The sequence below is a fragment of the Cryptomeria japonica genome, chromosome 3, assembly GCF_030272615.1.
Source record: "Cryptomeria japonica chromosome 3, Sugi_1.0, whole genome shotgun sequence".
In the NCBI taxonomy this organism is placed as follows: domain Eukaryota; kingdom Viridiplantae; phylum Streptophyta; class Pinopsida; order Cupressales; family Cupressaceae; genus Cryptomeria; species Cryptomeria japonica.
In genome coordinates this window covers 194,034,063-194,106,151 of record NC_081407.1, presented here as the reverse complement: position 1 = coordinate 194,106,151, position 72,089 = coordinate 194,034,063, and the positions used below count along the sequence as shown (strand labels likewise).

General features: G+C 36.1%; 1 protein-coding gene across 1 annotated transcript; it reads right to left on the bottom strand.

The window, feature by feature from the left end:
- Positions 1 to 27,359: 27,359 nt before the first annotated feature.
- On the bottom strand, positions 27,360 to 56,125 carry LOC131035059 (F-box protein At2g26850). The gene is made up of 5 exons (XM_057966681.2): positions 54,532 to 56,125; positions 40,436 to 40,515; positions 38,594 to 38,772; positions 38,257 to 38,331; positions 27,360 to 27,938 (listed from the first exon to the last, which is right to left on the bottom strand). Exons 1-5 carry the CDS (start codon positions 54,595 to 54,597, stop codon positions 27,751 to 27,753), a joined length of 588 nt encoding a protein of 195 aa, XP_057822664.2. The 5' UTR covers positions 54,598 to 56,125; the 3' UTR covers positions 27,360 to 27,750.
- Positions 56,126 to 72,089: the final 15,964 nt, after the last annotated feature.

The following is a 72,089-nucleotide window of genomic DNA, read 5'->3' as shown; positions in this document are numbered from 1 at the left end:
ATCTAAATTTGCTAGAAAAATAGATCTAAAATTAGGACCTTTTATGAAAATTAATTTTAAGATGTGAATTTGATGTATTTTGAATTTGTGCTTGACCTTAGAGAGTGATGAAATTGATAAAGTACACTGATTTTGTAGATCTGAGCAGAAAAATACAGTCAATTCTGTCTTCCGAAATTTCAGGAAAAAAGTCGAGGACCGTGGTGGGAACGCACACGGTTCGACCAATTTTTTTTGAAATTTTCAGGGATGATAGAGATTATGATTTTAATGCGGAATCCAAAAAACAACCGATTTGGAGATGTCTAGATCGGTCAAAATTGCAGTCAAAGGTCCAAAATAGAAGAATCTTAAAAATCAGGGTTTTATGATTTAATTGCTAAATTTTCAGAATAAAGAAATAGATTTGAATTGGTATTTTGAAATAGAAATCAAATCTGAAATAAGCAATTAAAATTTTACACGTCACAAGCTTAATTTGCTCAAAATGAAAAATTAGGGTTTTTATGCAATTAACCTCTAAAATTTACAAATAGATCAAACTTGAAAATGAAAATTTGAAATTCAAATTGCAATTAATCAGATCTAAGAATGAGAAATCATAATTAATGTGTAAGACATCGGTTCACCAAAATGTAAAGTGGAAAATTGGATCCTAGTGACTCCCCACCTAGGAGAGAGAAAGGAAGCCACTAGGATGATTTTCACTTGGGAGGAACTTTACATTCAAAAGAGGGGTTGAATCCACTAGATCCAAATCCAAGAGAGACAAGGATCTGAACACTAAGTGGATTGCAATTGGTTGATGTGTGATTTTGTAAATGAGAAAGTTGACTTGTTGACTATGTGGAAAAGAGAGAGAAAATGAGTGAAATGAGGTGCTACTAGTTCGGGATCGTGTTGTAACTTCGGATCTAAGCTAATTAAACTGATGTGGATCTGCCCTGCAAATTTGGAGAAAAGTCGTCGGGACAGTGGCGGGAATGTACATGGTCCGCCACAAAATCCACGAAACTTAAAGGGCTCTTTCGTCTCTGCAAATGAAGCCCAAACCTGCAATTACAGTTGTGCACCTGCAACCTACACAAGAAAGAGAAGAAAAGGGGGTTGTGGATAGGGGTTTACCTTAGTCAAACCCCGGTTGAGGAATCAACCTAGAAATAAAGTAATTGCAAATGCTTGAATGTAAACAATGGAGATGTATACCTTGTAGATCTGCAACTTGTTGATGATGATTGCTTTGCTTCTTGAATGTAACCACAAATGTTGTATGAAATGGCATGCAACATGAAAAAACCCTAACACACACATGCTTTCAAATGAATGTTATAATGTTGCTTCAATGGATGAATGAAGAAGACTTGAATGCTTGATGATGACCTTGAAATCTTGTATCTTCTCCTTATGCTCTCTATCTCTTATCCTCTGTTATCCGTCTATGTGCTATCCGTCTGTCATCCATCCTTGAATGGGGGTATTTAATTCCCTTTTATACATGCCTCGAGGATTAATCAACCGTCGAAGGCCGACAAAGAGGAATAACAAACCCCAAAGACAAGAAGTGCATAGGAGATCGGGCAACCCACACATAGGACCACCCTAGGAAGTGGGGACATGGGCGTCACACCACTATCCTAGGTGGACAAGGGTGATACGCTCCTGTCTAAGGGGGGATAGGGGTGCCACACCCCTGTCCTACCCTATTTCGGGGCCCAGACAGGGTCTAGAACAAATACAAGACATGAAGGAGGAAGGGAGAAAGTTTGGAAATACAGAAATAGGTCCTGGTTAAGGAAGGGGATGTCATCGCCAAGATGAGGACCCCAAATAGGTCCTGGACTTAGGGGTCGCAATTTTATGACACTACAGGAGCAGGATCAAATTTGGCTTTCTTGCTTCACTGGGCTCCACCGGACTGCGGCTTGCTCACCACTCTTGCAAATTCACCTTTCTTCTTTACCTTGCCTGCTTCCTCCTCAGACTCTGTCTCAAAGGCCACTAGAGACACAACAACATAAATCCTCTTGGGCTTCTCCATTTGTTTTAATACACCTTTTCTGGATGGGCTAGGTCCTGAAGAAGTACCACCGGAGGAGGGGCAGGCTTGGTCTTCTTTGGTTTGACCTTGGAGGGAACCAAATCAACCTTAGGCTTCTAGGTTTCCTGTTTGGACTCCTTTAGTGCATGTTTTTCTCTTGCCTGCTTCACCTCCTCTTGAGTAAATCCCATCTGTACTGCTACTTCCTCAGCTATCTTTGTAACCTTCCTTTTCGTAGCAGGTGCAGTGAATTGTCTATGCAATTCAAAGTCTTTCTCCTTGAATGTTCCAAATCTCCCTTATTTAGGATGAACCATTTGACTCAATAAGTGTTGAGCATATGCCTCAAGAGTGATAGAGTCAACTTCATACCCCATGGGAATGATCCACACTATCCTAGGCTCTACCGCTTCCATTTGACATTAATCTTTATCTACCATGAAGCATATGGTTTGTTGATACTTCTCAACAATCTCTTTAGGGATTCTCTCTTTGTTTTTCATTCCAGCTTGGAAAGATTTGAAGTATCCCCATAGAGAAGATATTCTCATTGTGGCATCACCTATTCCCCATAATCCCTCTTTGATTTGCATAGCCATCAGTCTATCATAGGCCCATTGGACCTTTCCTTCTACACCGGGTATCTCATTCAGGAAATATAAGGCCAAGCAAATAAGAAGAGTTCCATATTTGAAAGTGTGCTTCTTATCTTGCTTAATCTTCTTCAAATTGTTTATCAAACTCATTCAGGAGGACTGTACATAGATCATACCTCATATCATTCTTCAACATCTGATGTGCAGAGTAAATGGCAGTTCTGGAGATGGAGTTGTGTTTGTTGGACTGGCAAAATTTGTAACTGACCACCATTGATGCAAACTTCACATCATGCTCCATAATGTCATTTATGGTCATTGCTCTGCTATCAAACTTGGAACCAGTAGTGGTTATCATTGTGTTATTCAACACCTTCCTCAGGTCAAGTACTTCACCAGTTTCATTGAGGCATATCACGACTCGAATCGCCTATTTGGTTATCTTGTGAGGCCTGTCAAGCCATATAAACTCATCATGAACTCGACTGAGAATGTACCAGATCCACTCTGCTTCATTGAACATAGAAAATGGATGAACTACGAAAAACCCTTGTCCTAAAGTACCTTGTACTCTAGTTTGAGGTTTCCCAAACTGTTCGCCAATTGTTTTTTATACAGGTTCAACATGTTTGCATTACCAAGCTCCTCAAGATCACAGTGTATGTATGCCCTAATATCTTCATTGTGAATCTCGTCGTAGGGTATCAAATAAAATGCACCTTCCAGATCATCTTCAACAGACTTGAAAGGGTTTTTCTTGAATATAGGTCTAGCCCTATCCTTAATCTCCACAACCAATGGGCTAGCAATTCTAGAAGCTGAAGCCATTATGAACTTAGGGTTTGCAGAAATAGATAGTTTGAACAAATAAACACCTTGATTCACAATCAGGCACTGAAATTCACTTTAGAGTCGCTGAAATCACCAAATAGCTTTTCTCTCCTTCTCTGCACTATTTGCTTGATCGCATTGTGACAAATGAAGTTTTGATATGCATTTTTATCTTTCGAAAACCTAATTCTTCATTGCAATAAATGTTACAACCAGTTACCATGATTTACATAGAGTCGCCTACCGGAGCACCAAATATTCTATAAAACTTCTGGATAACATATTCACATCTAATCTAAGCCTTCTGCAACCTTCCAGAATTGATTGCAGATCACCGAAGAGGGGGTTCTTATAATATGCATGAAAAGTTCCCCCTAAGGCATAAAGCCCTAGTTACCAGATGAAGATCTTGCACCAGATTCAAGTGCAGATCCATTTTCTGCTTTGGATTCATCTTTGCTAACCCACATCTTCTCATGTTTGTCTCTGATCTCTTCTACCCTCACCTTTCCCTTCTCATCTGATTTGTTCTTTTCTACCAGAACACTGTTCTTGCTTCTCCAGTACTTTGCAATGTGACCGGTTTTGTTACAGGCACAACAAACAACATTCCTTTGCACAGGTTTGAAGTTCATTTGATTTGGTCTCATCCTGCACTGGTTAGAGATATGTCCAAACATCCCACAAGCATAACACCTCTTGTTTTTGAAGTTATTCATTACTTCTCTACACATTTGACTTGTGACCAAAATTATTGCATATGAAGCACTGACCGATAAAGGTAGAAACATTACTCATGTTGTTCATTCCATTATTCATCCTACTTCTGCATTGATTCGTCATATGACCGAATTTGTTGCAAGTAAAGCATGTACCATTGAATTTATGAGCATTAGGTTGTCTTACTAGAGGATTATTTCTCTTCTTCTGATCAGGTTTGCATTGCTTTGTCCAGATCTGGAGGATTCACCTTTCTCAAATCCAAGTCCTCGCATGTCCTTTCCATGTCTCTAAATTTCCAGCATCTCATCAAGCCTTGTTGAGCTAGCTTTGAATTTGTCTTTGTAGTCATTAGCAGTAGAAAGTTCATCCCTTAAGGCAACAATCTATCTTTCAAGTTCTTGACCATTATTCCTTGACTATGTCAACTCAAGCTTCAACTGAACATTCTCATAGGTAAGCCTGAAGCATTCGTCTTCTATTTCCTTCAATGATTGTGCCAGATTCTCTTTATTTTCTTCCGGTCCTCAATCTTCTTAGTCAGCCTCATCACAACGGGTTGCATCTCATTCTTCAAGGCATCATTCTCTCTCTCAAGCTTGTCACATTCATCAGCTTTACCCTAATTTTCTATGATTTGATTTTCTTTCTCCTTCAGATTGTCCATCAATTATTTCCTTTTGTCTCTTGATGTGCTCACTTGATCCTTCAATTCATTAATGAAATCATCAACAACATTCAGGTTTCTCTTCAAGGAAATGATTTCATTTCTTGTTGCATCAAGATCCTCAAGTGCCACATTGAGTTGTCTTTGAAAACCGAAATCCATTGAGTCAATCTCTTAGACCTTCCTCAAGCGGTTAAGTTTCCTCAGAGGAACTAGGCTCTGATACCAATTGTTGGAATCAAGGATCACTGAGAGGGGGGGTGAATCAATGATCTACCGCTTAGCATATTTTCAAACGTAAACTTTAAACCACATGAAGCATATCAATGAAATTGAAATGCAGAAACAAAGAACAAACAAGCACAAAAGCATAACACCGAATTTTTAAGTGGAAAATGGGAAAAAACCACAGTGGGATTTGAACCCACATTATTATTCTACTATGAGCAGTAGCAAAATAATACTACAATATGGGGAATGCACATGCATTTAAGCACACTACCTAGAGCTCACTACTCAAATACAATAAGGGCTACAACCTCAGAAGGCTCACTGCCTTATTGATTGGTTAGAATAATGGATTACAGAAAAATAAACTCTGAAATAGCATCTACAATGCTTGGATGAGTTTCGGTTAAGTGCCAAATATACTGACTGGGTTACATCTACTGATCTACTTTGTTCTGCCATGTTCACTGTCTCAGTCAACTACCGGATCAAGAATGCGGACGTGAAACTGCGCCAAAATGAATTCTCAATCACCACTCACTCACATACAATCATACCATTCACCAAAAAGATCGTCTACACCAAACTTATATACCGACAATCACAAAATAGGTCATTTACCATGTCGGCCTGCTAGAGTAACATGGGTCTCATGTTGGCTTGACCAAATCACCAAAGATAAATGTAGATCACCAAAACAATAATAAAGTGATGTTTCTATGTCGGCCCAATCATCCCAAACATGATTCAATATGCACCGCAATCACCGAAAATCTTTTGGACCCAAAATTGCTTTGTTCATCCTGGAATACTAGTTAACTGGCTACCGGTTAACATCCACTTCTGGTTAAGAAAAATTATGGCTACCAAATCAAATCTCCATGAAGAGTTTCCATCAATGACAACCCTAAACCAATAATAAACCATCATAAGCCACCAGATGAGTTTCAATTGCCAACAGAAGCCCCCTCTCGATAAAAAAGAGTATGCCCCCCAACCCCCCCCCCCAAAGAATATAGAGAGAAATAAAGAATGAACTAAGAAGTCCCTCCAAAAGAGGACACCTGTTGCACCCCAAGAAAAGATCTCAAATGAATGAACTTGATCTCATGAAGGGGTTTGTGAAGATGTCTATAGTCTGATATGATGTCTGATAGTATTGAAGATCAAGAACCTTCTCATGAATCAACTCCCGAATGTAGTGCATGTGAATCTCAATGTGCTTGGTCTGTTTATGATGGACCAGTTTGTGAGAAATCTGAATGGCACTCTGGTTTTCACAAAAGATGACTGTAGGATTTCAAAAGGGAATGCCAAACTCAGTGATAATATGCTAAATCCATATGGCCTCAGTGGTAGCATTAACTACTTTGTGATACTCAGCCTCAGTAGATGAAAGAGCAATAGAAGATTGCTTCTTGCTCGACCAAGAAATTGGATCAGAACCAAGAGAAGCAATACCCTAAAGTAGACATGCGATCGTGAGAATCACTAGCCCAATCCGAATATGTATATCCCACCAAGTCAATATCCACACCCGCTACATAGTGAATCCCATAACTATGAGTGCCCTATACATAGTGAAGAATACGTTTAGTTGTCTTCCAATGTAGCTCATGTGGCTTCTGCATGAACTTGGAGAACAAGCCCATAACATATGAAATATCATGCCTCGTGTGAGTCAAATATATGAGGCTTCCAACCAATTGGCAATACAAGGTAGCATCCACCAAGGGTGAAGAACAAGAAGCCTCAAGTTTGACTCCTAACAAAAATGGAGTCGGTGCAGGTTTACAGTTAGCCATGCAAAGTCGGCAGAGCATATCAAGAGTGTACTTAAGATTTCCAATGAAGATACCAGAAAGTGATCGAGTGATCTCAATCCCTAGGAAGTAGTGGAGTGGGCTTAAGTCAGACATCAAGAAACGATCATGAAGGGTAGTTTTGACTACCTTGATACTCTCACTTTCCTTGTTCTCTACCTTGTTCTTCTTGCATATGAAGGATCACTGACCCAATCACTAGCTAACTCCAATGTTTGATGAGCCCAAAGAGGCCCAATATTTGGAGAATGAGGAGAATCAACAACCTTTGAATGATGACTAAGAGAGGAGGAAGATGAATCCTCATCATCATCATCCGAAGTGGAGGAAGAAGACTCCTCAAAAGGATCAAGAGAATTAAAACCCTTAGAAGAGCTATCATCATGAAGTCACAATGTCTCCATAAGAATTAAATATGGAGAAGTGGCAGAAGAAGAATTGGAGGTATCCTCCTCAAAACAAACACTCCTCTCAATGAAAAGCTCATGTGTGGTAGGATGGAGAAGACTGTAGCCTTTCACACCATCTAGATACCCAACAAATATCCAAGGCTTTCTCTATAGATCCATATCCTTGCATTTCTCTGCTAGAATGTGGGCCCATGCGGGAGACCCAAACACTCGAAAGTGTTTGAGTGTGGGTTTCCGACCAGTCCAAGATTGAAAAGGAGTTATCCCATTCACAGCTCGATGAGGAACTCAATTCCGTATATAACATGCATAGTTGATGGCCTCTGTCCAATACTTAGGTGCGAATGATCTGGAGTGAATCATACAATTAGTCATTTCCTTCAAGGACCAATTCTTATGTTCTGCAACTCCATTTTGTTGTGGAGTGTAGGGAACTGTGTGTTGAAGATCAATGCCTTCTGAGACATAAAATTGCTCAAAAATCTGCTTGATATATTCCCCCCATTATCGGTGCACAAAACCTTGATTATTTTCCCTAATTGTTTCTCTGCAAAGGCTTTGAATTCCTGAAAAGACTCAAAGACTTCAGACATTTATTTGAGAAAATATACAAAGGTGTACTGAGAAAAACCATCAATGAATGCCAAGATTTATTTGGCTCTATTAAAAGAAGAATGTGGAAATTGTCTTGCCAAATCACTGTGTACTAGATCCAAAAGTTTTGTGGATCTCCATGCTTTGCCTTTATCAAATTTTTCTTCAGAATGCTTTCCAAGAATGGATCCTTGACAAACTCCATCACAAATAGTAGGGTGCTAGTAGGTTTATTAATTAAGTAGGCATGTGTAGTATAGAATCGTGGGTGCCCAGGGATAGGAGGTACTAAAATTGAATAGAAGGCAACCCTATAACCATGTCATGCTGATTAAGCTGCTGCAAGTAACAATAATTCAAGTGGCCAAACCACTGATGCCACAAATTACTCACCTCATCTGAGTGAGTGAGAAATGCAAGTGAAGGAGAATTAGGATTAAAGTGAGAAAAGTGATATAGTCTGTATTGATGACCTACTTTTCCCACTGCAATTATAGACCCATTGTGCATCTCACTTATTACCACTATGTTTGGAGTGAACTCAACCTGCTTGCCAGAGCCAGTGTGAGTGATCTGATAGACGGATAGGAGATTAGTTGACAAAGATGGAACACAAAGGACATCCTGAAATGTTCCTTCGCCCACATCAATAGACCATCTCCCATGCACTTCAACAGGAGTGTCATCACTCAATAGAATAGATGGTAGAGAACACCTCTCTAAGGAGGATGCCCCCTTTTAGTCTCAAGAGGAGTAACAATTTTGTCAAAGTTTATGTTTGACTAAGAGATGGGGAAAGGGGGCATTTGCTCAGATTCCTTTTCTTCTAACATAACTTGATCAACAAGCTCCTCTATTAGAGAGTCTTGAGATTTTGTATAACACTTAGTAACGAAATTTAGCAAATCTGTCTCTGAAGTTTTATTCAATTTGAGAAAAACCATCAATGAATGCCAAGACTTATTTGGCCCTATTAAAGAAGAATGTGGAAATTGTCCTGCCAAATCACTGTGTACTAGATCCAAAAGTTTTGTGGATCTCCATGCTTTGCCTTTATCAAATTTTTCTACGGGATGCTTTCCAAGAATGCATCCTTGACAAACTCCATCACAAAATTGAATAGAAGGCAACCCTATAACCATGTCATGTTGATTAAGCTGCTGCAAGTAATGATAAATCAAGTGGCCAAACCACTGATGCCACAAATTACTCACCTCATCTGAGTGAGTGAGAAATGCAAGTGAAGGATAATTAGGAATAAAGTGAGAAAAGTGATATAGTCTGTATTGATGCCATACTTTTCCCACTGCAATTATAGACCCATTGTGCATCTCACTTATTACCATTATGTTTGGAGTGAACTCAACCCGCTTGTCAGAGCCAATGTGAGTGATCTGATAGACGGATAAGAGATTAGTTGACAAAGATGGAACACAAAGGACATCCTGAAATTTTCCTTTGCCCACATCAATAGACCATCTCCCATGCACTTCAACAGGAGTGTCATCACTCAATAGAATAGATGGCAGAGAACACTTCTCTAAGGAGGATGCCCCCTTTTAGTCTCAAGAGGAGTAACAATTTTGTCAAAGTTTATGTTTGACTGAGAGATGGGGAAAGGGGGCATTTGCTCAGATTCCTTTTCTTCTAACATAACTTGATCAACAAGCTCCTCTATTAGAGAGTCTTGAGATTTTGTATAACACTTAGTAACGAAATTTAGCAAATCTGCCTCTGAAGTTTTATTCAATTTGAGAAAAACCATCAATGAATGCCAAGACTTATTTGGCCCTATTAAAGAAGAATGTGGAAATTGTCCTGCCAAATCACTGTGTACTAGATCCAAAAGTTTTGTGGATCTCCATGCTTTGCCTTTATCAAATTTTTCTACGGGATGCTTTCCAAGAATGCATCCTTGACAAACTCCATCACAAAATTGAATAGAAGGCAACCCTATAACCATGTCATGTTGATTAAGCTGCTGCAAGTAATGATAAATCAAGTGGCCAAACCACTGATGCCACAAATTACTCACCTCATCTGAGTGAGTGAGAAATGCAAGTGAAGGATAATTAGGAATAAAGTGAGAAAAGTGATATAGTCTGTATTGATGACATACTTTTCCCACTGCAATTATAGACCCATTGTGCATCTCACTTATTACCACTATGTTTGGAGTGAACTCAACCCGCTTGTTAGAGCCAGTGTGAGTGATCTGATAGACGGATAAGAGATTAGTTGACAAAGATGGAACACAAAGGACATCCTGAAATGTTCCTTCGCCCACATCAATAGACCATCTCCCATGCACTTCAACAGGAGTGTCATCACTCAATAGAATAGATGGCAGAGAACACTTCTCTAAGGAGGATGCCCCCTTTTAGTCTCAAGAGGAGTAACAATTTTGTCAAAGTTTATGTTTGACTGAGAGATGGGGAAAGGTGGCATTTGCTCAGATTCCTTTTCTTCTAACATAACTTGATCAACAAGCTCCTCTATTAGAGAGTCTTGAGATTCTGTATAACACTTAGTAACAAAATTTAGCAAATCCGCCTCTGAAGATTTATTCAATTTGAGAGGGATAGATTTGAGATCCAATGGTGGTTTAGATGATTGACCACAAGATGCATGTCTACAAGTTGCTTTTGAAGCATGTTCAACCTGATTTTGAGAGTCATTTTCTTGGGTCTTTTCTACCGAATGCTCTGATGCAATTTTATCAAGACCAAACCCAACCAATCTCTGGTAATCAATATTTTGGTTCTCCAAGTCTATTTGAAGATGAATCATTATCACTGTGTTTATCAGTCTCAAGGTTTTCCTCCTAAGGGAACAAGAACAATCTACTAGAATGAACTTGAGCTTGAGGGTTTTGTTGCAATTGGGGCACTTTATCATTATCCAGGATCCCATCTTTCTCAATAAATGCTACTAAATTTTTAGATCTATATGGCGACACATGGGTTAGTGGAGGTAAAACTAGGAGCCCATTGTTAGTTTCCAAAGTTTTTATTTCGTCTTCCAGACAAAAGACTTTTCTTGTGTTAACTGTAGGAGAGGGATGCCTTCTTCTGATAACTTGATTGTTGTGTTTATCATTTTTAAAATTTCTCTTCTGAAGGTCCTTATCCACTTGCAGTTTTGAAGCTAAGACCGAATATCATGCTAAAGAGTATTATCTTTCACCTTGACCTGGGAAGGAATAACATCAAATTGTATCTTTTTACCATTTTTCATCACCTGCAATGTGAGGGGAAAAGGGCTGGCGAGAGAAGATAATTTGGCGGAGATTTTTGTGTCCACTTTGATTTTCCCATTGTTATACTAGTTTTTGTCCATAACCAATGACTGATGCTAGAGTTCAAAGGTTGAGTGGAGTTTAATCAACTTGGGAGAAAGATCTAGATTTTCTTCCAAGACACATATCTTAACCAATTGTAATTCATTAATATAGGCATATTTGTGATGTTGGTAGGATCCAAAAGACTCCTCAATTTTCCTTAGGATTAAGGGGTCTGTGAATTCTAGATTACAATATTGTTATTTGCATGTCAAATGATAAATTGTTATAAAACAATCTTATAGACTTAATCATACAAATTGATAAACATGATATTGAAATATAAAAATTAACGAGTTTTCCATTTACTAATCTCAAAACAACATTTCCAAAAAATATAACAACCTAGATCACCAATTGTAAGTTATTATTATAATATTGACATCCTTTTTCACAAATAATAAACTGTCATATATATTTTATGAAACAAAATTAGGAGATAAAATTTAAAAGGAGAGATTTGTATGGCATATTCAATAATTAGATTAACCCAATAAACTAATTAAAAGGTATAACCGAAACATTATTATCCCCCATTTCAAAATTAGAGAAATTTGACAAAAGAATTTAAGAGTAGAACCAAGTAAAAAATTTCATGAAAGCATACTAATCCAAGAGAGATACATTATGTTTTATTCGTCTACTTTCTTTCTTCAAATGTACAACATTGTAAATGAAAGAAGAAGTCCTTAATTTTATCTTGTAGTGGAAAATTCTCCACTCTTTGGGAGAAACTATTTTGGCAAAATGTGACTTGACTGAGGTTGTGGATCTTGGTGATGTTATTTGCTACAACCGTCTCCATCTTCCTCCTCCACAAGGATAGCTTATGAGAAATAGATGTAGATACCCTATTCAGAAGATAATTAGGGTGGGGAGGTGGAGCCCTCCTCCGCAGGGCATTCTCAAAATCGAGATAGCTTGGGGACTGTTCGGTTTATTTTTTCTGTTTACAAAGGTCATCATACTCATAATTTGATGGAGGCTCTTGCTATTTTATATGATGTGGATCGTGCTTGTTCACTTGGATGGAGCAAGCTAGTTTGTGAATCAAATTCGCAGGTGATAGTGTATTTGTTGAGCCGGCAACATTCTGCAGATGTTAGTTGGCAGTTAGTTTTGGTTGTTAACCAGATTCCTAATTTGTGTGCGTCTTTGGATTCTGTTACTTTCACACATATCCCTCAGGAGTGGAACAGGTAGTGGATTGTCTTGCCAAATGGGCTTCTGATAAAATGCTAAACTGGAATATTGTGGATAAGGGTCAGTTACCCTTGGGTTTGTCACAACAGTTAGATCACTTAGTGGAACTTGGTAGGGTTGTTTGATGCCCCTCTTTGTATTTCTTCTTGTTTGAATAAATTTTAACCCCTCTTATTTTCAACGGATAAAAAAATATTAAGTTTCATTAAAATATTTAATTAGGAAATCTAATCCTTGTTTGGGTCTTGTGTTATTAGGAACCCTCTACTTAAGTTGCTTTAAAATAACTTTAGTTTTACCCTTTCATTAAATATAAAGTGCCATTATTTAATACTTAAATCATTTTCTATTAAATAGAATTGTATGCGGGAAAAGTGGGGCGATGAAACTTAAAATGTGAAAATTAAAGCTCAAATAGGCCTGTCCACACACCCACAGGACTTCTTGGTGCAAGTTATGGAGTCATGAAGAATGACTCAACTTCCCAAGGATGGTTCCGTGGTTCTATATCTCACAAGGTCTCTCAAGCCAATGCCTTTGCTCTCAGATCACTGAGCAAAGTGGCTTAGGGATGACAAATGCAAGAACGAGGGATGCTTATGATTGATTTGGTTATGAAAATGTATCCTATCTATGCATGATTCAGAAATACAATAAACTAGATTATAAGATGACAAGATTAGTAGCAATACTATCCTAACATAATATACTAGTTCATGAGTTAAGCTAATGATAAAGGAAATAGTCTAAAATGCTTATTAGATTAATTCCTATTACAAAGAGAAGCTAGATGTGTTAATAAAATTGAGCATAAATGAGATACTAAAGCTTGCATGGATCCTTAAAATGGAGGAATGAGAGCTCTATTTATAGTGAAAATAGGGCAATGGATGGTCAGGATTGAAAGAGTTAATCAAGGGTCAAGTTTGAAAGTTGTCAATCCATGTTTTCAATTTTCACCAAAGAAATGGCGACAATTGTCAACATAAGGCTGGTTGAGAGGAGATGTAAGAAGCATTAAATGCTTGAGAAGACCTCATGGTTACCCTAGGAGGTAAGGGTTAAGGTTAGGTTAGGGTTATCCATTGGATAAAGCTTTTACCCAAGGGGTAAACTCTTGTGCAAAGGTTAAAGGAATAACCATGGTCAAAGCAATAAATGCTTGATGAGACCCTTGGGTTAGATGGAGGTTGAGTTAGGCAAAAAGTCTCTAACCATGCCACTAGGGGTTAGTTAACCATTAATGGTTTGAAGACTTTGGGGAAAAATTTGTAAGAATCCTTCCAAATTTGGGGGCATTCAACAAGTTAGCTTGTTGAATGGATAAATGCTTTAATGCCTTTTGAAGACTTTACTCCAAATTTGAGAAGTGACCTCCTCAAATTTAGGGAAAGGGGATAATGGATGGGTTTAGGTTGATGGATGGGTTTAGGAGACAAGCGGGAGATGTAGGAAAATGCAAGTGGGTGAGAGAAAATATAATTAATTAAAATAAATTGCTTTATTTCAATTTGGTTGCAAGTTGGAGATTTAAATAAATCAGATTTATTTAATTGGGGTAAACTATATAATTAAATGGGAATTTAATTAAAAGTATAGAGAAGGGTTTTAATTAAATAAAATAATTTATTCAATTAAATGATGCAAAAAGGGCTTAAGTAAATTTAACTAAATAAATTGAATAATTTACTTAATTAAATAAAGGAGGAATGAGAATAAAATGAACATAAAATATTCATTTAGGAATATGGTCATTTTTATACATCTACATTTTGCCCCTCTTTGAAGTGACATGTGTACACATGTTGATTCAAAGAAAATGATGTGTCGTCATGATTTGGTTGTGATCAGTGTGATGTCTTGCCGAGATGTTCATGTCATGCCCCAAATTTGATAAACGATGTTGATAATGATGTTGATAATGCCCCCTCGAGAGATGAATCAAAATTTTTGAAAATTTGATTTGATTTAGATAAATTTGATAAATTTTATTGCATTGTACAATTTCATCTGTGTTGAATGTGGTAATTTGATTCATCTCCCGATATTGCCATTTGGTAGGGTTGTAGGAGATATCGCGAGCAATTTTACGCGTCCCTCCATGTAACCCTAATTTTGATTTACCCTATATAAACGACAAAAGTGATTTCTCTTGTCTCATTTGTGCTTGTTGACTTTGGAGAAAGTGATTTTTGGAGAGAAGTCAACATGCCGGTTTCGTATTCTTCTCATCGATTCGAGTGCATTAGGAGGTATTAGAGGCCTACCGCATATGGAGCACCAGTAAGACAACCCTTTTGACCCCTTTTGGATTTTTTATTTTGTCATTTTTGAGCATGTTTTTTATTTTGTCATGCGGATTTCACGTTTTAGCGCATTGGGGTCAAAGCATAGCGCATACGATAAATTTCATGGCGCGTAGGTTTTAAAGAATTAGGGTAGTGTCCGAAAGGTTTTGGGTAGCGCATCGCTAGGTTAGGATAGCGAGTAGGATTAGTTTAGTGCACCGAGGTCACAGGGTAGCGCAGAGAGTAAAATAGGTAGCGCATAGGAGACACCTAGCGCATAGGGTTTCTAGGGGGTCACATGGTAGGTCTAGATAGCGCGTAGGTATGACCTAGCGCATAGGGATAAATACACAATGCAAAAGCCGGATAGAATAGCGCATAGGGTAGTTTTAGTGCTTGGGGTAGGTTAGGTGGTGCATTGGAAGAAAAGGGTAGCACATAGGTTTCGACTAGTGCATAGGGTAGATTGGGTAGCGCTTGGCAAGGACAGGGTAGCGCATGATAAGCAGTGTAGCGCATAGATAAAATAGTTTAGCGCATAAGCGGAAAAATTTGGGTAAAGTAGGATTTTGGATGAAGAAAGATAGGTAAATTTTTGCCAGTTTTGCTAGGATAGGGGCAAATTGTCAGTCTGCGTGTCTGTTGTCATTGTTTTGATAAGTTTGTCCAATATGAGTTGTGATATAACTTGATTTGATTTGCAATTTTTCAAGTTGATATAGATTTGATGTAAATTTGATATGAATGTGGAGCTTGAGTTGTTTTACAAGCTGCATTGATTGTGGAACTTGAGTTGTTTTACAAGTTGATATAGATGTGAAACTTGAGTTGTATTACAAGTTGATTTGATTGTAGAACTTGAGTTGTTTTACAAGTTGATATGGATGTGAAACTTGAGTTGTGTTTCAAGATGATATGATGAGATATGAAAATGGATTGATATGATGTGTAACTTGATTAGATTTTCAAAGTTTCAAGTTTTGATATGAATTTGATTTTGGTATCTATGTTGTGAGGAGGAAACCGATATTGGACTTGTTTCACTTTTTGATAGGAGCATCTTGGAGTTACTTCTTGGAGATGGCGAGCACTACGTCTCATGATGCTTGTGGTCCCAAATGCCTCGTGGTGGCTAGAGCCTTAGCAATCAAAAGGCTAAAAGATGATGACTAGCTTGGTAGATTGTGTGGATATGGTTTTTGGCATCTTTCTATGCTTTTTGTAATGAATTAATAGTTTTATGCTATAAAAAGATAGGGATCGTTTGTATCACCATTTTGCTAAAACGGTGATAGATATGGTAATATATATATGTATATGCCTCCAATTTTGTGGCATGGAGGATAATGTTTGGGGTGGGCATAGTGATACGTATGATGAAATGGGGTATTAGTGCAGGGGAGTAGAACTGCAAGTGAAGGAAGCTAATGAATTACATTATACTCATTTTTCTTAGTAATATAAGGGTGTTGCCCCATAGCAATAATTTATCTACCAAAAAAAATGTAAGGATATCTTTGTAAAATGAAAATTAATTATTCTGATTAAAAGGAAACTCATTTCATATAGCATAGGTATATGTTAGATCTTGTTTTATAATGAAAATGATTGATGCTTTTCTACATTAAGTTAGATGAAGGTTCTCATTGAAATTTTATTGTGTTTAAGCATTTATTTATTCTTTTTAAACCTAAAGTATTCACTAATTATAGTGGCATAATTAACTTATTATTTCACTATATTAAATTTAGTCTTTAATTTGGTGAATTAATTATTGTTTCATTATGGTCTCATCTTGTTGACCTTCACTTGTCATATAGTCAACCATTAAGATTATTGTAGAGCAATTATCCCATATAGGTGGTATGTTGCACACCTAACACTGGTAGGATGCTTATGTCGTGAGGGTGTGTATAAGAGGATTCTTACACCCAAATGTGTTTCTCCATCTTGGCTTTTAAGTGGCAAGCCAATAATGGCATTGTACATGTTTTGACTAAGCACAAATAGATTGTTCTGTAGCTTTAATTATTTTACCTTAATTTGTCAAAAAAATATTGGGTTGTGTCATTGTTCATTGGTATAAAAGGTGGGCACAACATATGAGCATGAATAAAAGAGTTGCACATTATTTTAAATTAAATTAACTCAATATGACTAGTGTAGACACCTAAAAGTTCATATCATCATTAGTTTCATATCAGCTTCATATCAACAAAATCATATCAACTTTTCATATCAAATCATTTTTTTCATATCCAGGGAATCAAACCGACAACTTTGGCAATAGCATCATATCGCAAAATTTTGACGACAAATTGAGCGTTTTCTTTGAATCAACATGTGGTCACACGTTAACTCAAAGAGGGGCAAAATGTAGACACCTAAAAGTTGCACAACAAATTAAGTGAATTTTATTCATTTAATTATCCTTAATTCTTTTAATTAATTAAATTAAGATTTAATTATATCCTATTCTTCTATTTGCCCATTAATCAAATTAAAGATTTGATTAATATTTCCATTCTTCTATCTATTCTATTTTTAATTAAATTCACATTTAATTAAAATCCCCCTTCTAGCCATTTTTAATTTACATTTAATTAAAACCACCCACTTGCAAAATCAAAAATCACATTTAAATAAATCAATATTTATTTAAATCTATCAAATGCAAGTTGCAACCAAAATTAAAATAAATTTATTTTATTTTAAATTCCTTTCTCCCACCCACTTGCAAAATCCTACATCTCCCATTTACCTCTTAAACCTCTTCTAGAGCCTTCTAGATTCTTCTAATCCCATCTTAATTAACCTAATCCATCTCTTAAACATTTGCACATTCCTTAAGAGAAGTCACTTCTCAAAAATGTCTCAAAGTCTTTGAAATGCATTAAAGGCTTTATATCCTCAACAAGTTAACCTTTAAAGTCTTCCAAACCATTAATGGTTAGCTCAACCCTTCCCACATGGTTAGAGACTTTCTTTCTAACTTAACCCTCATCTAATCCAAGGTTCTCATCAAACACTTATGGCTTTGACCCTAGTTATCCTATTAACCCTTGCACAAGAGTTTACCCCTTGGGTAAAAGCTTTATCCAATGGATAACCCTAACCTAACCTTAACCCTTGTTAGGATTCCCAAAGATACTGAGAGGGGGGGGTGAATCAGTATCTGACCAATAAAAGAATTTTCTTGAATTGTAACATGAAAAGCATTTCAAAACTGTGTACCGATAAACAAAAATTAATGCAGTAAATAAGAACAACAACCATAACATGAAAAGCACACCATAACACAATATTTTTAATGAGGAAACTTGGTGTGGGAAAAACCTTGGTGGGATTTGTGACCCACAATATTCGCTTACTGGCCAATAAAGGAATATTAATGTTTACAATAGGGGTCTGCACATGCAGGAAGGCCAAGTGCCTAGAGCTCACTACTCAATTACAAAATGAAGTCTCACTGACTTACAAAATTGGATTATACAAATCCAATGTCTTGTACTGCTTCAGATCAACATCTACTATGCCAGATTCAGTACTGGTTTAAGCTCTGCAATATACATAAACCCTTATCCCAATAATTCGCACATTAGATCTGCTATACTCTTTTCATTGTTCGCTTCCTAAATGATCTACAATGTTCTCATACTTATATGAGTCATATTACAATTCGCCATGTCGGCTTACAAATATTTTACAATTAATTACAAAGTATAATTACACAAAATTCATGTCGGCCATGGTGCCGGTAATCTTCCTTTTCGGTGTCGGTGATCTGTATGCCGGTGTGGAGTCTGTCCATGCCAGTGCCTGCCGGTATCCTATGATTGTAAAGTTGTCATCAATGACAATACCTTTAATTGCCTACAATTTCTCATTGGAGTGTGCATTTGCCAACAATCTCCCCCTTTGGCATTGATGGCAACACTCATGAGAAAAATCAAAACTGTATATCCAAAAGTGTTTTGCCAAAATTGTCTTACCAAAACTGTGTGCTCCCCCTGAGCTGATGATCTCTTTCTTCTAATCATTTTTCTCATCTCCACTACTCCCCCTTTGACATCAATGACAAAGGTTGTCATTCACTATCAGTGGAGTGTGGTTCCTACACTAGATCCTTGTAACTGGTGGGTTACAATCTGGAAAAGATTTGCTAATACAAAATTTTGACTGTCACTGAATCTTTTGTTATCATTTAATGCCGCTTCTGTTCTCTGAACTGTACCGGTGAGTATGTGCATTTTCTCTTGCAGTGTCTTAAGTCTGGGAACTAGAGCCTGAGAAATTTCTTTCCGCAAAGAAATGAGGTAATCTAGTTTAGGACCTAGTTTGCATTTTAAGTTCTTTGCCTTAGCCTTTATCTTTTCTTTATCATTTTCTAACTTCTCAGTTTTCTCTTCAAGATCTACAATGTTCTTTTCAATTTCCAAAAATGAATCTGATGTTCCTATTAAGTTGTCAGCAATATTGTTGATTTCATCTTGTGCTTTGGTGATCTCTGAATCTATGTCCTCTGTCAAAATATTAGTTTTACAGGTATCTCTGTATAGTTTCTTAAAATCCAAAATAGTTTCTCCTAGTGCCAGTAATAAGGTTTCCATTTTCTCCTTATTCTTCTTCACTGTTTCCTCAAAGAATTTTTCTTTCTCCTTATTCATTCTCTCTTTGAATGTGTCTTCATTTATCTGATCAACTGTCAAAATGTTACCGGTGATATATTTAGACAATGTGTCTAGTTGACCTAAAGAATCTTTATTGTCCAAAATGCACTTGGGTGCTATCAATTTAAGAATAGGAATTGTGTCATCAATAGCCTTGTAGGCTTGTGCATTACACTCAGTGATCTTCTTAATAGAATCTAATAATACTTATGTCACGTTCGTTGGTCTGAACTCTGTCATTGAAGTACCAGATGTCTGCCCAACTGTTTTCACAATCTCCATGCTGTCGGTTGTAGTAATAACTTTTCTTGTTTCGACCTCTGGTAGGTCAGTTTGTGTTTGTATTTCTACTAGCAAAGGTTTTAGACTTTTCAGCTATTGCCGGTGGCACTATCTCTGCATGAACCTGTACCTCAACCTGTTTCAGTTCCTGTTTCTCAGAGGTTTTCTTTGTGCTCTCATCTGCCGGTTTTTTTGATGAAGTCTCAATATGCACTTCTACACCGTCCATTGCCCATTTTCCTGATTGTTTCTCAGTTTTATCTACCGGTGCTTTTGATGGTTTCCCAGTGGTGTCCTCTGTCGGAGTAGGTTTTTATGTGCTTATATTTACAGTATCACTAACCTCAATCTCAACATTTGAAGCTGGTGACTTAGTAGCCACATCTTTCTTCTTATCCTCAGTGGTCTCTTTGTCCACCACAATGTTTACCTCTTGGGTGTCTATATTCATAGTGTACAAAATTTCTGACTCAGGATTTGTATCCTCTTGACGAGTCTCCATACTCTCTGTAGCCGGTTGATTGTCAGTAGTATGTGCTGGTGGAGTATCAGAATGAGGCAGGGGTGAGTTATCAGTTATCTTAAGGTTTGGAGGTCCACCTACCTTACCTTTCCCCTTATCCCTGTCCTTTTGATAGACTCTGACAGTCTTAGGTCTTTTAAGTTCTTCCCGTTTTTCCTTTTCAACAAAGAATATGTCTCATTGATCCGCAGTTTCTTCAGAAATTTTATTCATTCTTCTTGCCATAAGTGCAACATGTCAGTGACCAGTTGAAAATACTGTCCGGTTGGCCTCACTGATTAATTGATCTATCTCTTCAGTGGAGTTCACTGGGTGAACTGCAAGCAATTTTTCAATTTTTATTTTTTTATCTAACTCAACAATAGCTACCCTTCTAGCTTCTAGTCTCCTATATAAATCATTGGGTATTTCATCAACAATCTCCATCAAAAATTTCTTGTATATGTCCAAGTGTATAATTACACTACTCTCTACGCTCTCTTTATCATCAACAAAAAGTGTGTTATACAACTTGCTAATATTTTTCAATTTTTCATCTTCTGTTATTTCATTTAGAAGTTTATCCAGTGGAGCAATAACCTGTTTTACCTTCTTTTTCTTTGGAGTTAACTTCTTAAATGGAGGTCTAACTGCCTGTTGCTTTTGTCTAGTTCTTCTAGGTGTGGGTGAGGGTACCGGTGAGGGTTTTCATTTCCTTTCTACCCTTTTGAATACCGCTGGTATATCACTTTTAGAAGAAGTTTCAATCGGTGAAAGATGAGCTTCCGGTTGAAGTCCTTCTAGCTCACTTTCTTTGATACTAGTTTGCTTCAATACATCTTCCTTAATAGCTTTAGCTTGTCTAGTTCCCTTCCTCGCTGTTTGTTTAACTTTCTTAACTCTTTTCTTAGACTGAATGCCACTTTCAATTGTTTCTGCATTTCCAAAGACTTTCTCAGATGGTTCCTTTGGTGCTTCAAGGAGGGCTTTTGCATAAGTTTCAATGATGTTATCATCTGTTTCATATCCCATTTCAGTTACCCAGATAGTCCTAGGGACAACTGCCTCCATCCAGATTTCATCTTTCTTAATTACAAAACATATTTCCTTTTGATATTTATCTATAGTTGCCTGAGACAGCCTTATTCTTGTCTTCATTCGAGTCTTTAGTGCTTGAAAATATTCATTTATATTTTTCTCTCTGTTTTCTCTCATGTTGTTTAATGTGTCCAATAGTTGCTTTCCTACCGATATATCAAAGCCAAAGTCTTTTCTTCCAATATCGGGTACTTCCTTAGTAATGTACAACATCAAACATACAAACAAATTTTCAAATTTGAAAGTTCCTTTCTTATCTCCTTTGATCTTCTTCAAATTGTCTATCAATTCATCTTTAAGCCATTCACAGATGTCAATCTTAGCATTGTTGTTCACTAAGTCATAAGCACTTTTAATACACAAGCTAGATACTAAGTTTAATCTATTAGCATGTGTGGCTTTATAGCCAAGGATCATACTGACAAATCTAACATTTATGTCCTTTACACCATTGACTCTAAGTGATCTCTTATCAAATATTGCGTCGGTTAGGTCCATTACTATGTCATTAGAGACCTTTTTAGTTATGTCAAGCCTACTTCCGATGGAAGGTAACCCTGTTACTGCCTTAACTGCTTCTTTGGTGATCTTATGGATGGAATCCAACCAAAAGAATTCGCCATGCACTCTGCTTAGCACAATCCTTATAACATCCTTGGGAAAATCCTAGATACTAAGGATTTCAGTAAAACCTAGGGTTTCCACTATCTTATGTTCTGGTTTGATATTGCCATTTACATCACAAATCATAGTCCTATACATGTTCTTGATTTTATCATCTTCTAATTCCTCTATGTGACAATGTATGTATATCCTAGGATCTTTAGCATATACTACTCATTTAGGAATTTGAGAGAATGCACCTAGGGTATCATCTTTCTTCGCTATTTCGGGAACAAGTTTGAATACGGGTCTAGGGCGCTTGATAACCTCAATCACAGCAGGGTTTGCTATAAATTCAGGAACAAAGGAGGATGCCATGGTTATAAATACCTCAATCTACTTTAGGTATGTGTGCTTGAATGACTTGCTTTCTTCTCACTATGGATGCCCATGCTCAGAATTTTCGCGCTCTCGGAGATTTGAATGCTCGGTGAATGAAAAAGGAGCCAAAACACTTACTTTATAATGTTATTTTCTCCAACTACCACATTTAATGCTTGTCAGTTAAGTCACAACTTAACTCATCTGTCGGTAAAGAAGTAATTCAACTTCTCACCATCAACTGAGGGTATATTAGCATGTTTTTCAATTTGTTGCCAAACCCCCAAAGGATTTTCCTTCAGTTAGATGAAGAGTCTCTTGTCAATGGAGTGTTACTCTGTTCTGTCAGTGGAGGAGTATTCCCATCAACATTCTAATCTGACTTTTTGATCCATTGTTTTGAGAATTCTTGCTTTACCTCTTCAACTTTTTCTTTACCTTTCAAGCTGGGTCCTTTATTATTTGTCGGTGATGCCTTACTTCTACAAAATTTAGCAATATGTCCGATCTTGTTACAAGCATAACATGTCACATTGTTTTTCTGGATAACTTTCTCATATCCTATGTCGGTATGTGTTCTGTATTGATTAGATAAGTGTCCAAATTTTCCACAAACATAACATCTTACATTCATTCTGCAATTTTATGAATTATGACCAATTTTGTTGCATTTCGAACATTGACCGGTGGGTGTATTAGTGTTCTGATAGTTTCTAGATCTACACTGATTTGCTCTATGACCATACTTGTTACAGTTAAAGCATTTCCCATTTAATTTGTAAGCATTAGGTTGTCTTACCGGTTTGCTATGATCATGTTTGTTTGCAGTACTGGAGCTTTTACCAATTTAAAAGCCAAGGCCATTTGTATCACCATTAGGTTTTTGATTTTTCAACATGTCATCAAGTTCCTCTGAACTTTTCTTGAATTTATCCTTGTGTTGATTTGCAGTAGCCAATTCATTTTCCAAGAAATCCTTTTGTCTCATAAGTTCAGTTTTATCATGTTCTAAGTGAATTAGATATGTCTTTAGCATATCTTTCATATGACTGAGTCTTAGATTTTCATTTGCAGCATCATTGATTCTTCTAGTCAAGTCATCTTCATTCTTCTTTCTATCTTCAATTTCTTTACAAAATCTCAGTCACATCCAACATCTCATTTTTCGTTGTACCAATTTCTTGTCTCAGCTTGTTTACCAAATCATTGAGAGTTTCCTTTTCATCTTCATCATTCTGCATCTTTTCACAAAGTTCTCTTCTTTTGTTCCTTGTAATAGTGAAATTTTCTTGAAGTCCTTGAATGATATCCTGTGCAGCCTTCAGATCATCTTCAAGTTTGATATTCTTCACTTTTCTGCATCATAGTCTGAAAGAGTTGTTTCCAATTGCTTTTTCAAGTTTTCCATCTCTATTGGTGTCAAGATCTTCCTCAAGCTGTTAGGCTTTTGAAAATAGAGGACCAAGCTTTGATACCAATTGTTAGGATTCCCAAAGATACTGAGAGGGGGGGGGTGAATCAATATCTGACCGGTAAAAGAATTTTCTTGAACTGTAACATGAAAAGAATTTCAAAACTGTGTACCAGTAAACAAAAATTAATGCAGTAAATAAGAACAACAAACATAACATGAAAAACACACCATAACACAATATTTTTAACGAGGAAACCCGGTGTGGGAAAAACCTCGGTGGGATTTGTGACCTACAATATTCGCTTACTGGCCAATAAGGGAATATTATTGTTTACAATAGGAGCCTGCACATGCAGGAAGGCCAAGTGCCTAGAGCTCACTGCTCAGTTACAAAATGAAGTCTCACTGACTTACAAAATTGGATTATACAGATCCAATGTCATGTACTGCTTCAGATCAACATTTACTATGCCGGATTCAGTACCGGTTTAAGCTCTGCAATATACATAAACCCTTATCCCAATAATTCGCACATTAGGTCTGCTATACTCTTTTCATTCTTCACTTCCTAAATGATCTACAATGATCTCATACTTATATGAGTCATATTACAATTCGCCATGTCGGCTTACAAAGATTTTACAATTAATTACAAAGTATAATTACACAAAATTCATGTTGGCCATGGTGTCGGTAATCTTTCTTTTTGGTGTCGGTGATCTGTATGTCGGTGTGGAGTCTGCCGGTATCCTATGATTGCAAGGTTGCCATCAATGACAATACCTTCAATCACCTACAATTTCTCATTGGAGTGTGCATTTGCCAACAACACTTACCTCATAAGGTAACTTTCACGTCTTCTCAGGCATTTAATGCCTCTTACATCTCCTCCCAAGCAACCTCTTGCTGACAATTGTCACCATTTCATTGGTGAAAATTGTAAACATGGATTGATAACTTTCAATCCTAGCTCTTGTTGAGATTATTCAATTTCAACCCTCCATTGCCCTATTTTCCCTATAAATAGAGCTCTCATTCTTCGTTTTGAATATCCAAGTCTTTGTGCATCAAACTTATAGTCTCATTTCATCAAGCATTATTAACCTCTCTTTAATAATAGTAATTAGATCATTTAGTTCTATTTAGTAATATCATGTTAGCTTCATTTTATATGCTAGTATTAATATCATCTTAACATCATTTTCATGCTAGTTAGCTTCATATCAATATCTTGCATCCTACCATCATCTAGTTTCATATCTAAATCATCACTAAGATCTTAGTTGTATTTCCATTTTGATTTTAGAATCATCATTTGAATCTCGTTCTCTAGGTTGTCATCTTGAGGATCAAGTGCTCTTCCAAGTGAAGGCCACCTTGAATCTTAGAGATCTTTAGAGATAGAGGAGCATGGAACAATTTTAAAGAGTTTAGATTTATTCAACTTGTTTTGTTTTGATTTCTAATTCTAATGCAATGTTTCATGTGTGTGTTTGAAGTATTCTTCTTTATTGCGGGCCGATACCACATTTCAGGATACAACTAGATTTGATCGATTGGGGAGTTAACTAAGTGCATGAGTGAGTGAAGTGGATTTGAGTGGCAAATGAGACTAAGAGTGACTTTGAGTGCACTGATTAGAGTAAGTCAACTAAATGAGGTGGACATTAATATTAAATTAATTCATTAATAAAATATTGTGTGGATAATTTATTAATCAAGTGGATAAATGTGTATAATTATAAATAATTCAATGGAACAAAAAATGAATAATTGATTTATTAAATGGATAAATAATAGTAGACAAAAATTTAATTAAATAACTAAGGGGTTATTTCATTAAATTATTAGGTATTAGGTGATAATGTGTACCCTAGGTGATAAGTTGATGATGCGTGATGAATTAAATGAAATAGTGACCTAGGAGATGGATGAACAAATTAGGTGGTGATTGGACAAAATAAATGATTAGTGGATTAGCTCCTAAGAGACAAGCAGACGACAAGATTAATGGAATAAGTTAGTGATGTAAGTGAAATGGTAAATCAAGGGGTGTGGTGCAATGATTAGATGAAATTTAGTGGAAACTGGAACCTAGGAGATGGACAAACGACATGGATGAATGAGTGAATGATGTGAGTATTGGATGAACTGATGTGCAAGTGAAGTTGAGCTTTTTTAGGTGTCTATAAAATGATCCAATTTAAATTTGGAAAAGAGAAGTGATTTTTCCATTTAAAAAAATCCTTAGTTTCCACCAGTGGTAAAGACAACCGTCATGGAAAAAACATAACCAATGCAATGAATGCATAATCACCTCTCTATTAGAAGCAGACAATTCTTTAAAGTTGGAGCAAGCAAAGATATAAAATAGAAAGTCAACTTTTCAACTTTTATCTTCCTAGGGGATTCTACTAGATTACTCCAACATGGGCAGCAATTATGAGAAAAATAGTACATTTTTTACAGAGGAGAATTAAATGTTATACCTCTAAGAAAGAGATGCTAGTATTGATAGGTTTGATAGAGGTTGTGAAACTCTTTGTACCTATATAGCCTAAGCAATACATTCTAGTAGAGAGCAATTGCTCCTACTGATGACATTTTTCACCCCTAATAAGGGTTCTCCCATTAAAACCTTGTGTTGTTTTGCATTTTACATTCATTTGTTGTCAACAATCTAATTCCTCCAATTCCTACTATCATGTGGAAATCCAAGTAGCACAGTGGCGTCATTATTTTAATTCCCTAGTTTCTAACCATATTAAGGGGAAATCAAGGGTCGCTGAATGCTATTCCTTAGATGGTTGTAACACCCTATGGGTGCAAGGTCTATAGGCTAGGCCAATTAACCATTTCACGAGTGCTAGGTTGTTTGGCAACTCCCAAGCAAGATTGGAAGAAACAAAGACATAACGCAATCCAGAGAAGTCATAGTTCATTTTCCTCTTGCTAGAGTTTCAAACATTCGCTTAATGCAATCCTTTTGGTTTGAAATTTGTAAACATAAGTTCTTTAAATTGTCATAAATTATTAAATTTTCGCTATGTAATTTTAAAAAAATGCCCTCATATTTCCATTCAACAAAATTTCTTTTGAAGTACACATCAGATGAGTTTAAACTGGACTCCACTTTACTCTGAACATTTCTGCCACTTATGACAGCCCACACTTTGCAACCAATCTTCTTCGTTGTATCTGCAGCCTAAGGAATTCACCTTCTACATTTCTCTTCAATTTTGCTGCTGTTGACAAGTTAATTCATATGACTGATTTCTCTTCAATTTTATCCGATCTTCTCTTTGAGGATCCCATGCATGACGAAAATGTGGCAAAATTAGTGCCTAGGCTGTATTGATGTTTTAACTTATTATTCTATAGACTTGATTAGAACTACTGTATGAGAACTTTCTGCCATATCGACCTTAGATAGACACATTATTTGGTTGTGGAGTAGAGAGAAGGTTCTGTCTCCAACATTCTCTGTAGATGAAGAAGAATTTGTCTAGTGCCAAGATTTGCTCATACCACATATTTTTATTATAAAATGTAAGATTGGTCAATGAAATCATATTAAGTTCCTTCTTTGTAGAAATAATCTAAACAGATAATGCTACAATATGTTACATCATTATTGATCAGTTTCAGAGGATGATGAAAGATTTTCAGGATGAGCAATCTATGGTACAATGCATTGTGCTGTGCCATTAAAAAAATCAAATCTTCAATGGACAAGTGAACTGCAACAGCTGTCATCCTGACTATAATGACTACAATTATATGCATACATAATGGTTTATTTCAACAACAGTCATTCTACTGGCACAACATGCATATGCATCTGGCCATTTGTGAAGAAAATATTAACCTGAAAACAGTTGGACCAGAGTCATCAATATGAAAGGCAAAAGAAACACAAAAGTTGTCAGCAACACTTGACACTCTCTATGTCTGTCCTAAAGAAATGTGCCATCATCAAACGCACTTAATGATGATGGCTGCCTTTCCAATATACGTCCAGCATTGAATGTATAATGAGGATAAATGTTATGTGATAATAATTCATTCTAGTGATTCTTTTGGCCACAACTTCTTCCAGGTTAAAACCTCTTCCTCTGTAATTAACTTCCGAATGCCTCCATAAAATCCTTCAACCTCAGTTCCTGCTTCATGATGATATCTTCTATTGATTGGTGCACGTCTCCATCGAGAACCATGGGTATATTGATTGAACTCCAGCCACACAGTATCTGCAAAAGGAAGTTCTATCAAATTCTAAAGAATTTAAAGATAACTTGAAAAGTCAATTCACTTACAATTGAGGGCAGTGAATCCTGCTTTTATCTAAACCATCTAAATCATATACTGCCAATTCAAAAGAGGTAAATCATTTGAATCCAGAGTAATTAATCAAAGTCAGATTTATCAGGCAGGCTCACATGCACATACATATGCAAAATTTAAAAGATCTAATTTGGAATTCATTGGTCACATATATCATAACAAGTACAACAAGTGTTTGCTTTAGTAAGCTTTTATAGTCTTTGTAGCACCTTAAAATAAAATCAACCAGCAATCAGTAGTTTCATAAAACCATTATTGCAGAAGAAATAGCTCAGCAGTAAGCAAAAGTATTTGTAAAAGAGAAATCCGAGGGCCAAAATAACAAGACGGGTGAAGAGCACTTGCAAAAGAGGCATATAGATCAGCTCCAACATAGAACCTGCAAACTCCATCAGATAGTCTCTAAGTTGTCAAATTGGGTACATAGGACGGGAAATTGTCGCAGAGAATGAAGACCAAAATTACAAGGAAGACCTAAAGCTTTCTTGTTTTTTTATAAATAGCAAATCGTAGGAGTATGATTGCTAGCATGTTTGGAATTGCACCTCAACATGATATTATTGAAGGTAACGATGTTACAATAGATGAAAAGGAAACTTCAAATTTCTTGAGGTTAATGTTATTGATTTCTAACTTGAGAAAGGAATAAAAGCTAGTTTATTGACTGCTGTTAGACAGACTAAGATTGGAAAGGAAGTCGCTCTAACAGCAGTCAATAATCTAGCTTTTATTCCTTTCTCAAGATAGAGATCAGTAATACTAACCTCAGGAAATTTAAAGTTTCCCTTTTCATCTATTGTAACATCTTTATCTTCAATAATATCATGTAGAGGCACAATTCTAGACATGCTAGCATTCATGCTTTACGACTTGGCATTTATAAAATACAAGAAAGTTTTAGATCTTACTTGTAATGATCTAATACCAATTTACAATGGAGAGACTACAATATAAAAGCTTGAGCCATATGACAAACTGAGAACAGCCTATGCAAGTTGATTTCTCATATTCTCAGGTCACATGGGAGCGCAAGGATAGAGGATACTCTTAACTTGCTTTGAGACTCTTAACTATTGATCCTATCTTCATACAAGACACAAACTTCATACAACTCTTGATGCCTCAAATGAGCTCACAAGGCCTCTATTTATAACATTTGGGGGCCAAGGTGTAGATTAAAGTGGTAGATGGATTACTAGTAGATGTAAGTGATAGCTTTTGATGAATGGTAGATGTGAGTAGTAGATGGTAGTACTGGTAGATATGTGTGGTATATGGTAGTATCGGTAGATATGAGTGGTAGATGAAGAAAAGTAGATGGAATTTTCGGAAGATAGTAAAAGTGGAGTGGTAGGTGATGGTACATACTTTTAGAATATTGTCATAGTGGAGTATGTACTTTGGTATGATGTAAGCTCATTATGGCAAAATACAACCTAATTAGATATTAATATCATCTCATAATATTAATACTAGAAGACATATTTGTCGAGTATATATTAACATTTATTTAAACCTAGATGGAATTTTCGAAAGATAGTAAAAGTGGAGTGGTAGGTGATGGTACATACTTTTAGAATATTGTCATAGTGGAGTACGTACTTTGGTATGATGTAAGCTCATTATGGCAAAATACAACCTAATTAGATATTAATATCATCTCATAATATTAATACTAGAAGACGAATATTTGTCCAGTAAATATTAACATTTATTTAAACCTCATGACCCATTATTTATTTCTTATCACTTTTAATATAATTGAAAAGTGAGAAGATCCACTTAACACCCGCAAGTGGCAACAAGGATATTGCTTTTTACACAGGTGTGCATCTTGTTGTCAGGGCTTAACATGGCTAACATCATGGCTTTTTTGACAAGGTTGCATCCTGTTGTCAAATTTTAGCGTGGCTGCCATCACGACACTGACAAATCCATGTGCTAGTTAAAGACATGCCATGCAAGGCATAAAATTCTAAAGCTAAAAACATATTTATCTAGATTGCAAGTAAGAATATCGCACCAAATGGATGAAAATGTCAGTCCTTGCTTTATTTAATATTATAGCACTCATTCTATATTATTATTTTATACATTTATGTACAGATTCCCTCCATGCTATTGCACTGTCATCCTCGGTCTAATGTCCAGTTCTTCCATCATTCTAAGGAAATGGAGCAAAGGAGGGTATTCCTTTCCATGAATTTGGGAAAGTCACTCGGAGCAACATCATCTATCAAAAAAAGTCACTTTGAGCACTATGTTGATGTACCAAAGGAGGGTATTCCTTTCCATGAATTTGGGAAAGTCACTCGGAGCAACATCATCTATAAAAAAGGTCACTTTGAGCAATATGTTGATGTAGAGCATCTGGGTCAATAGGTAATCTTGCGTTGCCAAAAAAATTTTCAGGTTAGCTTTCAAGGTTAGTCCAGGTTTGGTTTAGGTTTGGGTTGTGTTTTAGTTGGTCTTTGCTAATTTTCTTCGAGAGGAATTTTCGAGTTCTATTCAACCAAGTGAGGAGTCCATCATGTAGAGGCCCAAATGGGTATCTCCAATTTCAATTTGCTGAAAACTAGAGGTTTGGCCTCTATCAAGAACAGGTTGTGGAACAACTGGTTTGGCAAACCTTGAGAGCCACTAGTAGGTTTTGGTTCCCATTAAAAGCTCTGATGAAAGGTACCATGGAGAGGTGATTGACATTTCAAAGTGTTCAAAGAACACATGGAACCCCAATAAAATAGAATAGTTCCTAGTGCCCTCAACAACATTGACTACACTTTACAATTCTTCGTGGAGTTCCTAATTCTTGGTTCCTATTCGAATGGGAATCCCTAACAAGTTGAATAGGTTTCTTTTAAGCATTTTCGAAGAAATGAAGTGGTTCTAGGAGGGGTCAAAATCCCGACATAAATAAGCAAAGAAGGATATTGAGTAGTTCTTAATGAATTAGGAACCCCTAACAATGGTTCCTACTTATCATCGAGCCCAACAACAAAGAAACCCCCAAAAAGAAAGGAATGTGGGATTCTAAGGATTCCCAAACTCTTGACGAGAAGGAATCACAGGGTTCTAAGGAATTTTGAAATCCTTGATGAAGCAGAGATTCACATAGTTCCCATCCAAGTGGGAGCCCCTAATGAGGTAAGGCCAAAGACATTTTGAAGGTTGGTTCACGGGTTCTTGAAATTGCCAAAATGGTGAAATCCTATAAGAGCCTTTGTTGGAAAGTTCTTAGGTTCATAAACTCATCAAAGTGCTGAATCACAAGTTCTACAAACTAAGAAGTTGTTAAAGGAGAAGGACTAAGGGAACCCATGGATTGTGAAGGTTAAAATGGCTGATGACTTTATATTTGTTGGTTTGTAGGGAAAATCGAATAGATGGTTTGAAGTGATGGTTGATCTATCTTCTTGGAATGGTTGAATTGCCATGCATGAAAGGTATATAAAGGGAAAATTGATTTTCTTGAGGGGTCTTTGGCCAACCAAGAAGAGGGTTTTTGGAAGTTGTAAGAGAGGAGTGGGGAATAGAGAGAGTAAATGAATGAGCAAATAACCACCATGAACATGAGAAACCACTATATACAAAAAATGGAGAAAAGAGCACCATGAATAGGAGGAGTTGCTGGTGAAGAGTGGTGACGGAGAAGAGGCAAATTTTTGTACTATAGCATAATAATGATTGAAATTTGAATTTGACATCAACAAAATAAAGATGGAAATGTGTTGTTTATTGAATATGTGCTACTATTGTGTGTTGTTGGTTGCATGACTAGGCAATGTGATAAGACCCCTTGGTCTCGTTTGTGTCAAATGTTCTTTGTGTTTCTCATAGATCTCAAAATCTAGCCCAACATGTTAGCAACCCATAGTTATTCTTAAAAAGAAAACCTTTGTTTTAGGGAACAAATGAGGTTGTTATAATATGTTTACATTGAAAGACTTTGCACTAAGTTATAGACACCATTGCTTCACTACATCCAGGATGGCTAACATCTCTTCCTCATAAGTCTACTTGACAAAATTCTTGTCTTCAAGTGTCTAAATTCAAAAGCAATGGGTCACCATTCTTACAACAAGGCAACATAGGTGCCTTGGTCTATGTAAACAAATGTCTTCTTGAAGTCTAAGGTGCCCAAACTGAATAGAAATAAATGACTTAAGGTGTTTAAAAGATTGAGTGCATCCAACTAGGCAAAAAAAATCTAAAAAACAGCCAACATGGGGTGCTACTTGTTGGAACTTTAGTGTGTTATTCAACTGCAGAGTTTCTAGTGAAGTTCTTGGTGAGATAAGATGAAGAGATTGTTCTAGTTCATGTTAAGTGTTTGATTACAGACAGGTAAATAGCTATAGAGTTAGTTGCGGTGAGTTGTGATGAATGTTACAGTTTAGCATTGAGTGGCTTGTCTAAGTCTAATGTTGTTATGGCTGCAACTGCATGAAATTTGGAGGAGAACTCACAATTTCATCTTTGTCTAAGTTATTGGATTGTGTATGACAATGTAAGTGCAACATGCGGCATTGTTGGAGTCCATTTAGTGAAGGCTAGGTGCATGGTGATGTTTTCTGGAATGGTCATAGGTATTGCAAGCAACTAGAAGCAATTAGGGGTTGGTGTTTAATTGTAGTGCAAGAAGGGAGATATACACAATTCAGGTATAGATGGTCAACAACCTTTGACCATGTGTGAGTGGTAGCAACTACTAATATGAGATGATTATCGATGTGGAGAAGTCATGTTTGATATAATGTGTGGTATGCTAATGTCATGGTATGGTAATGTTTTGGTTGCAAAGTTGTTGGGATTCTATATAACAATTAGATAGTTGAGATGGTTGGAATTGCATGAGAACATCTTAGCAACTATATTACTTGCCTGTATGGATGGAATAAGGTTCAAATGATGGTCGCTGTTGGTGTAATAAACCTAATTTGTAGTAACCCTAGGGTTTTACTTTAACAAAAATTTCAAATTCTGATCGCAAACTATAACTCAGGAAATTAACATACAAAACATGTAATTGTTGATGAATGCACAATGTAATGAACAATTGGGAATTCAATGGTAAAGTAGAAAATGATTTCTAACTTCAGATCTTACAAATCATGCATCTATATAAGGCGATCTGCTTGTTTGAACAATGTGACACTTACTTTTTATCAAACCCTTCTCTTTTTCTGAGTTAGGAAGTGACTGTAGGGTTCTCTGCTCATTGAAATGTAAGGTTGGGTTGCTATGCACTTGTGCAAGTGATTGATTTCTTCCCAGATGCCATGTTAACTCAGATTTAAGATGTGCCAATGGAATGGACAGTGGTGTAGGGGGGAGAGGGGGAGGGGAGCCTACAGCCTGTCACCACCTATTTCCCTCTCCTGTGATGGTCCAGGCACTTAAAAGACTATGGAACGACTACCTTATTGACTGTAAACTTCAATTGTGTTTGAGATCTGCTCGCGTAAAATCTGCTTAGTTACCTTGGGGTGTGGAACCCGTAGGAAGTAGACAGTCAGTAATTTTCTGATTATATACACATTGCATCAGAATATTAAATCTGTTAATAATTTTTGAAACACAGTGTAAATCAGATGATATTTATATAACAATAAGGAAATTAAATACAACTTAATTCCACATATAACTATAATAAATTCACCTACTGTATAGCAGGAACAGTAAGCATAAAAATTCGAATAACTGTATTTTGACTTAAGCCACCCGTCCTAGGCTAGAACCATTTTGTCCTTTGACCCAAGCTACGCTAAGGCATGGAAATCAACCCGTTCTAGGCTAGAACCATCTTGTCCTTTGACTTAGACAGCCTGTTCTAGGCTAGAACCATTTCGTCCTTTGACTTAAGCCACCCGTCCTAGGCTAGAACAAGGCGTCCAAGGCAATGACACAAATCAGTCCAAGGCAATGATAGGGTCCTTCCAAGGCAATGACAAGGTCTGATGCAAGCAATCATCATGAGAAGTAATGGAAAAGAAACATCAAGGCGAAGGATAGCATCAACATCAAGCATTCAAGGATGGAAATTTTCACAACCTTGAATTTCCTTCGGAAATCCAAGAATCGTTGCCAATATAGCCAGCTGGAAGCTCCAGAATGCAAGTGATCAAGACGAGATAGTTTCAGAAGAGTTAATTAAAGTTAGAAGATTGACATGAGCAAAGTCATCATCACATCAAGAGCTAGATAATGTTAAGGATCAAGAGATATGCCTCATTCATTTATGATTACAACCTGTGATGAGTTACAAAAATCAAACAAGTTGAGGTGGCGCCCAGTCATCACTTATCCAATCACATCTAATCAAGATAAGGTGTCCAAATTCAATGTACCCAGCTTAACTCATCAAAAGAAGATAATTACCACATGGGCACAAAGTCCGATGCACCTACCGCCATCATTTATTGGTTGAATTTTCAAAAAAGGATGTGTCCCATCAAATGTAAATTTATCATTGGTCAAGCATTAAATGCTTTGCAATAGGGTTTTATTGTAAAATCTTGGCCATTGATTGTGAATCAATCTTAGCCATTCAATTGTGATAAGAGCACTATATAAGGCTCCACTTCTTCATTTGTAAAAATATAATACTGAATAGAGAATAGATAATAGTTAGTAGAAAGTAGCAAGCAAATAGCTAGAATAGAGTAGGAAGAGAAGGCAAAGATTGTTGCCAAGACATTGTTGCAAGAAGCATGCAAACTTCATTGAAGATATGGTGAATTCTATGTGTTGATTCAACAATTTGCATGGTCTCTACTTCTCATTTGATTTCATGTTGTTTAGATGAATGGAAGAACTTTGAAAATGATTAATGGTGAAATTCGTACATCCATACTACTAACACCTTGCCGATGGTAAAGTGCCTTACGTTGTCAACTGGATCCATCTTAGCCAACGCTTAACTTCAATTATCGATTCTTCATTGATATGCATCAACTTGATGGTGTCTATGTTTGTAGTGGTGATTTGAAAATCATAAAGCTATCCTTAGAAGATCGCACTAGCCTTGTGGAGATGTTCGACGTATGTCAAAGCAAGACTTAGTTGAATTTCATCAAAGATTGTCCATTGCTCTTACATTCCTAGAGTTAGATTAGCTTTCTCAAACCTTTCCTTTTTTCCTTTTTTTCAAATCAAGTGAAATCCCACGTTCCAGCATCATTCCAGCATTCAAGCATTCAACGTAAGTCCACCTTGTGATTCCAGCAATATCACATCATATACAACTGAGTCTATCCAAGAGCACGTCAATACCTGACATTCGAGAACCTTGGAGTCGTCCCACTTGATCACGCAGGTTAGCATTTGGAAGTCTTTATTCAAGAGAGGATAGAATACTGTCTTTTATTTTGTGTTGCATACTGCGTAAAAACACCATCAACAGAAACCTATCCTTAAATATGATCCTATAGTCTGCTCAATTCTTTGTAGTTGGGGCCTATATTCCAAGAAGTATCTTTGTTTCTAACCATCATCACATGTGCTAAAGACATATTTTCACTTGACCAGAAAACACTTGCATCCAACTTGTCCTATACCATTTTCTTGATTTCATTCTTCTTGTCATATCAGTAACAATATGGATCAATATCAGATGATTAGATACCAAGAAATCATTTAATGGCACTCTCTTGCCCTTGTTTCTATACAAACATTAAGAACTCTTAGAAAGTCCTAAAGTATCTTCTTGTAGTGTTGGGATACAATTTGCAAATCATGAGCAAGAAGTTGGGACTCTTGATGCCTTTACGAGATTTTCCAATTAATAAAAGCTAACCACCTATTTAGAAGGTTTAGGATCGTATAAGTAGAAATTGGGGAAAAAACTGCTGTTAACCATGGCCTGGTTCCTAAACCATATTGGTTTGAACTGACAGGCTGGTTTTTTCTAGAAAACAATCTTTAGAGTTCAAAATTTGTAGTCTTTTGAAAAATGACCAAAAATACCTAGGTCATTGAATAACCTATTTTTGGCAGTTGTTTCAAAAAATCAACTCCACACATTTACAGATGCCACTTTTTCTATTTGTCATTTATTTTTACAATTTTCTACTCCAGAATTGAAAATTTCCAGAGAACAGAAGAACAAAAGAGTCTGCAGTCGGGGATTTTTAAGGACTGCCATCATCAAGCAATTAGGGCACACCTATCGTTGCCGTTTTCAGTTTTCCACATTCATTCTGACATTTAGTTGTAAGTTTTACACATTCCATGCACTATATTTTGATAAAACAACAATAACAGTTTGTTTCCATATTTTTACAAACATTTCAGAATTATTTATTTGTCAAGTGCTTCCTATGTTTTTCCTATTTGACACCCAAGTAATTAAATTCCATTTACACTTTCAGTTTGCTGAGTAAATAGAATACTACTATGTCTAAGACCCTAGATATATTTTCCTTCAATGCTTAAATGAATGAACTCTTGAAAATTCATCGCCAAACTACCTCAAGTCTCAAGCCCAGAACAATATTTGTGTCCCCAAGAGGAATACAATAAATAGGAGATGTAAGAGAATAATAAGTAACGAAAGGTTTGACACTGTGTCACCTCCAGAATTGAGGTTTCCTCCATTTGTAAACATTAATTAAAAAGTGGACATTCGGTGAGTAAGTAAAGGAATTTAGATAAGTGACCAACTTGTCAGCCAATTTGTGTTTGCTATAGTACATCAACAGGTCAAAGGGAAAGATCAATGTGCCAAGAAGTTTCCCCCAATAAGTACCCATTTGTCGTACACTTTTTTCATTCTGTTTATTTGGAACAATGAATATGCATGCTAGTTGATTTAGTGTTTTTATCTACCCACCCCACATATCAGCCACAGTTACTCATTACACATTGCCTGTTCAAATGTGTACTAAGAGAGACCATCCCTTTATTAAGCTTAGTGTCTTACCTAGAGGCTAGGAGGTTACAACGTTTTCTCAAAAGTAATGTACATTGATATATAAGAGAGACTCTCATACCAAAGGGGATACTCAAGTATGATTTCACTTAGTTTAATAGTCTTCCACCATTCAGACAAGCTGTTGGACCATCTTGACTAGTCATCAACACCTAACTGACAACTGCATCAGCAGATTCTGCAAGGTTTTCAAAACACACAGACTGTATGTTGAAATGAATATTGGATCAGCCCAGGAGTTGAGCTGAATCAATACAGAAATAACCAAGATTCATTCAACGCAAGGATGTCCCACATACCACTAGTGAATAACTGTACAAATAATTGCAGCTGCAGAAAAGAACGTATTCTGAGTAAGAGTGTAATAAGAGCATAGGAGAAAAGAAATGATTAGCAAGACCACTTTAAGGGAGCAACCTCCAATCATATTAGTTCAATAACGATTCTCAAAATGATTGTCACATGTAAAATATATTCCAAGTTATAGGCACAGATAGGCTAAGGCAACACATGAGCTTGTAATTAAGCTAACCATTCATGAGAGAGAAATCCTAAGAAATTACTAGACGAGAGCTGTAGGGTTATGTATGCCATATGTTGGACACTCCACAACCCAAACATACAGAATGAAGATCATAATATGAATAAGCGTTAGGGAATTAAGTTATAGCAGTCAAGGAGATGTCAAATTATCTAGTAAGTTAAGTTCAAATTGATCTGAAGACTCAGATCCAAGCGCTAACATTCTCCTCATACCAAGGCTTGAAGGATGTCATGGAGGGAAAGGAAATGCATAAGACTGCACTATGAGATGAGCCAGCTTCTTAAAGCCTAAGATTCTTGAATTATTCCATTATCTTTGCAACATTGATTTATGTGTTGTCTCTAGTAACTGGCTTGCCTCAAGTTTTGGCTGTTTGTTGTCTTCGGCAGAAGTAGAAGTTTTAGTGTTCTAAACAATGCTTTAACTACTATAAAGGAATGATTATTTTATCCAAGCAACATGTATACAATCTGTCAGCCAGTTGTACCGGTTAGAACAAATAGCTAGGATTTTGTTTAAGATATATGAAACTCCAAGAATGACTTTATTTATTCCTTCCATTGAAAATGAAAATAAATGAATAAAATCCAAGGAGACAGCACATGAAGACTATTTAGTTCACTGGAAATTTTTAAAACGCTGTGGCAATGGGTGAAAAAGGAAATTACAGATGTAAACAAAGAGGGTGTAAATGAAAGTAAACATAAGATAAATATGTGAGGACTTTAATTAAACTACACAAATTTCTTACCATCTAGATGACAGTGGCAGTGATGACTATGTCCATCACAGATATCTGAGTGGCCCACAACTCCATACCACCATCCTGCCATTTATTAAATTTGATATTATCATGAGTTTTGGAAATAAAAATTTTGCATAATGCAGTAATAGAAATCAAAGTTTTGGAATAGAAATGCCAAACGTAACTTTTAATGCAATATGTATAGAACTCAAGCACTGACTTTATTAATTAGCTACTGATAACTATTAGTTTCTTTTTTAAGCAGCCCTAAGAATATTATTGATCACATAAATGATTACAAAGCATAATTGAAATTCACAAATTCACGATTTAGAAGTGTTACCATATGGGAATTGCCTGTTCCTCCTCCATTGTACCTCAACATGATCACCAGGACACAAGGTATCTAAGCAATCAGACACGTGAAGCCTATGGGCAGAGGTGTCTGTGGGAGGTGCTCGGATTCTCTCCCACTGGACTCTTTCCTCATCAACACTGGTGCGAGGACCATGTGGGGGATACCTGGAAAAAGCAAGCAGCCCTTAGAATATACATGTTCTAAGAAGACATCTGTCGGAATTTCAAAGCCAGGAATTCACCTAAAGCAACTGTCAGCTTGAAGATGATCCATAACGTTTACAAAAGACACTGAATTGAGGTTTCCAAGTTTGCAGCACCACTAATGAACAAAATATTGACTACTCATCACTAAGAAAGGACAAAACCATCAGCAGCTTGATGGAATAGAAAAGGAGCTTTTAAAAGCTTGAACGGAAAGGCCAAAATTTTCTCTAAAAGAGCATACACGTTACATAATAGCAATCTCATTATGTATTTTACATACTCTATTCTCTGATCAGTTTTGCTAGTAAATATATGACAAATAGAGGATGCAGGAAAATGCACCAAAAAGACTTGAGAAACTGTAGCAGCTGCAAGCTTCCTATACAAATTTCTACAATGCAACAGCACTGAAGAACTAAGTCCAGTTAGCAAACACTTACTATGTGTTGGCCGTAAAATGCCAACATAGGAATAATATTTTGGTTATGTTAGTTAATTGGCCATGTCCCATAGGGGTTAGTTGGCAGTTTGCGACAGTTGGTATCTCCGCCAACCGCCGAGGACAAATGAAACATGTCAGGAGCTGTTTGGCTTGCTGGAACAATGTAATGTTTCACAATTTGAGGTGAGATAAAATTTTGACAAAATAATGCTTTGGGTAGTTCTAGATTCTAGCATGCAAACCTATTGCTCATGAATAAAAGAAAGATTCTAATGACGTCCACGAGACTAAACAGGTCTATGGGATTGAGACAACCATCCTCAAATTATCTTCAGATTCTTTTCGATGTCGGATCTCTTACTATGAATTTTGACTAGGAGGCTGGCTGTCTGGTTAATCCTATCTTCCTCAAATAACTGATGAATATTGTCAACCTTCAAACCATTTTCGTACTGCGTACAAATATCCTCATAAGCCGTACATTCCATGATGAAGTGCCATTCTGTCTCCACCACCACCTTATAGCAGAATATGCAAGTTCTTTCTCCCAAGTTTCCTTGGGTATCTTCCACCTACCAGTCTCACACCTAAGATGATGTGATCCAAGTTTCATTGATTTTATTATTTAGATACACACCTAAATTTGGACCCTTTTATCTCTATTTATCCAAGATCAAACTGCAAATTTGCTGGAATATTGAGTCAGTATACTGTATAGCATTTGCTCAAGGTTTCTTTATTTATTAATCTATTTCATAATATTGTAGATTCCATGAGAAACATGAGCAGGGTTAACTAAAAATGGCACTAGATTCATCCGGACAAGCATCAATTCTGTTAAATCCTTCATTGTTCCCATTATTTATAAATGAAGACCCCATTGCAATTCCAATTTGCCTTCCTTAAACATGACTGGATTTGACGAATAAGTCTGTGAAGAGTTTAAAATTCATAGCTGTACATAATCAAAGTCTGATTTTTTTTAAAATACACAGTTGTGTTTGTTGCACTGTAACAATGGTGATAATGTGCATCAATTGATCAACAAAGGGCTAACTGTTAGCAATCATTATCACATTCAATGCAATTTCCCTTTCCAAAAGTATAACCAAGAGGAACATAGTTAACAAATTTACAAACACCCAGGTGTAATTAAAATCATAAGCATTATAATTATACCTTGCATGGAAAGTGTTAGTTTGACGGTTGTAACTAACTTCTGCATCATAGCATGATAGCATAAATCCAACATGTCCATGCTGCAATGAAAATGGTTAAATATTATCAGCAACCTTCAAATAGAGTTCCCATCTCTGGATATCTTTGAAAAAATTGAATATCATTTCAAAATGAGTAATGGCTAAATGGCTAAAAACATCTTGAGGAGCAAGAACGATTGGTTTACAGAGAAATCAGGTCCAATTCAAAGCACTTGTCGCAGTGAATGCTTAAAAACCACTTGTCTATATATATATATATATATCTGTGTGTGTGTGTGTGTGTGTGTTAATAAATGCATAAATCTATGACAATACATGACAATAAATAAATAAATCAACCTGAAAATAAATGCATATTTTAACATAAAATAATGTAAGGAATAAAAATCAAAACAGCAGTCCACCACTATCTTGTTTTAGTATTTTAATGCTTGCTACTATCCATTCTTTTTTAGCTCTAAGAAAAACAGTTCTTCAACTCTTTGACACACAGGGTCGGCAAAGTCTATTCTGTACATTACCAGGACTTCAGTTTAGTAAAATTCAATTCTTTACCACACTTTTATTTTTGAAAGCCTTACTCCTGATAGTGAGACCACAACAAGGAACTCCCATGCAAATATCTTTCTCTAAATGTACCAACTTACCAAAGAATAGACGCCTATCTTTTTTAAATCCTCCTCTTACTTGTAAAATTTCTTCATCCTTATTAAAAAAATTTAACTTGTTACTGTTGATATGCAGCTTGGTAAGATCCTACCAAATAGGTATCACAGGATGAAGAATCATTGATTACACTCGCACTGGTGAAATGACTATTTCAAATGTCTTATATGCAGCATTGCAGAATTTGACAACTTCCCTATCCTATCCATGCATATTGATATACAGGTAAGATGATCCAAAAGGATTTGGAAAATATATGTACTATGGAAAATATATGCACTAGGAAAAAATGAACAGAACAAAATTCAGATGCAGGGATAAGTGTTTGACATGTTAGAATAGTATAAAACAGAGGCTGTACCATGAGTGCATCAAAGTCCGGACTGTACTGCTGGTGTGCAAGCATCCAGGACTGTACCACAGTTGCAGTAGAGTCCACCACCCATATAGACATTTAAACTTAGAAGCTGAACCATACAAGTATCATTTCTCCATCAACTGACTGTTGACCTTTGCCTAGGGCCCAGAAAACTCAACCGTGCTTTGGAAAATCTACAAGTGTGATGTCCCCTTCTAGTTGACATCTGTCAGCTGAGTAGATTAGCCTATCACTGACCCTCGTAGGCTGATGAGGTTGGGTAGAGGGTCCTCCAGATTTTGATTCACCATCTTCAGAGCGAGCACTCTAGGTCTGGTTTTCGTTTGAGGTCTCCAGGACTCCGTTTGAGATACTTTCTATTTTTAGCAGTCCTACTATTTATAGCCAGTAGGTTGGGCAAGGACAGATTATGGTTTGGCAGTCTCCAGTTCAGACGGCAGGCATTTCTGATGAATACTTAGAGAGATATTAATATTTAATTATTTTAATTAAATATTAAATGGCGAACTTTAATGTTTTAATGTTTTAAAAGTCACTTTAAGTTATAACTTAAGTGAGGGTCTATTTCTCATCAGATGGGGCTAGTTTTATATTAAATGGAAAATAATTTATTTTCTGACACTTCAATAGTCAAAAATAAATAATAAAAGTTAAAACATTATTAAAGGCCAAATCGCACCTTTCTTGTGAATCGCACCAACCCTAAATGGAGATGATTAAAGAAGATTTTAGGTCTTCTTTCATTATGCTAAGTTTTGGATAATTTGCTTTGGAGCTCTGAGAGGAGCTTTGGCCTAGGGTTTCAGCAGAAGATTCTTCTGCAGTGATCAGAGGTATCGGTACAGAAAAACATGGGATTCTTGTGCAACAGCATCAGAGGTTGTGAAATATCAGCTGATCTTGCTCTTCCAATTGGTTTCATTCAGGAGCCAAGTTTGTGCTTATTAATCAGAGAGGCACCGCCTTTTCTCCAGTATTAGGCTGCAGCAGCAAGAGGGAAACAGAGGCATCCAGGAGAGATTTTTATCAGTGGCTGTACGGCTGCTTGGAAAGTAGCGCCAAACACCAGAAGGGCTGCGATTTTCATATTGGAGGAACCAAAAAAATATAAAAGAATAGCAGAAGGGACGCCTTGCCTATGTCTCTCCATTGGGCTAACATGCAAGTGATTCGGGTCAATTGGGAATAAATTATAGCTTGCTGTCATAAAAACTGTGTATGACCAGCAATAAGGAAATAAGGGTTTTAACAGAATGTCCTGGTATTTATCAGTTCTTCTCTAACTTTGTTTGTTTATGTATTGAGCATTAATAAATGATGAACAGATGTAATAAGGGTTTGATCAGTATTGTTGAGTTATAAATTGATTTCCAGCAAATACCCATAGTTGCTTTTTTGTGCTTAAGTTTGTCAAAATTATAATTGCTGTTACAAATTTGCGAAGAACACACTTGAAACACAACAGGTTCAGTTAAACGTCAGTTGTCTCAGTTGAGGGCCTTTTAAGGTTCTTACAATAAGAGTTGTGTGTGAGCAATCAAATCCTCGGTGTTTGGAGAATTGGAAAATGTTGTATGTTTTAGTTTATTGTGGGAAAAATAGCAGATAGAAGACAAGATTGGTCACTTGTATACCTCTTTGCCCTTAATATAGGAGAGTAGTCAAGGCACATTGCTACTACCAAAAGGACTAGTTTTCCTTCCAAATCAGGGATTTTCCAAGATAATTCCATGTATTTTGAGTTTGTTTTGGTATTGTTATGTTTATAGCAAAATAATAATTTCTATACGCAACCTGCACTTTCATTTGCAAAGAAAGTAGGAAGTAGATTATGTGTGGTTGATTTCTAAATTCCATAAAGTAGGAGTTCACAGATCAATTTTGGTATCAAATTAGAATCTTTTGTGGATTTGTGAAAATATATTTTTGTATGACTTTAACAAGAGCTCAAAGTAGAGCCATGGAAGATTTAAATACAAGGTGACAACACTAGAAGGTCACATGAGAGGAATCACGGAGAATCGGCAATGGCTGGGGCAACAATAAGAGCCACATGATAAACGACAAAATAAAATGGAAGAAGAACAAACTTCCATTGATGAGTTAGTAAAGCTATGGAAACAGTATTTGGTATTATTGAATATGAAATGAAAAAAGAAGATTTTCTAAATGAACCTAATATAGAGGCAAAGAATGTGATTCCGTTTAAGGTTGAAACAAAAGTAGAAATTAAGCCTTCTAATGGATTAATTAATGTAGAAAATTGGATCCATGGATTAAGCTAATGTGCATGAAATCAATGGCCCAAAGAATTAATTTTGCACACCTAATATTGATTGAACATGCTCTTGTAGGGTGGGAAGCATATGTTGCAAATTATGACAAAGGAAAAAGCCAATAGTTAATAAATGGGAAGAATTCATTGAATTAATAAAGAGGAATTTCTATCTCATAGGACATACCGTGGATCAAAAAATTAAATGTATTTATTACAAAGTGGTCGAGTGTGTAAGATTACACACAAAGTTCCAATGATAATCTATGGCAAATGGCATGGATCTTAAAAAGGAGGACATGATGACAGAGTATCTTGGTGAGCTCCGTACTCACATATAGAGGGTGGTCACCACCAAGCAAAAGGATGTGTTCAAGTTATACCATCTAGAGGAGAAGAGGAAGAGGTATGAAGTAGAGTCTTCTAATGTACTAAATTCAAAGGAAAATTTAAGAATAGGATAACACAAAGAAAGCTAATAAAGTTGTGCAAAGGAAGATAAAGGAAAAGTAAAAGTGAAAAAAAGTAGTCATTGCAATTTAGATGGGCATATAAATTCAGAGTGTTGAAAGCTTCACGTTGAACTACATCCTAAGGGTCAGAATAAAAGCTAAAGAAATAACCCAAATAAATTTATGTGAACCATTCAAGAAGATGAAATTGACATGGAGGATAGTCACAATATAGATGACAACTTGGATGCAGGGTCAACTAAAGAAAACCAATTTCAGAAAATGAAAAAAAAATATTTCAAAGTCGCATATTAAAAAGAATAAAGTTAACACTTTGGTAGATCTAGGATCACAATGTAACCTTATTTCAGAAAATTTGGTTAAAAAGCTTAAATTAAAAATAGAACAACCAGATCCATACCTATCGGGATGGGTAAAAAGAGATGTAATGATACAGGTGAATACAAGGTACAAGGTTAAATTTGGGATAAATGCAGAGTACATAGATGAGATGGAGGCAGATGTTATTCCCCTTGATGCTTTTGACTTTGTTCTTGGTAGTCTATGTCGTTATGCCAATTATGCTATTTTCATGAGGGGCTAAAAAGAATAGGTAAGTCGAGGATGGAGTCAAGTATATAATCAAAGGGCACCAAAGTAGTTACGGTAAGTTCTAATCAAGCAACCAATTAATTCAAGTAGCTAATTTTTTGCTTTTGTGTAAAGATAAGACTGAAGATGGGATTGGCATTTCTACTATGACTAACTCAAAATTGAAATGCTTGGATGAAGTCTTGTCATATTTTTAGTAAATGTTCACATAACTGAAAGGTTGCCACCAAGAAGGGAGGTGGAAAATAAGATTCAACTCCTACCAAAATTTCCTCCCGTGAACATAAGCTTGTATTAGTAATCCTTACTTGAGAGCAATAAGGTCAAGAGGCAGCTACAACAGTTATTCAAGCAATGAGTGATTCACCCCAGCACCTAACCATGCAGGTCACCCATGGTAATAGTGAGGAAGAAAGATGGTTCTTGGAGAATGTGCATAGATTATCAATCTCTTAATAAAATTACTATTAAGAATAGAAAACCTCTCTTGAGGACAGATGCTTTATTAGATCAACTTAGACATGCTAAGTATTTTCCTAAGTTGGATCTTGAGTCTGTTTACCCATCAGGTGCGAATGAAAGAAGACGCTTGAAATATTGCTTTCAAACTAAGCAGGGACTTTATGAATGATTAGTACCTCCTTTTGGTTTGAGTAATATGCCTGCTACTTTTATGAGAATGATGAATGATTTATTAAGGGAATTCAAAAATTACTTTGTGATAGTGTATCTAGATGATATTCTAATATTTAGTGCTACATTGGAGAAACACTTAATCCACATCAAACAAATGTTGCAAAAATTAGAAAAATAACCATCCTTCCTGAGGTGGTGTACCTAGCAAGGAAGCTTGTACCTGCCCTCCTTATTCGTGCTACCTTATTCGCTCTCTTATGATTGAGATTCCTTTGAATCTATTCCAATACTCAACCATTGTAGAGGTTGGACGGGAAACTACAATATGTTTCTTGAAGCATCCTTCCCATAGGGTTCTTGGAGCATACTTCCCATCTAAATCCAAGGGCAGGAAACACCTTGCCCCCCTTGGCCTCATGTGGCAAGCCGCCAACCATCCACCATGAAGAGGTGTAGTTAGAAGAGGATCTCATATCAAATTCTCCCTCACCTTGCCACAATTGATTGCTGCAATTTGATGAATAGACTAGAAATCTAGATATTCCACATTATTGCTTATATCTAATATATATGATGCTAAGTATCAAATATATTATTTGTTGTATGCATATTATTGCCTATATTAGTATGTGAAGAATTATGCATTAAAACATCATCATGCTGCATACATCAAGCATACATATTAAACACATATTCATGCATACCACAAGGGAACAAGAATACTACTGCCTGTAATAAATAGGAATCTCTGATCTGATCTATGGCCTGATCACTGACATATGTATGAATTAATCTGCTTTTGTGAGCACCGATCCTAATTCAGTTGCTTTCCTTGACTGGTGCCATAATCAGTATTAGACCTCCTTATTCCAGATCAGAATTCTTCTGATCTGCTTATACATACATTCCCTTTCACAATTCTGCATATACTTCCCTTTTTAGATGTGCTTATAACATATTTTTTGTATCTGCTGTTATACTTCAAATTTCTCCTTCCTTTGGATCCCTCTATATCTTATTTTTCTCCTCTATATATACCATTTCATGCCTCTTTAAAAGTGGCGACTTCTCCAAGAGGTTGGCCCTCCTTAATAAATCCCTTTTAATTAAATTTCAAATCATTTTAATCCTTTCAAGGTGGTGTTAAGGCAGGCTAGCCAGTATTTAACACTTAAATATAAATCTTCTTTAAATATCACAAAAGAGGTGACAACTTTAGGAGGGTCGGCCTTCGTATTATGAGAATTATTTAACTAATTTATGAAACTCTTCCAAGGATGATGTCAATTTAGGGAGAGGTTCAGCTCATATTAATTTTCTGGCACCCAGACTCAATATTAAGGAAGTCAGTGACTGTGATCTGTTGTATTCATTCGCAGGGGCATGACAGTGCACCCTTCCCGAGATTGCTTGTCCTCAAGCAATTTTTAGGTGGAATGATCATAGAAAGAGTGTTCTCGATGATCCCCCCCCCAAAAGGCTTGGTTTATACAACTTATAACCTTGCTATATGAGGATATACTTCAGAAATCACTTCCGCTGCGCCACTCTGATATTATCTCAGTTTACAAATTTGAACTTCGGAAATTGACAAGGTCCATAAGTCTTTTAGGAAAGAAAATCGATTCACCGAATCAATCACTTATGTTTGCAAAGAACCGATTTGATCGACTTAACATTTCGAGAATGTCATGGATATCTCTTTGATTCAAGCAAGGCATGAGATTCTTATATTAAGATGAGGATTAGAAGCATGACACACATCTATGACCTTAAATGCAATGTTCTTTTCTAAATAAGTTCATATCTCTTTTGATTCACTTTCATTATTTTCATATTCTTAGATCAACCAGAAATAGAAATTTCATGATGTTTACTGAATCCTAATTGTTCAAGTGACAGCTGTACCTTAGTACAATTGTTGTGAGTTTGACTGCATAAAATCTGGGTCTGTACTTTATTTTAAAATTTGTTCCATTTTGAACATCATCTTTGTATGTTTCATTTAATGTGGATAAGTACTATTAAGAGTTAGGGAATGGAAATCAGAGCAAAGAGTATCATGTAATGTTTACACCACCATTGTGCATTGTTCATGATTGGTATACAAAGATGTCTAGGTTTCTTGCTCCATAAGTTGCAGGATGATTATGTCTAAGTCAATAGTTAAGAGACCTTATACTAAGCATTTTCATAATTGTGAAGCATAAAGTAATCATAAATAATCATGGAGTAGACATGCTGGAAATACATCAGGTATGAACCAAACACGGAGCACACACATAAATATATGTAGACACAAAGCATACACGCAAATACACATATTGTCATGTTCGACAATCTCTCATATTGTCTTGGCATTGTCATATTTTTGGACTGAGTTAATAGATCCCTTCTCATTGACTAGAATGCATCCATTGATTTATCATTACCCTATAGAATGGCAAGATCAGTGCTCTGATACCAATTGTAATGGCCCCTTTTGGGATGATCCTGATTCTTGCCCTAGAATCACAAGTCCAATAAAATAATAAAAGTTAAAATAATTAGAATCATATAATATTCAATAAAATGTCTTCATCAAGATAAAAACCTAGTTTAGGTCTTGTAATCATGTTAGGCAAGTATCGAAAGTATAACTCGTAGACAGTAGAGCAATCATTTCAACCAGGGTTAGATAGCATTTATTCATAACTATTTCAAATCTAGATAAACTACACAATATCTATAACGCATAATTGGAGTTCAAATGATAGGTTTGGATTAGGAGACATAATAGGGTGCCCAAAGCGATCCTCGCGCTAGGCCCAAGAGCGGATATACCATCCCTCTTGGCCTCATGTGGCCTTCTGCCATCCATCCTTCATGAGGTGGTGTACCTAGTGAGGAATCTTGTACCTGCCATCCCTATTTGTGCCACCTTATTCACCCTCCTATGATTGAGATTCCTTTGAATCTATTCCAATACTCAACAATTGTAGAGGTTTGAGGGGAAACTACAATAGGGTGCCCAGAGCATCCTTCCCATCTAAGCCCAAGGGGGATACACCTTGCCCCCCTTGGCCTCATGTGGCAGGCCACCAACCATCCACCATGAAGAGGTGTACTTTGAAGAGGATCTCATATCAGTTTCTCCCTTCCTGTATTTCCTCCCTCACCTTGCCATGATTGATTGCTGCAATTTTATGAATAGGCTATAAATCTAGATATTCCACATTATTGCTTATATCTAACATATAGGATGTTAAGTATCAAATATATTATTTGTTGTATGCATATTATTGCCTAAAATAGTATGTGAGGAATTGTGCATTAAAACATTATCATGCTGCATACATCAAGCATACATACTAAACATATATTCATGCATACCACAAGGGAACAAGAATACTACTGCCTGTAATAAATAGCAATCTCTAAAAAGATCTACGGCCTGATTGCTGATATATGCAAGAATTAATCTGCCCTTTGTGAGCACCGATCCTAATTCAGTTGCTTTCCTTGATTGGTGCCATAATCAGTATTAGACCTCCTTTTTCCAGATCAGAATTCTTATTATCTGCTTATACATACATTCACCTTCCCAGTTCTGCATATACTTCCCTTTTAGATCTGCTTATAACATATTTTATATATCTGCTATTATACTTCGGATTTCTGCTTTTTTTGGATGCCTCTATATCTTATTTTCTGCTCTATATATACCATTTCATGCCTCTTTAAAAGAGGTGACTTCTCCAAGAGAGGCACCTCTCCAAGAGGTCGGCCCTCCTTAATAAATCCCTTATAATTAAATTTGAAATCACTTAAATCCTTTCAAGGTGGCATTAGAGCAGGTCAGCCAGCATTTAACATTTAAATATAATTCTGTTCTAAATATCACAAAAGAGGTGACAACTTTAGGAGGGTCGGCCTTCATATTATGAGACTTGTTCAATTTATTTTTGAACCTATTCCAAGGATGGTATCAATTTAGGGAGAGTTCAGCTCATATTAATTTTCTAGCACCCAGGTTTAATATAAAAGAAGTCAATTACTGTGATCTGTTGTATTCATTCGCAGGGGCATGACAAAAAGAACAATCGGAAACAACACTACAAATATATAGAGAAAGGCATGATCAACATAGGAAGGAACATAAACTAAAGGTGGGCGACAAAGTTTGGCTTTTCTTGGGCAAGCAAAGGAAATTAAACGATTAAGATATAGACCATTCACAATTTTGGAGGCCATAGGTGAAAATGTATTAAAACTTGATCTTCATCCTTTCATAAAAATACATTCAATTGTAAATTGTGAGTACTTGCAACTTTATAGCTCTCCATGCTAGATGAAGATGAAGATTAAGTGCATCTTTAGAAGACTTAGGTGTGTAAGGAAGGACCGTACTCCATGAGGATGTAATGCTAAAAAGGAGGACAAGAGAAATAAGAAATAAAGTTTAGGAATGTTGGAAGATTGGACTCAAACATTAGAAGGTAAGCCAAACCAAGTGTTACTCTAAGAAGAGAATAGGAAAACTCTTTCCTCATTTGATGTCCCATTAAGCTTTTGTGGGACCAAAAGCCTTCCTAAAGAGGGAAGTGTTATCCAAAAGTATCTGGAAAATATATGTAACCAAAAAATACAAACAAAAAACAAAAATCAGATTAAGGAACTGGTGTCTGACAATGCTGTAAAATCATGTCAAACAGAGACTGGATCATGGGTGCATCAGAGTTTGGAACATGCCATAGTTGCACAAGCATTCTGTACTGTGGGTGCAGCAAAATCCAAGACCCATACAGACATTTTTGCTTAGAAGATTAACTGTACATGTGCCATTCCTCCATCCAGCGATTGTTGATCTTCCCCCATGGCCAAGGAAACTCAAATATGCTTTGGAAAATCAATGGATAAGGCTTGTATGTGAGTAATCAAAACATTGGCATTCCAAGAATTGAAAATTGCTGTATGTTTTTGTTCATTGTAGAAGAAATAGCCAAAGTACAAGGCAATAATCTCATTTGTAGTATATCTTATTGCCATTAATAAAGGAGGGTAATCAAGGCACATTGTCACTACCAAAGTGTCATGCCCCCTAAAATACAAATAGTAACCTAGATGTAACCAATAGAAAATTTGTCTTATTCATAAGACATCAAAAATTTTAATCCATAGAAGGCAACGAATGATTATACCTCTACACACATCACATGTGAATAAGCAGAAGACATTCCTTGGAGATCAGCGATTAAGAGAAACCATAAATTGGACAGCAATTAATAGAAGGAATAGTATAATGACAGTGATTTCCTTTTAGGAGCATTAATTAATATTAAAAAGACAAAATAATCGATGACTAACAGACATTAAAAGCACTTCACAAAAGTGATTAGTTTGAATTATGAAGAGACGTCACTAAGAAAGGGGTGTAAGTGACCCTCCCGTTGAGACAACCTCCAAGAGTGATCTCTCTTCAAAAGACATGAGGCTATAAAGATAAAGAACCACGATGGAAGAAAAAAACAAGGGGAATTCAATAATCATTTATCGATCTGACTCTGGATATATTGGATAAGGGATTAAGTATACAGCAGAGAAATTAACTAAAACAGTGTGGTATGAGTTCTCTATGCATACATATTGGGCACTATGACTGTAATTATATTCCTGCCTATTTGTTATTATTATTAATATACTGCTGTCATAATTGATTATACATACTCTGATAAATACCAGTCTGATTTAATAACATTCTGCAGTTAACTGTGTGTTACTGTATTCCTTCATATTTTCTGAATGTTTCCAGCCATGAGGGAAATGGATCTGCAAGAGGGGTATGGTGAAGGGGCATTCCTCGATGCACGCCACCTCTATGAGGGGACTAGATGGTTCCATGAGGCCAGGGGGGTACAGAGGGTACTGCCCTTGGACCTAGAGGAGAAGGTTGGCAAGATGAGGGGATAATGGAAAGGGGACACCTCATCTGGATGGCATGGGCCACATGAGGCCAAGAGGGATGGTATATCCACTCTTGGGCCTAGGGTAGAGGGTCTGAGACACCCCATTGAAGTCACATTCTCGCATGCTCTCCTATGGTTGTGCCCTCCAAGACATTTAGAATGTTTAATGATTGAATCAACAATTCTGCTACTGATTATGATAATCAGATTTACTGTTCTGAGATGAATTTACTAATCTGATTTACTGTTCTAATCTGATTTCCTGTTCTGATATAGATTCACTAATCTGACTACTGTTCTGATATGAACTCACTAATCTGCTTACTGGAATTATTGTTGTAAGAGATTTTCTAATCTGCTGGCAGGGCTTCAGTCAGGTGAAAGGTATTCTCTAAATCCACTTCTTCATTTGGAAATTAAGAATTAGGGCAAACTTAGGGCATATCCAATTAGGGGACATTACACAAAGGGATTAGTTTCTCCTCAACATTGGGAATTTTCCAGGATGAGTCTGCACGTTTAAGTCTTATTTTGTTTATGGCACAATAATCTTTTCTCTAAGCAACCAGCACTTTCATTTGCAAAGCCAGGAGGAAGTTGATTAATTGTGATTGATTTCCAAATTCGATAAGTTAGGAGTTTATAGATCATAAGGTATGGATAAGGTATAGCAAGGATATTCATGCAATGTGTGCCATGATGCAATCACAACAATTTAAAAAAAACAAGAAAGTTACTTTTCTTATAAGAAACTCTGAAAACCCTAAAAAGTAATAAATTTCCAGCATCATTGACTACTAAACCACTAAGCAGCAGCAGCAGCAAGCTATTTCAAATAACAAAGGGTTTTTGAGTGGCAATAACTAGGGGAGTAGAGTTTTCTTGCAGTAACAGGTCTGAGGGCAAGGATTATTCAAGCAGCAACAAAGATGGGGTTTTTTGAGCTCTCTGCTCCATTTCCAGCAGCAACTCCTTTTAGTTAAATGTCTTATAATCTTATTCAATGGAGGTTTACCATATCACAGTCTTTGGAAGGTGGCTCGGAATCCAGTAAGTACAAAACACTTTGGGAACCAGTTTGCTTCTCACATTTGTCTTCAAAATTTGTACTAAAGAAACAGGTTACCAAAAATTATCATCCATTCCAAATACCATTTGTATTTTGAGCATACAATTATGCTCTCTCAGGTTGAGTGTCGCAGTAGTTGAAAAAAGTTGAATATGTCTCTCCAACAAGTTTTACGAGCTTCTGAAGAGTTAGCAAATTTCAGACAAGTACTACTGAAGCACCAGGCTTGTTCTGACTCAAAAATCCAATATTCACACTAACATTAAAGAGTATAGATGGATTATCTCCAAGGTCATAGATGAACTGGGACTTTTGTTCCCACAAGGGTGGTTATCAATGCCAAAAAGAAGCAAAGACTTTTTTGAGGGCAATGCTACATGTTGTTGAAAATATTGTTATCATTGATGTCAAAGGGGTGTAGTTCACAATCACTGTCATAGAAGGAAATCGCTTGCCAGAGGCCAAAGGCTACTAATCGCTCCATTCATGCATCTATTAAGATCAAAATGGTGGCTGACTCTCGCTCAAGGCAGTACTGAAATCAATAAACAAATGGCTGACCCTCATATTGGAAATTTATTTAAAATAAAATGTGGACAGCCTCTTCTTTTGGAGAATTAAATTTAACATTTTTGGTGGCCTCTTTGGCATGGCCCAGCCCCTTTAGTGTGGCCGCCCAACTTGGGAGAAATGAAATTAGAAAAAAAAAAAAAAAAAAATAATGTGGCCGACCCTATTGGGTGAAAAGGCATGATTAGGGTATAAATAGAAGTTGGAATGGAGGGTAGAAAGCAAACAATTAAGTGCAATATCATTCAGATTTAGAGCAGAGCAGATTTATTGCAGCAAATTTTTAAAGAAGAAGATATATGTGAAGAAGTTGCAAGCAGATTTTATGAAGGTTGCCATCAAATCATCATCATCCATTGAAGAAGCCATATTCAAGAAGGCAGAATTTTTTGTTTATTTGCAGGTTGGTTCCTCATAGTAAAAGAGATTGATGTCTTTTGCTAACTCGGTGCTCAGTGATGGGGATTGATGTCTCTAGTGGGTTGGTGCCTACAAAAGATTTGTAAGAGAATATTATTTTTGTGGCTGGATCTGGACAGTAGATCCAAACAGTCCTTTTTGTAGTTTTCTCCCAAAAGGCTTTCCACATAAATCTTGTGTGGATGCTTTATTATGGTTGTTGAATTTTAATAAGTAAAATATTGTATTATACTGCTTCATCCCCTCCCTCTCAGTATAATTGTGTGCTCAAAATCTAAAAACATGACAACCTTTCATATACAGTTGTCAAATTCTTGGGCGAGAGTGAAATGCAAGTAGATATGTAGCTCATGAGCAAATACTATTCACCAGACCATAAAAGAACAAAAAACTTACTGATACAATGAAATGTAAAGAATTAAATATAGAGATAAAAAGAAAGCAGTGAAAGTTTGCATGCAAATGGCAATCCACCTACTCCTCTCTTGTAAATCTATTTATAGATTATATAGATTCTATCTAATATAGAGATTTACAAGACTCAATTCGCTCTGGAGCTTTGGTCATTAAGTTGAAACTTTAGGGATACATAGAATTTGAACAATATAAGGTAAAGGAAAAGAAGAGACTAGTTACTCTTTCTTGTGAGTCTATTTATATAGATTATTTAATCTAGTAAAAAGATTGCGAAGGTCCAGTTTGTTCCAGAGCTTTGGTCGTGACGTTGAAATCTATTAGGCTTAGAATTTGAACGGTGCGTAAGGTAAATCGAAAATGTTCTCCCGCTATCATAATGGGGAGTCTCATATTCCTTGTGACATGTTGGCTAAGATGGGACCTAAAACATAACCTTTACCGTTTTTAAGGTTTGCATTTCGAATAACTTTTGTGGATAGAAAAAAGTAACAGATATGGCAGTTGGACTTGGAACATACTGCCAATTAGACCAATCCTGAAGATGGTGGCACAAATACAAGAGATATCTTTGAATTAATCGCCACGGGGAATGCAAAAGATATACACAACCTTACCTCACGATTGTACACCTGAGCTGGAAACCAGAAGTCGCCACTGTCAAGTGCCACATACCATGCCATCAATTATCCGGATTGTGAGCTGCTTTTCAGTTTATTTTTAGTCTCTGGCTGTGAATTCTGTCTGGAAAATAACCATGGCCATATACAACACCATGACAAACTCCAACCTTTTCTTTTTCTGTGGTCTACAGTTACTGGTTCTATGTTCGATGCAATGGTCCATTGCCACTCCTTGCGTGCTGCTGGTCCTACAATTTTATCCCATTTCCTTTTAATGTGGACTTCCCAAAGATGATCACTACTGCACATCCTCCTCAGATCTCTACATACACCTGAAGTGGTGCACAGACTTGCAGGAGAAAGCCTACTAAAGATGTTTTCCAATACTAACTCAGGTAGATCTACAAAATTCAGATCCTGTATCTCGTCTACATTTTCTACTTTTTGAAAGCATCCCCTCTTCAACATGGCAGCATAAATTTGACAAAGCTTCCACTTTTAATCAACTCCACAACTGAGTTTGAGATTCCCACTAGTTTCCAAGCAGAACGAATGTTCATATCATTCTCAGCAGAGGTTAAGGCTTGAGTAACTAATATCCATAACATCCAAGTTTGCTGCTCATGAGATCAAGGAAAACAGAGGAAACTTGAATCTGGTTGCCTGTGCTACAGACTTGATCTTTATTGTAAACACCTCCAAGAGGACAGTTTCACAAGTCCAGACCACCACAACAAAAGAAAGATATCCAGAGGCAATTCATTTGTAAGACAATATTCTTCAGGAAATTGGGTGGCAAAAAGATGAAATTGATCTGCTTTGCCTGCTCCACTATTATCATAAGACAAAAGCAGAAGCAGAAGCAAACCACCAATGCTCCCTCCAGGAGAGCCCTCTTGCTTTCCACTAAAACTACATTAAATTTATGAGGGTTTCATTTTAACCCCTATATACCAACAAACAATAAAAGTGCACAAATCCCAAATGTCAAGCTAATGCCCCATGCCCAACAAGAGATGCACAGCAGTAAAAACTAGATGTTTACATCTTCCAGTCCCACGTAACATGAAATAGACCTAAATGGGCATCTAGGTGTTTACCTTCCCTCTTCTCCCACATAAGCAAGGTTGGTGTGACTGTGTCTTCCACCACCATTCTCAATGCCAGAGAATGTCAGTCCCCAGACATGTTGGTGTGAAAAAAGCAGCTGCTTCCCAACAGAATTGCAGTGCATTGGACAGGCCTTATGCGAAGAAGATGCTTTGTTCGGCACACAAAACAAGGCCAGAAAATTAAAGAGGAATCCCGCATTGGCAATGAAGATGGAACTGTTAAACCGAGGACCCCACACCAACTTACAGTCAGCTTGCTCCGCTCCACTATATACAGGCATTCAACGAGAAGAAATGTGAGGTGGACTTGAAGTTGTTGGGTATCAATTAACTGTAATCACGAGCTTTGATAGATAACTGCACCATCTTCAAGCAGTTGTGGCTGTCAATTTTTAGTCAGGTAGGTAATAACAAAACCTTGCTTCTCTTGCAAGCATTTGAATTGACTTGTGGTGATGGAACCATCAGATTAAGTAAACAAATTGCGGTATAACCAGAGACAAAATACAATGAACAAATTCTGACGTAGCCTGATAAAGAAATTAGAGAATGTTTAAGTGAAAACGTTTAGAATAAATGCTTGGACAAAACAGTATAGGCAATAATTATAACATACAAATACAACTTAAAAAAAAATTATTTAAAGGTATAAATAAAATTATAAATTATTTTATTTTTATTTTTATTTTTTATTTTTTATTTTTAATAATGTATGTTTTGAGAATGTGACACATTAAAAAATGAAAAATTATAAAGTAAAAAGAATCATAATTTTTTTTATTTTATTTTTTAAATTTTATTTTAATGTATGTTTTGAGAATGTGACACATTAAAAATGAATAAAAAAAAATTATTAGCTGGAACAAATCAAATCTTAAATTAGAGAATTCTAAATTAACTAATATATTGTAATTAATACTTGTTTTGCTTTGGATTTATATCTCTTTCTTACAGTTTTTATAACCATTTTTAATGATAATTTCAATACTATTCAATAATTACAGAATTTTAAATTAATATAAAACCACTTTTAATGATAATTTCAATATTATTCAATAATTAGAGAATTTTAAATTAATTAATATTTTAATTGAAGAAGATTATTTAAAGGTGTAAATTAAATTACAGTTTAAAATAATCATAATTTATTTCATTTTTTATTTATTAAATTTTATTTAAATGTATATTTTAATAATGTGGCACATTATAAATAAATAAAAGATCTTTTATTCGTTGGAAGAAACCAAATCTTAAATTAGAGAATTCTAAATTTAATATATTGTAATTAATACTTGTCTTGAATTAATATTTCTTTTACAACTTTTATAACTATTTTTTAAATGATAATTTCAAGACTATTCAATAACTAGAAGATTTTAAATTAATTAGCATATTGTAATTAATATGTATTTTGTCTTGAATTAATATTTCTTTCTTACAACCTTATAAAATAAATAAATTAAAAGATTTCTATTTTAATGTTTAATAAAAAATAATTCAAAGACTTGAAATATATTTATTTTATATTTAAAAACAAATAGAATACGACTTTATAATAATAGATTTTTTCAAATGAAATGACATCTTTATCAAATATATTGATACCTTCATATTTGATGCTATACTTGACTTTTAGTGGTGATAAGATTAAGAAAAGTGAAAAAATAATAATTAAAATTTATAGTGAAAATCTATTCTTAAAAAATTATTGGTGAGGTGAATATCTATTAAAATATTTAGATATTTTATAATTTTCTTAACATCATGATTATTTTAGACATTTAAAATGCTTTTTGAATCCATTCTTAATATAAATTAAATAAACAAGTTTATTTAATTAACTCATCTAATCATTCTTTTAAAATTAATTAAATATATTTCTAATGTTGATAAACACATTCAAACTATTTAATTAACCAATATAATGTTTCTTCTAACATAAGGATCTTGTTTATTTAATTAATTTAATTGTTTGGCCTTTTATTTCAATGTTCCTTACTTAAAAGAATAAAGCATTTATATATTTTATAAATCTCTTTAACATCATGATTATTGGGGTATCTTGTCATGTCCCAAAATTTCTAAAATTGCAATTTAGTGAAAATAGTAAGTGAGCAATCCCAAAATAGCAAATCAAGATCAATTGATAGTTTGGGAAATAATGATAAATTTGGTAATTTGGTTGAGATTTTAATATTATTAAAATACCAAATATATTTAAACTTAAATAGTTCCCTCATTTTGGCAATGAGCATTTGGGAAACTTCACTTGACTTATCTTTTTGGAAACTAATGGTTTTTTTTTGTAGTTTTGAGAAATGGAAAATTTCTTGGAAGTTGTAGAGGTTTTGGGAGATGGAAGTTTCTTTGGAATTTGTGGAAGTTTGGAGAATAGAAGGAAAGTTTCCTTTCCTTGGGAGTGGAATTTTGGTGCCAAAACATGGATTTTGAAAGTGCTTTAATTTATATAGGATATTGGCTTCATTTCTCATTATTCATGTTGGAGATTTTATCAAAGCTTATGCTTGTTTCTTCAATGGTTGATAAACCAATGGAGAAGGAGATTGTAGAACAGGATGTTTGAAAGTTTCCAGGTGATCTAAGGACAGGAGTCAGAGGATTATCAGGTGGTCTAAGATGGGAGTCATGGATTACCATAGAATAATCTCACTCAGAGATTATCATTGTGCATATTTAATATCAACTTCATAGCTTATTTTAGTTTTTGTAGGGGTTCTGGTTGAGAGTTTATATGATTTATATTTTTGAGTGTGTTTAAACCCTTTGTAGCATTGAGGTTGTGGGTATTACTGTAATTTGAGCATTTTCTCATGTGTTTTGTTGTTAAGAACATTTATTAAGAAATTGAGGAGTTTATCTGGTAGTTACAGTGATTTATCTCAATGTTTGAGCTCCAGATTTGGCGTTCTATTTGATGTAATTTGCAGCAAAAATATATTATTGATATTTGATGTACTTAGCAGAAAATGTGATGTTAAAACCATGGAAAAAATAGTAATACACATTCTACATTGGTTTCATTAAGTTATAGTTTTGGTTGGTTGTATTTTGGAGGGGTTTCTAGTATACCCGATTGCACCATTTATGTGTACTTTGCAAATCTGAGTTGTAAAGAATTTTTAGCTTTAAATCTGATATAAAATTGTAGCAAGGGGTATTACAGTGGTATTAGAGCGAAGATATTTCCAGCCTGCAGGGTTTTGAGATGCTAATCATAGGAGACTTCTACAAATCTATTTACATAGGTTTGGAAAATGATGTATTAGCTTCCAAAATATCATAATGGTTTGCTGAATATTTTATAAAGTGCACAATTTCAAAGGAAACCCTCACTTTTTATGAATATGCAGAGCTCACTAGGAAAGATTTGCCTAAAGGAGTGGTTTTTAGAGCTTTTGAGGAGTGCCTTTCAGAGGGAAAGTTTGAAGTTTCATTTGAAGATTACTTCATGAGAAGAAGTAAAGAAGGATTTGGTATGGAAAAATCTGAAGAAAAAAAAAAAATAATAATAATGAAGAAAAGATGAAAGTGGAGCTATAAGACGTCGTTGAGCAAGCTAAGGAGGCAAAATAGAGAGAATGCATATTAAACCGAGAAGGTAAAAACCATTTGATCATTCAAGATCATCCTTTATTAACAAATGAAGTTGGTGAATGTCAAGAAAATATTTTTGAAAATAAGGAGGAAGTAAAAGAGACAGAGGGACGCAAAATGATGATGGGTACAACAAAGATGAATTTACAAAAGAAGGAGAACACGTGCATGGTAAGGGAAGACCTGATACTTGTGGGGAAAGAAAAAGAAATAAGGAAGTCCCATATCACCCATGAAGCATTTCAGGTATGTGAGGATGTCCCAAAAGAGATTCATATAAATGAGCATATTTTAATGAAAGGAGATTTAGATAAATCTTTACATGTTAATGAATTTCATATTGAGGATATTTCTGTAAATCTTCCAAAAGTGTACAAATCAGCAATAAGAGATACAGGATGGAAGGGAAATCATTCATCCCAATTGTTAAATTTCTCATGGATAATGATAAGGGATCCAGGGGAGTTGAACATAATGCAAATGGATAAATATGTTTTCAAATTCAAAGTTGTACAGTGGAAATATGGTGATGTCTTCATAGAAATTAATTTCAAAGAGAAGGATGAACTCTTATTTGGTAGCACAAGGTATGGAAAACATTCTCAACTTTTAGATTTATTGTCTCTTTCCACGCAGATACCAAAATATTGTCATCAACAAAGGCTTGCAAAATTAAGTGATAGAGTAAGGGGCACAACTTTTAGTTTAAAGGACATGGGATATTGGTTTCATGTTTCAAATTGTTCTAAGATATGGAATCACATGGGATGTGTTGAGAATTATGACCATTTTGCAATGAGGTGATGTTTATGGTACATAGATCACTCATGGGAGTTAGGTCTTGTGTGCGGGAAATGTTGTGTACAAAAATATAAAATTCAGGTTCCAAAAGATCCACACACCAATGGGACTCTTGGTGCAAGTTATAGAGCTATATTGAATAGCTCAACTTCCCAAGGGATGTTCCATTGTTCTCTATCTCATAGGATCCCTCAAGTCAATTTCTTTGCTCTTAGATCACTGAGCAAAGTGACTTAGGAATGACAACTCCAAGAATGAGTGATGTTTGATTAATTTAGCATGAATGCATTCCTAGATATGTATGATATTGAATCTATGATGATTTAAACTAGCATAAAAGGTGATGCTATGATAAAGATTAGTAATCATCTCCTAATAATATCTAACATGGATATGCTATGATATTTATAATTACTTCTAAATACTATTAAGATTATTTTATCAAAGAGAGGCTAATGCTTAGTAAAATGACTATAGATTAGATGCATGAAACTTGGATATATCAAAATGAGAGAATGAGAGCTCTATTTATAGAAAAACTAGGGCAATGGATGGTCAAGATTGGATAATCTTAATAAGGGCCATGATTAGAGATTGCTTGAGAGGAGATGAAAGAAACATTAAATGCTTGAGAAGACATGGAGGTTATCTTAGGAGGTAAGGGTTAAGGTTAGGTTAAGGCTATCCATTGGATAAAGCTTTTACCCAAGGGGTAAACTCTTGTGCAAGGGTTAAAGGGATAACCAAGGTTAAAGCCATGAATGCTTGATGAGACCCTTGGGTTAGATGGGAGTTGAGTTAGAGAGAAAGTCTCGAATCATGCAAGAAGGTTGAGTTAATCATTAATGGTTAGGAAGACTTTGAGGGTTAACTTGTTGAAGATATAAAGCCTTTAATGGTTTTCAAAGACTTTGAAGGCTTTGAGAAGTGACTTCTCTTTGCTTAGGGATGTGACAATATTTAGGAGATGGATTAGGCAAAATTAAAATTGATTAGAATAATCTAGAAGGGGTTTAGAAGGCAAGTGGGAGATGTAAGGAAATGCAAGTGGAGGAAAAGGATTTTAATTAAAATAAAATTACTTTATTTCAATAAAAATTAGAAGCAACTTGCATAAATACAAGTGGGGGATGTAAATAAATAAATTAAATTTATTTATTTGCAAATTTCAATTTAATTAAATGTAAATTTAATTAAAAGGGGAGGAAGGGGAATTAATTAAATAAAGTAATTTATTTAATCAAAGGTTAGAAAAGGCTTAGGTGAACTTAATTAAATAAATTGAGTAATTCATTTAATCAAATAGATGAATATAAAGAATTTAATTAAATAGAATTTAATTAAATAGAGGAATGAGGTTAAAATGAATATTAAATATTCACTTAGGAAAGTGGTCATTTTTATACGTCTACATTTTGCCCCTCTTTGAAGTGATGTGTGTGCACATGTTGATTCAAAGAAAATTTGTCGGATATGCTGTCAAAATTTGATCGATATGATTTCGTGTGTCAAGATGTCGATATGATGCCCTAGATTTGATGAATGATATTGATGATGCCCCAGATATGAAGAATTGATTTGATATGAAACTGGTGTCGATATGAAACTTATATGAAAATGATGTTGAGATTTGATATGATAATGCCCCCTCGGGAGATTGTTCGTGCACAAAAGGCATGAATGATCTCTCGAAAGAAGAAGAATGTTATTTGAAAGATAGAAGAGTGGATAGTAACGACATGCATGGGTTTGATAAGATTGATTAGATTGATTGGATTGAGATTAAGATTGATTAGATTGAGATCAAGTTTGGTTTCAGGTATGACACCTCTTGTATAAGACAAAGATTATCGAAACTTCTCATTTCAGGAATGACACCGCCTATATAAGACAAAGATGATCAAAGCGTCTGGTTTTAGGAACGATATATCCTGTATAAGAGTTGATCAAAACGTCTAGTTTCAGGAATGATATATCCTGTATAAGAGCTGATCAAAATGTCTGGTTTCATGAAAGATACATCCTGTATAAGACATGATAGATGATAGTTGGAAGAACGATGAAGATATGAAAGTGAAGAAAGATTCCATGATGATGTGATAGATATGCATGCGAGAGTTTCAATGATGAATGTGCCTAGATGATGATGATGAGATGTATCTTGAAAATGAGATGTATGATAATGATAATGATGTGAGATGTATCTTAAAAATGAGATGTATGATAATGATAACGATGTGAGACTAATGTAAGATGAAATGTGTTTGGATGATATGCTAGTTTTTAAAATGATATGCAACTAAATGCAAGATTAAAATGATATGCAACTAAGTGATCACCTTCATTTTGTCGTTGTCATTCTTGTTTAGTCACTTGTTTTTGCTCTGTTTTTGTTTGTCATCATTGAGCTTTTGATATGTTGGAAGTTTATACAAGCATAATGGTATAATTGAACCATAATGACCCGAGTAACACTTACATAGAGTTTGATATGGCAAGACGACACAAGCGTCGAGGTATAATTGAACCAAGACGACCTGAGTGTTGCTTGCGTAAAATAGACAAGAGTTAACCATTTGTAAGCGCAAAGTGGAACAATGTCTTCAATGATATGTTTTAAATCATGTCTCAAGACAAATTTACACCATACAAGTGATCGCCTCACATATAGAAAACCAAAAAATATCAGACTCCCCCATCGTTTTCTCTAGCTTGATGCATCTTCGAGAAATTCAGGAGATCCAATGATTCAAAAATTTAAGATACAAAATAGTCAAAACTTCCTACTAGATGTAAACAAATTATAATTCAAAAAATCATCCATCATGTGTGCTAAAGTTGTATTTGGATAATGGTCTTGTTTTCTAGCCCGATGAGATGTTGTTGATAGGATTTCCTTAGTGTGTTGTGATCCTTGTTTCTTCGTTGTTTGGAATGGTTAACTCGAGAGGAATGTTGCCCCTAGCTATAGATATCTATCGATGTGGATATACACGGTGATTACCAAGCCATGGTGGGATATGATGAAGTGATCTTCAGATAATCAAGGACAATGACTACGCTAAGTATGTCCGGGACAATGTTGTGTGAATAGTGTCGGGTGATGGCCATTAGCGTTGACTTTGGATGGATGTAAAAGATATGAGTAGTGATAGATAGAGGAGTTGTTCTCTCACAAATAGTGCCCCTTGCCGGGTTTTCACCACTTGTTTTTATTGCACTTTTTTGTTTTATTTTTTATTTTTTTTGTATTTTTTTTTATTTTTTTATTTTTTCACTTTTTTCGTGCATTAGACAACTCTAAGTGTAGAATTTCTTCAAATGGATGTTGTTGGTTGGTTTGTCGAGCATGTCTCCTTCTGAAGTTGTTAGCTGATAGGTGCCTGATCCATAGGCTGAAATGATGACATAGGGACCTAACCAATTAGATTTAAACTTCCCTTTCTTTTCTCGATCCTGTTGATTTCTAGGATTATCTTTGAGTACAAGATCATCGACTTAAAAAACCCTAGGGATGACTCTGTGGTTGTAGCTTCTGCACATGCACTGCTGGTATGCTTTGAGATGATCATAGGCATGTTGTCTTTTTTCATCTAGAAGTCTAGTTCATGCAGTCTTTTTACCCGATATTCCTCATTTGGTATGAGGCCTTTCAAAGATACTCTGAGTGATGGAATTTTTACCTCAAGAGGTAGAAGTGCTTTTGATCTGTACACTAATAAATATGATGTAGCCCCTGTAGGTGTTTGAATGCTAGTCATGTATGCCCAGAGTGTCGGATTGAGTTGTACATGCCAATCCTTACCCGCATCATTTACTATTTTCTTGAGGATTTTCATATTATTTTATTTGATGCCTCTACTTGACCATTCCCCTGTGGGTAGTAAGGTGTAGAGAAGTGTTGGTGTAAATAAATATTCATCATGGATATTATTACACTTTACTTAAGTTAACTTAAGATAATGCATCTCTTCGTAGTTTGGATATGAGACACTTAGGGAAGTGTGCACATATGGATATAGCTTGTAGGAGAAATTCCATCTTTTGTGGTCTTATTTTGCTATTACACTCCACATTAGGTGGGTTGTCCACCTTTTGTGGAATATTATATTATTTATCCTACCTACTCCTAGCATTTCTTACCTACCCTTGTTTCTCATTGAGCCACATGTCATGATTGTGTGCTCGTATATCCATATGGCCTTGCCTATATAAGTAGGTCCATATTCATTGTATTGGTTAATCCAGTTGATCATTTGTATATTGATGAGAATATAGTGTGTTCTTGTCATTCTATTGTCTCTCTTTATGTTTTTCATTGTACCCTTGATCTTGGCAAAATCTCACATGGTATCAAAGCCATTAGGGCTTCATTGATTTGCTTTGGGAGACATCTTGGAAGGCTTCTATTTTCGGATCTAAGGGACTGCATTTTTTAGAGGCATCTTAGAGCGTTTTTGACCTCACCATTGCGTTCGAGAGGTAGTTTCCATAAAAATCGAGTATAAACTCGACCTATTTTGGCAAAAGTCAAATTTTGGGTGTGGAGGAATTTTTTGCCCAATTCGGGCAGTACGGTATGAAATTTTCGGATCTCAAAAAAAAAAATTCTAATTTTTTTTTCCAATTTTGAAAAAAAAATTTGGAAAAAAAAGGGAAAAAGGGGTTTTATTTTTGAAAAAAAAAAAACATGTTGTTTGGGGGTCCGTAGACCCCCCCCCTTTCTGCCCCCATCGTATTTTTTTTTCTGCAAGGCGTGTGCAGGTGTCGGTAGCAGCAGACCCACCACTGACAGCAGTTTGGCGACCTCGTGCAACAGCCCCGACGCCACCACCGGCAGCCGCCTAGCCCCGCTGGCCCTTCGGCCCCGACACCTCCCGCCTATCCGTCACCCCGGCATCTCCCGCTGACCCACCGACCCAGCCCATCGTAGACACCTCTTGCCGGCCCTCCGGCCCCAATGCCTCTTGCCACTGGCGCTTCCCATCGGCCCTCCAACGACCGCCACCTCAGCGCTGACCACCGCCACCTCAGTGTCGGGCCCTCCTCCGCCTGCCACGCAGGCAACCCGACCCAGTCACCTGCCACATCACTCGCAGGTGCCCAGTTAGTGCCACCTGGCTTTTTTTTTGCACAGTTAGTGCCACCTGGAATTAATTTTGTATAATAAGCACTCAGTTAGTGCCCAATCAACATTTTTTGAAAATTTCTTAGACCCCTCTCTGTTGAGCAATTTGGATTTTTGAGTCAACTTTGGAGGCTCATAACTTGCTCAATTTTGCTCCTTTTTGGGTGCAATTTTTTTTTATTTGGGCTAATTTTTCGTGCTCTTTGTAGTGGTGTAGTTATTTTTTGATTTTGGTGCATGGTTTATTTTTTATTTTTTGGATTCTCTCAGATGTACTTGTCCAATCCTCAATTTTGCAACTTCAAAGGCTTCGTTTGAGCTCATACGACCTCCTTTTCAGGTGTCGTTTTTTTGAAAGTGCATATTTTTTCATCTAATTTCATAATCTATGATCATTTTTGAGAGATTTTGAGTGGATATTATACTTTCAGATATTGGTCTTTTTTGGCCTACTTGGTACTTGTAATTTGTTTGGATCTTAGTTTAGATCTCTTGAATTATTAGTTTGAGTCTCCTTTGGCCTTATTGAGACAGTTGTAAAGTTGAAATCAGAAGTCCACTTTGCCATTTTTTGCAAGTGGCCCATCGTACACGCACTAAGTATAAAGTGCCAAATCATCATTTTTTTAAATTTTTTTTTTGGGGGGGTCTTTGATTGAGTGAATTTGGGGGGTGTCTTGTGTGATTGTGCCTCTCTTTCCTTGTGCTCTTTCATTTTTGTTGCAATGAGTCCTCATAAATTTCCACCTTTAACTCCACATAATTATGCATCATGGAAAATTAAAGTATGGAGCAAATAATTGGAAAAAGGTCTCATGCATTACATAGATGGAACAATAGCAGCACCACCTGATCCCAAGGTTGATCCTAATGCTCAGTTAGAATGGCTCACTAATAATTTCATGGCCCTTGGAACTTTGCGTAAGTATGTATCAGATGACCTCATTTTTCACATTGAGAAGTGTACTACAATCAAAGAGGCTTGGGATATGTTTCAGAAATTGTATGGTCAAGTTGATGAAATTAGAGGTTACAAGATTGAAAATGAGCTCACCAACTTGGATCCCAAGAGTTTTGATACAATCCAAGATTATGTCACTAAAGCAAATGAGCTAAGAGCAAAGCTTAAGGATTGTGGAATTGACAAAAATGATGCTCAGTTGATATTCAACTTGTTGGACAAGCTTGCACCAGAATATGCAACATTTGTGTCTAGCTTCCAAACTCATCGTTTGACAGTGGGGAGTTCCTACATTATGCCTTCATTTGATGCTTTCACAGAAATGTTGATATTGGAACAATCTAAGTTGTTGAACATGGGGCTTCTCAAGTCTTCAAAGTCCAAGGCTTTGGTGGCTAATCAAGGAAGTCAAGGGAGTCAAGGCAAAGATTCCAACAACAAGAAGAAGCAATCTAAGTCAAAACCACAGCAGGAAAAAGGGCAATCGTCCTTTTCATCACAACGTGATTTTCCATCCTCTTCCAAAAAGGGGACTCCACCTAAGAAGGATAAACCAACTTGTGCATACTGCAAGAAATATGGTCATGTTGAGCATTGATGCCACACCAAGCAAGTTGATGAGTTGACAAATCTTCTTAAGAAAAACATCAACTTGTCATCCGCCCACACAAAGAAGGATTCATCTCCTTCCTCTTCCTCACAGTTTAAGGGAAAAGGGCAAGCATTTGTGGCTACAACAGGTTCTTCATAGTAGTGGAAAGTTGACTCGGGTGCCTCTTATCACATGGGTTCTACAAAGGAGCAGTTTTCTTCATTAGAGTTGATGCTCTGCGAAATGGACAAGGTTAGTCTGAGATAAATAACACACACACAAGAAACCGTTAGTGTTAATCAATCAAAAACTAATCTAAATAGGCATATCAAAAGAGATACTAAAAATATGAAAGCATATTTAACTAAAGAAGTAAATATGATGAGGCATCTCCAAATATCTCCTAACATGCTCTTAGCTTCTTCTCCTTTGTTCCTCTCCTCTCCAAGTTCCAAAATAGTGTAGCTCTCAGCAGCTTTTTGCACTATGGATGCTTATGGAGGATTGAGATTTGAGTATTTTGCTTCAAATGGGAAATGAAAAATTAAAATACTAGATGCTATTAAAATGATTGATTTTAACTAAAATAACAAAGATATTAGTTTGCTATGCTAAATGCTCTCTAAAATGCCTATAGGTTAAATGCATACAAGTTTTCAGGATCTAGATTATAAAGAAATGGGCTCTATTTATAGGAAAAATGGAGCAATGGATGGTTGAGATTGAGTAATCTCAACAAGGGTCAGGATTGAATGGTATTCAATCCATGTGAGGACTTTCAACCCAATCCCATGTTGACAAGTGTCACCATGAGGAGGCTTGAGAGGAGAGATAAGGAGCATTAAATGTTTGAGGGGACATGATGGTTACCCTAGTCAAAGAAATAAATGCTTTGAAGAGACACATAGGTTACATGAGGGTTAAGTTAGGGGTCAAAGTCCTTAACCATGGGTGCAAGTGGAATTAACCATTAATGGTCATGTAAGAGCCATAAGTGGTTTGGAAGACTTTAGAGGTTAATTTGTTAAACACACAAAGCATTAATTGTTTTTCAAAGACTTTGGAGTCTTTGAGAAGTGACTCCAATTTGCTTAGGAATGTGACAATATTTAAGGGATGGATTAGGTTAATTAGGAAGGGTTTAGAAGAATCTAGAAGGGGTTTAGGCATGCAAGTGGATTTTGTAGGAAAATGCAAGTGGGAGGAATTTTGGTATTTTCAATTAAAATAAAATCATTTATTTCAATTAAATGGTGTAAGTTGTATTTGGATAAATATTTAAATAAATATTAATTTATTTAAATGAGAAAAATGAAGATAAAGCATTAAATGCTTGAAGACTTTTAAGGGAAACCATTAAAGGCTTAAGAAGACTCTAGAAGGAAGCCATTAAGTTTGAAGACTTTAACGGAAACCATTAAAGGCTTTGAGAAGACTCTAGAAGGAAGCCATTAAGTTTGAAGACTTTAAGGGAAACCATTAAAGGTTTCAAGTGGGTGAGGATAAATGGGTTTTTAAATAAATAATTTATTTAAAATAGTTGTGCAACTTGCATTTGTAGGAAAATGCAAGTGGGTGGAGGATAAAGGTGATTTAAATAAATAATTTATTTAAAATAGTTGTGCAACTTGCATTTGTAGGAAAATACAAGTGGGTGGAGGATAAAGGTGATTTAAATAAGTGTTAATTTATTTAAATGTGAGAGGTGGGATTTTGGGGGATTTAAATAAATATTAATTAATTTAAATGTGAGAGAAGATTTAATTAAACAAATATGATTTATTTATTTAATTAATGGTCTGAATTTGGTTAAGTGAATTAAATCAAATAAATTGAATTTATATATTTAATTAATAGGAGAAGAGGGTTAAGATGAATTAATTAAATATATTAATTGAATTAATTATTGATTGATGGTTAAATAATCAAATAAATACTAAATATTCATTTAATTAAGTGGACAGATTTATGTGACTACAGGAGCCATCTAAGGTACCTCACATTTACATAGGTGATGATACACAAGTTGAGGTTGAAGGGAAAGGTTCAGTTGACATGGATGATGGAATATTTGAGAATGTTCTTTATGTTCCTAACTTGTCTACCAACCTTCTCTCTATCAACCAAATCACTCACTATGGGAATGGGAAAAAGGTTGAGTTTAAACCTGATTCAGTTGTGGTAAAGGAACTTGATGATGATGCCTTGGTAGCAGTGGGACAAGTCAATGACAACTCAAGCCTTTATTTATTCTCCCACTTTGTACCAAGTTCTCCTTCTAGGGCTTTTCTTACTCATTCAAATTAAGAAAGTAAGCTATGGCATGAGCGGTTTGGTCACCTCAACTACCGCTATCTTCAACATCTCAACACTAAAGACATGGTCACAGGTCTACCTTGAATCTGTTTTTCAGAGGGTGTATGTTCAGGTTGTTCTATGGGCAAGCATCCCGAGGAGAAGTTTGATAAGGGGAAATCTTGGAGAGCTTTGGAAGTTCTTCAACTTGTTCACAATGATGTAGCAGGTCCATTTCCAGCACCTTGATTTAGGAAGGCCCTCTATGTCCTCACCTTCATTGATGACTACTCCCACTTCACTTGGGTCTCCTTTCTTATTCATAAGAGTAAAGTATTTGACAGATTTCAGGACTTCAAGACTCGTGTGGAGAAGCAATTTGGGAAAGTGGTCAAGATTCTTCATACAGATAATGGAAGGGAATATGTGAACAAAAGACTTGAGGATTTTTGTACATTTGAGGGGACTGATCTTCAGCATTCTATTGCATACACTCCACAACAGAATAGAGTTGTAGAATGCAAGAATAGAACTCTCAAAGAAATGGCTAGCCGTATGATACATGCACATTCTCTTGATCCTGCCTTTTGGGCAGAGGCTATCAGTTGTGCCACACACATCTAGAATCGGGTTCCTCACAAAGCTTTGCAAGGTATTACTCCTTTTGAGGCTTGGGCTGGTAGGAAATCAATTGTGAGATATTTCAGAGTCTTTGGGTGTCCAACATGGGCTCGCATACCTCCGCAGAAACATAAGGCATTGGAACCTCAGAGTAGGCCTTACTTTTTTGTTGGATATCCTGAGGGTGTTAAGGCATATAGATTGATGGATCCTGAGACACATGAGGTGTTTATTGAGATGAGTGTTCACTTTGAGGAAAGCTCTCCTAGCTCAGCCTCTATACCTCCTCCACCTTCCTCCATTGTGGATAGTGATGTTAGTGATTCAAATGATGAGACTCCTTCAGCTCCAACTCGTAGGGTTACACCTCCGCAGGGTCCACTTGCAGTTGAGGAGCCTCGTTCTCCACCTCCACCTAGACCTCATTGGGCTCGACAGACACTTGAGTTCGCAGGTTCTCTTGTTGGGGATCCTTTAGATACATAGAGGACTTGATCACAACATCAGGACCTTCCACATGCATTCATTGCTACTGCTTCCGATCCACAGACATTTCGGAAGCATCAAGGATTCCTAAGTGGGACCACACTATGGAGGAAGAGTATAGTTCCTTGATGAGGAATAACACATGGGAGTTAGTCTGTCTCCCTAAGGGGAGAAAGACGGTTCGATGTAAGTGAATCTATCAAACCAAGTTTGTAGCGGATGGTAGTGTTGATAAGTATAAGGATCGGCTTGTTGCGAAAGGTTTCTCTCAGGTTCTTGGTGTTGACTATACTGAGACCTTTGTGCTCGTATCCAATATGAACTCCATTCGCTTGACACTTGCTATTGCTACAACTCATGGTTGGGATGTACATCAGATGGATGTGAAGAGTGTTTTTCTTCATGCTGATCTTGAAGAGGAGATTTATATGGAGCAGCCACAGGGTTTCATCCAGGATACTTCCTTGGTTTGTAGACTAAAGAAATCTCTCTATGGCCTTAAGCAGGCCCTCAGGGCTTGGTATGCCAAGATGGATTCCTTTCTTCTCTCAGCAGGGTTCACTAGGTGTCATTATGATCCAAATATCTACATTTTGCGACAGGATGACTCTCACTTGATACTTGTGCTCTATGTTGATGATTTGATCATTACAGGGAGCACCACATCCATCATTAGCAGGGTCAAATCTACTTTGCATGACAAATTTGCTATGACTGACTTGGGTCTTTTGTACTACTTTCTCGGGATAGAGATTTCACAATCACCTTCCAGGATTACACTATCGCAACCCAAGTATGCTCTTGATCTACTTGCACTCTTTCATATGGCTGATTGTAAGCCTACATCGACTCCCTTTCTTTCAGGAGTCAAGCTTGAGGCTCAGTGTTCTACACCACCAGTTGATGCCATATTGTATCATCAACTTGTGGGTAGTCTCATCTACTTGACTCATACACGCCCTGATATTTCATTTGCAGTTGGCATGGTTTCCCGCTTCATGCAAGAACCACATGAGCTTCATTGGAAAGCCGCCAAACGCATCCTTCAATACATCAAAGGTACACATCACTATGGGATTCACCATGCAGCAGGCACATGACTTCGCTTGGTTGGTTACACAGACTCTGATTGGGCTGGCGATCTTGATGATCGTAAGTCTACTTCAGGTTACAATTTCCACCTTGGTTTGGGCCCTATTTGTTGGTAGAGCAAGAAGCAGCATGCTATTTCTCTCTCTTCGACTGAGGTTGAGTATCGAGGAGTTGTTAACGCAGCGACTGAGATCATTTGTCTTCAGCAAATTCTCACAAAGTTTGGGTTCACCACTCCATGGCTGACAGTTCTACATTGTGACAATCAGAGTGTTATTGCAATCTCGAAGAACCTGGTCCAGCAACAGCGGATGGAACACATCAAGATCCATATGCACTATATCTGAGAGTTGATTCAGGATCAAGTCATTGATTTGCAGTATTGTCCTACAATAGAGTAGGTTACTGACATCTTTACCAAACCTTTCACTAAGAGTGAGTTCCAGCAGTTGCGAGCTCTCTTGAGGGTGCGAGATGTCTCATTAGGGGGGGTCTACTGACTTCTCCTTCCTCTCTTATGGAGGGGACTTTTTCCTCTTTGAGGTTTTGTCCTTCTTCTTTAAGAGTCTTTTGTACATTCATCTCTCTTTTGGGTGGAGTTTTTTTCCCACTAGATTTTCTCTCTTTCTCCATTTGTGAGAGATTGTTTTGCATAGTTTTGCTTGCATTTGCATATTGTACATGGGTACCTATCATGGCCTTATAGCTGGGACCCATCTTGAATTGTTGACTTGAGTCTTCATTCCCCTAAGTTGCACTTAAGGGGGGGTCTTGGTGTAAATAAATATTCATCATGGATATTATTAAAATTTACTTAAGTTAACTTAGGATAATGCATCGTTTCGTAGT

What these genes read in the sequence shown, in the direction of transcription:
- LOC131035059 (XM_057966681.2), bottom strand. Translation starts at nt 54,597, where the DNA reads ATGGCATGGTATGTGGCACTTGACAGTGGCGACTTCTGGTTTCCAGCT. An exon ending in ACTAACACTTTCCATGCAAG is followed by an intron (nt 38,773 to 40,435) that starts GTATAATTATAA and finishes TGCTTTTTCCAG; the next exon opens with GTATCCCCCACATGGTCCTC. An exon ending in CTGCCACTGTCATCTAGATG is followed by an intron (nt 27,939 to 38,256) that starts GTAAGAAATTTG and finishes TTCCTTTTGCAG; the next exon opens with ATACTGTGTGGCTGGAGTTC.